At 44.9% G+C, this 72089-nt stretch overlaps 2 protein-coding genes and 2 non-coding genes across 4 annotated transcripts; 2 read left to right on the forward strand and 2 right to left on the reverse strand.

Annotated features, from left to right (window-relative positions):
- The first annotated feature begins 12202 nt into the window (after nucleotides 1–12202).
- LOC109759079 (uncharacterized) lies at nucleotides 12203–12739 on the forward strand. The gene has a single exon (XM_020317917.1). It carries the CDS (start codon nucleotides 12203–12205, stop codon nucleotides 12737–12739), a length of 537 nt encoding a protein of 178 aa, XP_020173506.1.
- Nucleotides 12740–17706: 4967 nt separating this feature from the next.
- Nucleotides 17707–17779, reverse strand: TRNAK-CUU (transfer RNA lysine (anticodon CUU)). Its single transcript has one exon. It is a non-coding gene; the product is annotated as a tRNA-Lys (tRNA).
- A 499-nt stretch (nucleotides 17780–18278) lies between these two features.
- LOC109759081 (transcription initiation factor TFIID subunit 9) lies at nucleotides 18279–27812 on the reverse strand. The gene is made up of 2 exons (XM_045235070.2): nucleotides 26174–27812; nucleotides 18279–18626 (listed from the first exon to the last, which is right to left on the reverse strand). The coding sequence occupies exons 1-2, from the start codon at nucleotides 26486–26488 to the stop codon at nucleotides 18279–18281; spliced, it is 663 nt and encodes a 220-aa protein (XP_045091005.1). The 5' UTR covers nucleotides 26489–27812.
- Nucleotides 26590–26671, forward strand: TRNAS-GCU (transfer RNA serine (anticodon GCU)). The gene has a single exon. It is a non-coding gene; the product is annotated as a tRNA-Ser (tRNA).
- Nucleotides 27813–72089: the final 44277 nt, after the last annotated feature.

Here is a 72089-nt window from a genome sequence, read left to right on the forward strand (position 1 = left end):
GTGAGTATATATAGGCGGAGGAGGTCGGTCAGGAGAGCAACGAGGGGCCCACGAGGGTGGACGGCGCGCCCAGGGGGGTAGGCGCGCCCCCTGCCTCGTGGCCTCCTCGTTGATTGCTTGACGTCCACTCCAAGTCCTCTAGATCACGTTTGTTTCGAAAATCACGTTCTCGAAGGTTTCATTCCGTTTGGACTCCGTTTGATATCCTTTTCCTTCGAAACACTGAAATAGGCAAAAAAAATAGCAATTTGGGCTGGGCCTCCGGTTAATAGGTTAGTCCCAAAAATAATATAAAAGTGTATAATAAAGCCCATTAAACGTCCAAAACAGAATATATAATAGCGTGGAACAATCAAAAATTATAGATACGTTGGAGACGTATCAGTGAATCTAAAGGAGAACTGGATGGCAGTTCCTTACCTCCCCTCATCTTAGAGGGAAATATCTTGGTCTTAGCATCCTTCATATTCCTCATAGTGATAAATTGATAATAATCTGAAGTGACTCAACAAATATAGCTATGCTCCCTGGCAACGGCGCCAGAAAAAGGTCTTGATAACCCACAAGTATAGGGGATCGCAACAGTTTTCGAGGGTAGAGTAATCAACCCAAATTTATAGATTCGACACAAGGGGAGCCAACGAATATTTGTAGGTATTAGCAGCTGAGTTGTCAATTCAACCACACCTGGAGATTAATTATCTACAGCAAAGTAATCAGTAGCAAAGTAGTATGATAGTTTTGATAGTAGTGACAGCAGCAATAGTAACGGTAACAGTGATAGCAGTATTTTGTAGCAAGTGCAACAGTAACGATAGTAGTAGTAACTTAGCAAGAACAATATAGGATAAATTCGTATGTATTGGATCGGTAACTTGTTGGATGATATTCATCATGTGACAGTCATAACCTAGGGCGATACGGCACTAGCTCCAGCTCATAAATATAATGTAGGCATGTATTCCGTAAATAGTCATACATGCTTATGGAAAGAACTTGCATGACATCTTTTGTCCTACCCTCCCATGGCAGCGGGGTCCTATTGGAAACTAAGGGATATTAAGGCCTCCTTTTAATAGAGAGCCGGAACAAAGCATTAACACACGGTGAATACATGAACTCCTCAAACTACGGTCATCACCGGGAGCGGTCCCGACTATTGTCACTCCGGGGTTGCCGGATCATAACATGTAGTAGGTGACTATAACTTGCAAGATCAGATCTAGAACATGGATATAATGGTGATAACATAAACGGTTCAGACCTGAATTCATGGCACCCGGGCCCAAAGTGACAAGCACTAAGCATGGCAAAGTCATAGCAACATCAATCTCAGAACATAGTGGATACTAGGGATCCAACTCCTCACCGACCAGCGAGCCTACAAAGGAATTACTCACTCCCAGTGGGGAGCATCATGGAATTGGCGATGGAGAAGGGTTGGTGATAAGAATGAAGATCCCCCTCTCCGGAGCCCCAAACGGACTCTAGATATGGCCTCCCGATGAAGAACAGGAGGTGACGGCGGCTCCGTCTCGTGGATCGCGATAATTCTTTATCCCTCATTTTTTCTGGAAAAATAGGATTTTATAGCGTCGGTTTTAGGGTCTGCGGGGCCACCAGGTGGGGACAACCCACCGGGGCACGCCTGGGAGGGCAGGCACGCCCTAGTGTGTTGTGCCCACCCAGGTGCCCCCCTCCGGTGGCTCTTGGGTCCAAAAATTCTCTTTATTGATATAAAAAATCCTCGAAAAGTTTCGTTCCATTCCGAGAACTTTTATTTATGCACAAAAACAACACCATGGTAGTTCTGCTAAATACAGTGTCAGTCCAGGGTTAGTTTCATTCAAATCATGCAAATTAGAGTCCAAAACAAGAGGAGAAGCGTTAGGAAAAGTAGATACGTTGGAGACGTATCAGCCTCCATCTCCTCATGCCACCCCATGAAGTCCTGCCTTGAGGTAGGAGACGGTGGGGTCACCTCGACTCCTCTGCCCGTAGAGGCACGGATGGTCGCCTCCGGCCGCCGCATCGGCTCTAGGGCGGCCGGGGTCGAGGACTTGGGGCGTCCGAGCTCTCTTCTGTCTTTGGCCAAAGGTTTTTTTCCTTGGTCTTCAACGGCCGAAGTTTGAACCTCGGCCACAGGATCGATGGTGACGCCTTCCGTGTTTAAGACGGAAGGGGAAGGAGATGTGTTTGCGCCTATTCCGCTCTCCGCCATCTCGGGCGGGGAGAGTTTGTTCTCCGATGATTTGTCACCGAGGAAGGCGCGTTGCGGACTGTGAAGGCAGGAGATGTGTCAAGAGTTAAGAGGATATTGATTAAAACATATCGCGTAAAGCACAGTGAATAAAAATACCTCCTCGGCGGCGACCTCTCCCTGTGCTTCGAGGGGATCACGTCCTCGGAGGAATCGGCGGTGGCGGATGGCTGACCGAACTGGGCCATGAAGGCTTTTCGAAGCCTCCTTCAAGGTTGAGGAGGACCATCCTCCTCGGGGTGTTTAGATGTCACCTTCTTCCTCTTAGGGGAGTCAACCTCCCTCGCCCCCTCGTCTTCTTCCTCCTCCTCGTGAGCAGAGGAGATGGGGTGTCCTCGGACCTGGTGTCCGAGGGTTCTCAGATCCGCAGTCCCTCCCTCTTCCTGTTCGGCTCTTTCTTCTCCTTAGCCAGAACCACATATGGTTTCTCGGCCAGCAGAACTTCGAGTTGAGGAGTCTGGGCCTCTTCAGGCAATGGCGTCGGGCAGTTCATTTTCTCTGCCTCATTGCACCAAGCCTGATTATAGAGAAGTAAATATGATTGCTCTAATAAAGAGACATAAGATGAAGAAAGGGTAAAAGCTGTGAATAAACTATTTTACCTCAGATGGGCCGCGGTCAGCCTCGAGGCTTCAGTCTTCTCCTTTCTTGGGGAACATTGATACGTCTCCAACGTATCTATAATTTTAGATTGTTCCATGCTATTATATATTCTGTTTTGGACGTTTAATGGGCTTTATTATACACTTTATATTATTTTTGGGACTAACCTATTAACCGGAGGCCCAGCCCAAATTGCTGTTTTTTTGCCTATTTCAGTGTTTCGAAGGAAAGGAATACCAAACGGAGTCCAAACAGAATGAAACCTTCGGGAACGTGATTTTCGGAACAAACGTGATCCAGAGGACTTCGAGTGGACGTCAAGCAATCAACGAGGAGGCCACAAGGCAGGGGGCGCGCCTACCCCCTGGGCGCGCCCTCCACCCTCGTGGGCCCCTCGTAGCTCCACCGACCTACTTATTGCTCCTATATATACCTACGTAACCCGAAAACATCAGTTACGGAGCAAAAATCCTATTTCCACCGCCGCAACCTTTTGTACCCATGAGATCCCATCTTGGGGCCTTTTCCGGCGCTCCGTCGGAGGGGGCATCGATCACGGAGGGCTTCTACATCAACACCATAGCCTCTCCGATGATGTGTGAGTAGTTTACCTCAGACCTTCGGGTCCATAGTTATTAGCTAGATGGCTTCTTCTCTCTCTTTGGATCTCAATACAAAGTTCTCCTCGATTCTCTTGGAGATCTATTCGATGTAATCTTATTTTGCGGTGTGTTTGTCGAGATCCGATGAATTGTGGGTTTATGATCAAGATTATCTATGAATAATATTTAAATCTCCTATGAATTCTTTTATGTATGATTGGTTATCTTTGCAAGTCTCTTCGAATTATCAGTTTGGTTTGGCCTACTAGATTGATCTTTCTTGCAATGGGAGAAGTGCTTAGCTTTGGGTTCAATCTTGCGGTGCTCGATCCTAGTGACAGAAGGGGAAACGACACGTATTGTATTGTTGCCATCGAGGATAAAAAGATGGGGTTTACATCATATTGCATGAGTTTATCCCTCTACATCATGTCATCTTGCTTAAAGCGTTACTCCGTTCTTATGAACTTAATACTCTAGATGCATGCTGGATAGCAGTCGATGTGTGGAGTAATAGTAGTACATGCAGGCAGGAGTCGGTGTACTTGTCACGGACGTGATGCCTATATACATGATCATACCTAGATATTCTCATAACTATGCTCAATTCTATCAATTGCTCGACAGTAATTTGTTTACCCACCATAATACTTATGCTATCTTGAGAGAAGCCACGAGTGAAACCTATGGCTCCCGGGTCTATTCTCTATCATATTAACCTACCGTTATTTCTATTACCATTTATTTTGCTTTCTTTACTTTTAGTTTTTATCATAAAAATACGAAAATATTATCTTATCATCTCTATCAGATCTCACTTTTGCAAGTGGCCGTGAAGGGATTGACAACCCCTTTATCGCGTTGGTTGCAAGGTTCTTATTTGTTTCTGTAGGTGTGTGGGACTTGAGCGTGGTCTCCTACTGGATTGATACCTTGGTTCTCAAAAACTGAGGGAAATACTTACGCTAATTTACTGCATCACCCTTTCCTCTTCAAGGGAAAACCAACGCAGTGCTCAGGAGGTAGCAAGAAGGATTTCTAGCGCTGTTGCCGAGGAGTCTACGCACAAGTCAGCACATACCAAGTACCCATCACAAACTCTTATCCCTCGCATTACATTATTTGCCATTTGCCTCTCGTTTCCTCTCCCCCACTTCACCTTTGCCTTTTCTTCGCCCTTCTTCTGTTCGTCTTTTCGTTTGCCTTGATGTCTTACTTGGCTCGTTTGCTCGTTTGGTTGGAATAGTTGTGTATTTATTGCTAAACAGAGAACCTAAGATCTATGGATCCTCATCCTCTTGCCAATCTTTTTAAGAGATCCAATTATGATGAACCAATTCCTAGTGATTTGGGTGCACTAGATTATCTTTATAAGGTTTTGCTTGAAATCCGTGAATCTGAAAATTGTGATGAAGTGCTTTATGAAGTGATTCACGATAGATCTTTGAATAAAAAGCATGACTGCAATGATGTTATTATAAATTCTATTAATGTCAATTGTGTTAATAATATGCAAAACCCTAAGCTTGGGGATGCTTAGTTTGCTATGTCTACTACTTGTTGCAATGATCATGATTGGGGAGATTCTTCTTATGATCTAGAAAATTTATTTAAGCCCCATCATGAATATGAGATTGATAATAATGTTTGCAATAGTATTTAAAGTGGGTTTGGAAGAGTGTCAACTTTAGATCCCACATATTTGGATAATGTTCAATCTTATGAAGTTTTTGATAAAAGTGGGTTTGGAGAGGTCATGACTTTAGTTTATGTTATTCCCACTATTTTGGAAGAGTGTCAACTTTGCATGCATGTGGATCATCTAGAGAATATGTTATGTGATAGCTATATTGTCGAATTTGAATATGATCTTACATGTAATTATTATGAGAGAGGAAAATATGGTTGTAGAAGTTTTCATGTTACTAAATTACCTCTCTTCATGTTGAGATTGCTATCGTCACTTTCTTCTTCCTTGCATATGCTAGTTTTTGCTTGCCTTGCAAATTTGTTTGCTTATAATATGCCTATGCATAGGAAGTATGTTAGACTTAGATGTGTTTGTCACGTGTTTTATGATGCTCTCTTTGCGCTGCAATTCTTGTCTTTCATGTGAGCATCATTAAAATTATCAATGCCTAGCTAAAAGGCTTTAAAGAAAAGCGCTTGTTGGGAGACAACCCAATATTTTTACTTGCTGTTATTCAATAAATCTTTGATCTAGCCTCTGGTTAGATGTGTTTTTATGTTTTAATTAGTGTTTGTACCAAGTGAAACCTATAGGATCTTCTTGGATGATAGTTACTTGATCTTGCTGAAAATTCCAGAAACTTTCTGTTCACGAAAACAATTGTTTAAAATCACCAGAACGTGATAAAATACTGATTCCAATTTCAGTAGATCAATAAAAAAATTATCTAGGTCTTCCTATTTTGGTAGATTTTTGTAAGTTCCAGAAGTTTGCGTTAGATACAGATTACTACAGACTGTTCTGTTTTTGACAGATTCTGTTTTTCGCGTGTTGTTTGCTTATTTTGATGAATCTATGGCTAGTAAAAGAGTTTATAAACCATAGAGAAGTTGGAATACAGTAGGTTTAACACCAATATAAATAAAGAATGAGTTCATTACAGTAACTTTAAGTGGTGTTTTGTTTTCTTTCGCTAACGGAGCTCACGAGATTTTCTGTTAAGTTTTGTGTTGTGAAGTTTTTAAGTTTTGGGTAAAGATTTGATGGATTATGGAACAAGGATTGGCAAGAGCCTAAGCTTGGGGATGCCCAAGGCACCCCAAGGTAAAATTCAAGGACAACCAAAAGCCTAAGCTTGGGGATGCCCCGGAAGGCATCCCCTCTTTCGTCTTCGTCCATCGGTAACTTTACTTGGAGCTATATTTTTATTCACCACATGATATGTGTTTTGCTTGGAGCGTCTTGTATGATTTGAGTCTTTGTTTTTTAGTTTACCACAATCATCCTTGCTGTACACACCTTTTGAGAGAGACACGCATGATTCAGAATTTGTTAGAATACTCTATGTGCTTCACTTATATCTTTTGAGCTATATAGTTTTTTCTCTAGTGCTTCACTTATATCTTTTAGAGCACGGTTGTGGTTTTATTTTATAGAAATTATTGTTCTATCATGCTTTACTTATATTATTTTGAGAGTCCGACAAAACAGCATGGTAATTTGCTTAAATTGTGAAATTAGTCCTAATATGATAGGCATCCAAGATTAGTAAAAACTTTCTTATAAGTGTGTTGAATACTAGGAGAAGTTTGATACTTGATAATTGTTTTGAGATATGAAGATGGTGATATTAGAGTCATGCTAGTTGCGTAGTTGTGAATTTGAGAAATGCCTGTGTTAAAGTTTGTGATTCCCGTAGCATGCACGTATGGTGAACCGTTATGTGATGAAGTCAGAGCATGATTTATTTATTGATTGTCTTCCTTATGAGTGGCGGTCGGGGACGAGCGATGGTCTTTTCCTACCAATCTATCCCCCTAGGAGCATGCGCGTAGTACTTTGTTTCGATAACTAATATATTTTTGCAATAAGTATGTGAGTTCTTTATGACTAATGTTGAGTCCATGGATTATACGCACTCTCACCCTTCCACCATTGCTAGCCTCTCTAGTATCGCGCAACTTTCACCGGTACCATACACCCACCATTACCTTCCTCAAAACAGCCACCATACCTACCTATTATGGCATTTCCATAGCCATTCCGAGATATATTGCCATGCAACTTACCACCGTTCCGTTTACTATGACACGTTCCATCATTGTCATATTGCTTTGCATGATCATGTAGTTGACATCGTATTTGTGGCAAAGCCACCGTTCATAATTTTCATACATGTCACTCTTGATTCATTGCATATCCCGGTACTCCACCGTAGGCATTCACATATAGTCATATTTTTGTTCCAAGTATTGAGTTGTAATTCTTGAGTTGTAAGTAAATAAAAGTGTGATGATCATCATTATTAGAGCATTGTCCCAGTGAGGAAAGGATGATGGAGACTATGATTCCCCCACAAGTCGGGATGAGACTCCGGACAAAAAAAAAGAGGCCATAAAAAAGAGAAAAGGCCCAAATAAAAAAATGAGACAAAAAGAGAGAAGGGACAATGTTACTATCCTTTTACCACACTTGTGCTTCAAAGTAGCACCATGATCTTCAAGATAGAGAGTCTCCTATGTTGTCGCTTTCATATACTAGTGGGAATTTTACATTATAGAACTTGGCTTGTATATTCCAATGATGGGCTTCCTCAAAATGCCCTAGGTCTTCATGAGCAAGCGAGTTGGATGCACACCCACTTAGTTTCCTTTGTTGAGCTTTCATACACTTATAGCTCTAGTGCATCCATTGCATGGCAATCCCTACTCACTCACATTGATATATATTGATGGGCATCTCCATAGCCCATTGATACGCCTAGTTGATGTGAGACTATCTTCTTCTTTTTTGTCTTCTCCACAACCACCATTCTATTCCACATATAGTGCTATGTCCATGGCTCACGCTCATGTATTGCGTGAAGATTGAAAAAGTTTGAGAAACATCAAAAGTATGAAACAATTGCTTGGCTTGTCATCGGGGTTGTGCATAATTAAATACTTTGTGTGATGAAGATAGAGCATAGCCAGACTATATGCTTTTGTAGGGATAACTTTCTTTGGCCATGTTATTTTGAGAAGACATGATTGCTTTGTTAGTATGCTTGAAGTATTATTATTTTTATGTCAATATTAAACGTTTATCTTGAATCTTTCGGATCTGAATATTCATGCCACAATTAAGAGAATTACATTAAAAATTATGCTAAGTAGCATTCCACATCAAAAATTCTGTTTTTATCATTTACCTACTCGAGGACGAGCAGGAATTAAGCTTGGGGATGCTTGATACGTCTCCAACGTATCTATAATTTTTGATAGTTCCATGCTATTATATATTCTATTTTGGACGTTTCATGGACTTTATTATACACTTCTATATTATTTTTGGGACAAACCTATTAACCGGAGGCCCAGCCCAAATTGCTGTTTTTTTTGCCTATTTTAGTGTTTCGAAGGAAAGGAATACCAAACGGAGTCCAAACGGAATGAAACCTTCGGGAACGTGATTTTTGGAACAAACGTGATCCAGAGGAATTGGAGTGGACGTCAAGCAATCAACGAGGAGGCCACGAGGCAGGGGGGCGCGCCTACCCCCTGGGCGCCCCCTCCACCCTCGTGGGCCCCTCGTAGCTCCACCGACCTACTTCTTCCTCCTATATATACCTACGTACCCCGAAAACATCAGATACGGAGCAAAAACCCTATTTCCACCGCCGCAACCTTCTGTGCCCGTGAGATCCCATCTTGGGGCCTTTTCCGGCGCTCCGCCGGAAGGGGCATCGATCACGGAGGGCTTCTACATCAACATCATAGCCTCTCCGATGATGTGTGAGTAGTTTACCTCAGACCTTCGGGTCCATAGTTATTAGCTAGATGGCTTCTTCTCTCTCTTTGGATCTCAATACAAAGTTCTCCTCGATTCTCTTGGAGATCTATTCGATGTAATCTTATTTTGCGGTGTGTTTGTCGAGATCCGATGAATTGTGGGTTTATGATCAAGATTATCTATGAATAATATTTAAATCTCCTATGAATTCTTTTATGTATGATTGGTTATCTTTGCAAGTCTCTTCGAATTATCAGTTTGGTTTGGCCTACTAGATTGATCTTTCTTGCAATGGGAGAAATGCTTAGCTTTGGGTTCAATCTTGCGGTGCTCGATCCTAGTGACAGAAGGGGAAACGACACGTATTGTATTGTTGCCATCGAGGATAAAAAGATGGGGTTTACATCATATTGCATGAGTTTATCCCTCTACATCATGTCATCTTGCTTAAAGCGTTACTCCGTTCTTATGAACTTAATACTCTAGATGCATGCTGGATAGCAGTCGATGTGTGGAGTAATAGTAGTACATGCAGGCAGGAGTCGGTGTACTTGTCATGGACGTGATGCCTATATACATGATCATACCTAGATATTCTCATAACTATGCTCAATTCTATCAATTGCTCGACAGTAATTTGTTTACCCACCGTAATACTTATGCTATCTTGAGAGAAGCCACGAGTGAAACCTATGGCTCCCGGGTCTATTCTCTATCATATTAACCTACCGTTATTTCTATTACCATTTATTTTGCTTTCTTTACTTTTAGTTTCTATCATAAAAATACGAAAATATTATCTTATCATCTCTATCAGATCTCACTTTTGCAAGTGGCCGTGAAGGGATTGACAACCCCTTTATCGCGTTGGTTGCAAGGTTCTTATTTGTTTCTGTAGGTGTGTGGGACTTGAGCGTGGTCTCCTACTGGATTGATACCTTGGTTCTCAAAAACTGAGGGAAATACTTACGCTACTTTACTGCATCACCCTTTCCTCTTCAAGGGAAAACCAACGCAGTGCTCAGGAGGTAGCAAACATGTTTTTGGACGACTTAAATAGCATCGCCCACATGTCGTCCAGATCGGCGCGGAAAAACTTATGCATCGTATCGTGTCTTCGGTGTTGTACATCCACATCGTGCTGGCCCGGAGTTGGAGGGGAAGATTGGGACGCTGAAGCACGACGTCAATCACATCTACTAGCTTGATGTCGTGCCCAATCTGTGATTTGAGCCTCTTTGGGAGCGTTTCCACCTTGCTTGGGTTTCCCCGATCGAGGTATCTCCTCATCCAGGAGACCAATCTCCTCATAGGCTCGGTCGTAAAGGCGGGGATCCCCCGTTGGCCTTCGGCGGGCAGCTCGGTGATATAGAACCACTCTCGGTGCCACACCTTAATCGTCTCCATGAAGACGCCTTCTAGACAGATCGCCTACTGGAGTTTACTTATCATCGCCCCGCCGCATTCGGCAAGCGGGGCGCCGCTGCTCTCCGGCTTGATGCTAAATATCTCCAGCCACAAGCCGAAGTGTGGCTCGATGCGGAGGAAAGCTTCATAGACGGTGATGAACACTGCGACGTGGACAATGTAATTTGGGTCTAGGTGGTGGAATTCTAGCCCATAGAAGAATATCAGCCCCCTCACAAAGGGATGGAGGGGGAACCCCAGACCTCGCATGAGGTGGGGGACGAAGACCACCCTATCCCCTGGATTGGGAGTAGGGATGCGCTGACCGGGCTCCGACGTCTGACATGCTGCTCCGGCAGGTTTGTAACCAGGGGCTCAGAGTTCGTTGATGGTGCCCTCCATGACATTTTGGAGGCCACCCACTTGCCATTCAGTTCGGCATCAACCATAGCTGGTGAGGGCATGCAGGCACTGTAAAGGGCTTAGAGGTTTGGGAATGAATCTGGAGCGCTTGAGCCCTGGAGGCTTTGAGCAATGGTGCAAAGTAGGCTTACCACCCCTTGATTTTATAGGTCAGTGAAAGACCAAGAGTCCCCCTACTACGCTGGATAAATCACCACGTTCCAACCTTTCGTGTTGTTATGCGCACATTGGGTGAAACAATTCGTTAATGATAACCCCTGAAAAAGGGAGGACAATTTCTGCATGGATGAGACATGCCAATGGGAAAGCTGCCTCGCACCGCGATTCAACAACGACTGGCTCACTTAGCGCCATAGGGGGTGACGGTTCGGTAAAAGTTGTCACGCAAGGACCACTGTTCACACCTGCGCGGCAGGCCTTTGAGGCTAAGCTATCTTAGGACTTCGGGTGCCAACGGCCCTTGAAACATGTGTCGGCGGGTAATCCCGTTAAGAGGAAGCTCAATAATTGCTTTAAATGAAGGAGATCTTGGATCTGAATAAAAGCTAGCTAGAGAAAGAACTCGCCTGCCAAGTCGAAGACTACAAGCCGAAAACACTAGTTCGAGGATGGACCTTACCTCCTCAGCTTCGAAGACAAGTTCAGGGGCTACTGACGATGTTCTGGACTAGGGGGTCCCAACCTAGTCGGCCCACAGTCCACGGGCCAAGCTTACAACCCGCCAATCTCTATAAGGAAGAACTCTGGAGGCCTCGAACACAGATGTGATCAAGACGGACACTGCCGAAGACTGGGCGTATACTTCAAGGACAACTCCAGCTGTCGGTGTGTTTATTCCTAGTTGGCAACCGACCGTATGTAACCCTAGATACCTTTGGTACCTATATAAACCAGGGGGTTTGGTCTGTAGAGGCACAATTACAATTACCAGCCTTAGAGCATCTCCAGCCGCGCCCCCAACACGCCCTCCCCAGGCGATATTTTCACGCCGGCGCACAAAAATCGGCCCAGCCACGCCCCCAGAAGCCCATTTTTTGCCGGCTCGGGCCGAATTTGGCGTCGGCGGACCCAAGCCGAACCCGGCGCGCTGGGGGGCGCTCGGGGGCGCCGGGTGAAACGGTTTTGGCGCGAACTAAACGCGGGCCCCCGAGTCAGCGACACGGTGCTTCTCGTCGCTTCGTCGTCCTCATCGCCTCGGTTCCCACGGGGGAGGGGGATCAATGCCAAAGCTGCGGCGCGCTGCCGCGCCGGTCAGCATCCATTGATGCCTCACGGGCGGCGCAGTGAAGGCGCGGCGCCACGCGTATGCCCGGCGGCCACGCGGACGCCGCCCGCCCGCGGCTATAAAAAGCCTACCCCCCGCCGGTGGACGCACACTTCCCCTCTCCTCTCCTCTCCTCATCGGCGCTCCTGCGTGCCTCCTCTCTTTCTCGCCTCTGCGCCACCATGTCGATGCGCCGCCTGGGCGCTGCTGATTTCCACGGAGTCCGCGAGCGCCGCTCCGGCGTCTTCTCCTCCGAAATCTCGTTCGGCGAAAAACGGCTCAGTCTCGGCACCTTCGACACCGCAGAGGAGGCGGCCCGTGCGTACGACGCGGCGGCGTGGCGCCTCCGGCAGCCTCGTTGGGATATGAATTTCCCCGACGTGTTGACGAGCCAGCGCGCGCAGGATCTCGCGCATCTCCCGCGGCTTTTCACCGACGAGGATCATCGTGACAACCGGAGGCGGCAACGTCACCTAGCGATCGCGGAGATGGACGTGGAAGCCATGGCGGAGTGGCGCGAATGCTTCCCGCAGGACATCGTCAACGAGCACCAGTTTTACAAGCAACGGAGGACGGAGAGGGAGCCGAGGAGGAAGGAGCGAGCCGCCTATCGGGAGGACAAGCATGTGCGGAAGCAGGCCGCTCAATTGAACATGAAGCTAGGAGAAGCGTCGTCCTGGGACTCCGAGGACGAGCGGTATGCTGACGCCTACTTGTAGACGTCGGAGGAGGACATTACCGAGTCGGAGCCGGAAAACGACGAGTAGTTGATCTTTTATTTTAACAGGCTTTGCTATGGTGAACTATCTATGTATCATTTTCATAATGTATGCTATGGTGAACTATGTATGTATCATTTTCAACTTGCCGGCGGCGTCGGCGAGGAAGGAGGCGAGCGAGGGGCGCGCTAGGGGCAATGACCGGCGGGCCCGGGGGAGGGGAAGTGCGCGGCGGTTGGGGTTAAAAAATGAAAAACGGCCGTGGGGGGTCGGCGACTGGGGGGGAAACGCCCCCAGCGCCGATTGTATCGCCGGCTCGCCCCCAGGGGGTGATTTTTATGCGTCCTGGGGGGGGGGGGGGGGCAACGGCTGGAGATGCTCTTAGGGTTTAGAACACAACATACGATCTTGAGGTAGATCATCCTGTACTCGATACTTCATCATCAATACAATCAAAGCATGACGTAGGGTTTTACCTCTTCGAGAGGGCCCAAACCTGGGTAAACATTGTGTCCTTTGTCTCCTGTTACCCATCATTCCCAGATCCATAGCTCGGGACCCCCTACCCGAGATCTGCTGGTTTTAGTACTGATAGTAGGGCACGCCCCTAGGCTTATGGCCCCATCGAGGATCCTTTCTAGTACCTTTTCCTTCCACTATTTTTTATATATTCCAAACTAATTCTTCATAAATTTTCAGGTCATTTGGAGCTCCGCAGAATAGCTATCTCTGTTGTATCTTTTTCAGGTCAGAATTCCAGCTGCCGACAATCTCCCTGTTTTGGTGTACCTTGCATTTTAAGAGAGAAAATACATTAGAATTGCATCACAAAGTGAAATATAACTTCAAAACAATAAAAATAATAGTAAGAAAACATGATGCAAAATAGACGTATCGAATCCTTCTACGGGCCCGGAGACAATGACCGGTTATGTGGTGATTTCTCTGACAAAGAAAATGCGGACGCATTATTTTAGATTGGCCCCTTGGCGTCGGGGCCTAATGGCTCCCAGCTCGCTTTTTTAGCACAACTGGTCTTTCAAGGAGACTGTTATTGCAGCTGTCAAGAAATTTTTTCGGACCAACGTCATGCCACCTGAGGTTAATGATATAGTAATTGTCATGATTCCGAAAATCCATAATCCGATAAAATCACTAATTTTTGCCTATTACCTTATGTAATATGGTTTATAACGTTGTCTCCAAATGCCTGGTAATTAATAGGCTTAGGCCCGTGCTGGATATAATTTCTCCTTCCGAGAGTGCCTTTATACCAGGCCGTATGATCACTGCTAATGAACATGTGGCGTTTGAGTGCATTCACCACATCAAACAGGAGAAGGATCCCAGGTGGAGTTTTTGTGCCTACAAACTTGATCTCTCCAAATCATATGATCGGGTTTACTGGAATTACCTTAGGAAAACAATGCAAAAGCTTGGCTTTGCTCACCGTTGGGTCAAAAGGATAATGTGTTGTGTGACCTCAATGGGATATTCTGTAAAAATTAATGGAGCCATCTTGGATTCTTTTGCACTGACGTGTGGCCTTCAGAAAGGTGATCCATTATCCCCTTATTTGTTTTTGCTTATTGCTGATGGTCTCTCTGCTCTCATAAACCAAGGAATTGCATCAGATAATATTACTCCTTTGAAAATCACAAGGTAGGCTTCAGATATTTCACATTTGCTATTGGCCGATGATACTTTGTTGTTCTTTAAAGCATGTGTTCAGTAGGCCACCCATATTAAAAACATATTGGATGCCTATGGACTTGCCACTGGGCAACTCATTACCCCTGACAAATGTTTTGTTCTGTTTGGTAACTCATGTCCGGATGACTCCATGTATTCTGTTAAGGGTGGCCTCCATGTTGTCATGTCCGGTTTTGAAGTGAAGTATCTCGGATTGCTGATATGTCTCCAACGTATCTATAATTTTTGATTGTTTCATGCTATTTTATTATCAATCTTGGATGTTTTATAATCATTTTATATCATTTTTTCGTACTAACCTATTGACATAGTGCCAGTTGCTGTTTTCCATGTTTTTTACATCGCAGGAAATCAATATCAAACCGAGTCCAAATGCCCCGAAACTTTACGGAGAATTTTGATGGGCCAGAAGGAACACAACGGGCCCTGGTTGCACCTGGGGGGAGTCCCGAGGAGGGGACAACCCACCAGGGCTTGCCAGGAGGCCCAGGCGCGCCCTGGTGGGTTGTGCCCACCTCGGGTGCCCCCCGGACCGCCTCTTTGCTCTATAAATATCCCAAAAATCCAGAAACCCTAGGGGAGTCGACGAAATATTCATCCAGCCGCCGCAGAGTCCAGAACCACCAGATCCAATCTAGACACCATCACAGAGGGGTTCACCACTTCCATTGGTGCCTCTCTGATGATGCGTGAGTAGTTCTTTGTAGACCTTCGGGTCCGTAGTTAGTAGCTAGATGGCTTCCTCTCTCTCTTTTGATTCTCAATACAATGGTCTCTTGGAGATCCATATGATGTAACCCTTTTTGCGGTGTGTTTGTTGGGATCTGATGAACTTCGAGTTTATGATCAGTTATATCTTTTTATATCCATGAAAGTTATTTGAGTTTCTTTGATCTCTTATAGCCTCGTATTTCTTCTCTGATATTTGGGTTTTGTTTGGCCAACTTGATCTATTTATCTTGCAATCGGAAGAGGTGCCCGGTAGTGGGTTCGATCTTACGGTGCTTGATCCCAGTGACAGAAAGGGAACCGACACGTATGTATCGTTGCTACTAAGGATAAAAAGATGGGATCTATATCTGCCACAATAGATAAACGGATCTTGTCTATATCATGTCATCGTTCTTATTGCATTACTCCGTTTTTCCATGAACTTAATACACTAGATGCATGCTGGATAGCGGTCGATGCATGGAGTAATAGTAGTAGATGCAGGCAGGAGTCGGTCTACTAATCTTAGACGTGATGCCTATGTAATGATCATTGCCTGAATATCGTCATAATTATTTGAAGTTCTATCAATTGCCCAACAGTAATTTGTTTACCCACCGTTTGCTATTTTCTCGAGAGAAGCCACTAGTGAAACCTACGTCCCCCGAGTCTTCTTTCTCATATATTTGCTTTGCGATCTATTTTATTTGCTCTTTTTATTCAGATCTATTAAACCAAAAATACTTTGCTGCACTTTATTTTATTTGCGATCTATTATTTCAATCTATTACAGTTTTCTCCCGTCCACGCACCGTTTCTGGCGCCGTACCCCGAAAGGGATTGACAACCCCTTTAACACGTCGGGTTGCGAGGTGTTGTTATTTGTGTGCAGGGGTTGTTTACGTTGTGTTGCTTGGTTCTCCTACTGGTTCGATAACCTTGGTTTCATATCTGAGGGAAATACCTACCGCCGTTGTGATGCATCATCCCTTCCTCTTTGGGAAAATACCCACGTAGCTTCAGGCGACATCAATTGCCCACACCTGATGGAAAATGTCTAAAGGTAAATTTCAGAACCCGCAAGTCAAACTCACCAAGCTGTTTGTCATGGCCTTGAACTCATGAAAAAATGTCTTGTTTGAAAGATTGCCAATGGTAAAAAATAGGATTTGGACCAATCGTTGGATTGCACAGGAGCCTATTGGTGGGTTGATTTCAGCAAAGGGTCGGTGTAGATTTAAGTGGATCTCTAAGCTTATGGACCACAAAGGTAACTAGGACAGCACAAAGCTTCATCAATTTTTCTCCACGTTGACGTTTGTGAGATCCAGAAAATTCAACCTTTTCATGGACTTGGCGAAGACTACATTGCTTGGACTACATTGATAGGTCTGCTGTTTGGAAAGCTATTTGGTCTTGTTCCACGCCTTTGAAAGTGCTTACCTTGGCGTCTTGCAACTAAATCATTAGCTACCTGGAGCAACAAAAAGGTGCGTCACTTGGAGACCTACGCCATGTGCCCTATATGTGACGTTGAGGAGGAGCATTCCTATCATACTTTATGTAGATGCACACATGCTATATCGCTTCGGCATGTCATGGCATCTGAATGGACTTTACTTGGACTTACTAGTATAAGACCTTGCTATGATTGTTTGCCCAGATTGTGTGCGGGCTGGACGATTCAACTAGGGTTCGGTTCCTTATGCAGTTGTGACGGATATGGTACGTCAGAAACGAAATTGTGCACTCAGAGCCAGCCCCGCCCGTTGATGTGTCTACAAGGTTCCTCTCCAGCTATGTGTCTACCTTGCATTCTATTGCTTTCGATCCAAGTGCAGACCATGCAAAAGGAAAAGCTCATGTTCAAACATTCTATCGACATGTGATATCGACATACAGTAATGGACCTTCCATGGATCACAGCGTATGGAAGTTTCCACTTTATGGCCGGGATAAACTTAATGTTAAGGGTTCCTTTTTTGGATGGTATTGGAGGGACGTGCATGATTTTAAGGGATGCTTCCGGTGGCATCATTTTTTGTCCGTGCACACACCTATTCTCATGCAATGATGTGTTTGAATCTGAAATTTTGGCAATCAGAGAAGGATTGATGCTGGCCTTGCAATGTAGTAACCTTCCTATTGATGTGGAGTCGGATTGTTTGGAAGAGGTCAACATATGGTGAGAAGCAGAGATGTCAACAGATTGAAGTACGCTTTGTTGATAAAAATATATATCAAGGAGAGCTTTTCCCGTAGTTCTTGTGCATTACTCATATACACTGCACTTAGAATTTTTATAGTCATGATTTGGCAAATTTTGATAGATCTCAAGGGCAAACTGTTGTGTGGCTTGGGTCAGGTTTCGGAACGTAATTGTATTCCCTGATTGAGTAATACAAGAAGTATTTCGAAAAAAAGAAACTATTCCAACACAGCCTGAGCAAAGAGTAGGTTCCTGCGTACAAATTACAAGCTGATTCATCATAACATTGCACATGGAAATCGATTCCTAGGGAGTGGGAAAAAAAATAAGAGGTCGCCCACCGTGGGGCTCGAACCCACGACCACAAGGTTAAGAGCCTTGCGCTCTACCAACTGAGCTAGACGGGCTGTGCTGTTTGGATTTTGATTTCACAATAACTGATCCATGGTCTACGCACAGAAGGTATCAGTACGTCCTACTAGCCCTAGCATTAACAGCAAACGCTGATATAAAAAGACAAAAATAGTGAACTACAGATTTATCTCTATATTGATTCAAAAAAATTGATTTATTTCTATATTGTACCGTTAGTAGGGGTGTTCATGTATTGTTAGGTCGTCAATTTAACCAACCAAATATGTGCCACATGCCACCAAAAGCATAATAGGAACACAGTCGCAATAGAAACACCGATTTAGCATTCAGAAACAACGACGGGACAACTCAAGTTCGACAAGATATACAAAATCAAAAAGTCAGAAATTAATTAACCAGAGGTGCACGGCTACTACTTACACTACTTGCAAGGCTGCTCCCTTTCCTCAACAATCAGCATTTTTTCATGGTGGAATAGGAGGGCGCTAGCCAGAAAGGGCGGTCCCAGCAAGCTGCACAGGCATCAGTTAGTTAGCCCATGCTCAACTGATCAATTGTCACTAGAGGGCGTTTTGCAGCCGCGGCAGCCACCGCGTTCAGTTGGAAAGAAACCCTCTGGCTCTGGCTCTGAGGCTGATGTTGCTCGCTGCCTCTCTGATCCTGCGAATAGTTTGAACTGGGATTGGCAGGGATTGCGTCGGCTCTCTCGTTGTCATCTTCTGCTTCTTCAGTCTGAGTTGGTGGCTTCAGTGCGGGTAGGAGCTGGTAGTTTTCACTTAACAAAGTGTCCTGCTCAGGTGGAAGAGGAATCGAGCCAGGTGGAGCGATAGACTTGGGCAGCCGGATCTTGTTCCGGCTGCGTGCCAACTCAAGTAGAACCTGTGACATCAGCAAAATTACTTTGTCAACCACCTATGCATACAGAGTACTTTGTGTCAGCTAGAGTTTCCAGGGATCTGATAAAACATAAAACAAGCACTTGAATTCAAAGCATAGCCACAAGAGTTGTTCATAGCGTTTATATACGCAAGATCTTGTTTAGTAGCACTTACCAGCTAACCCAAAAGTGAGTAAACTTGTGAGTGACCCTCAATCTCTAATATCCGTTTACTGCCTAATATGATTCATCAACATTTTAGGTATTATCTTCAGATGCCAGCCTCATACACATTGAGAATCATACCCTGTTCATTTCATGTTTCTATATAAGACCAGCCATGCATTCCAAAACATTATTTTCTACTACGCTTAGCCTGTTCCTGAAGATTTGGAGAGGTGGGAGTGGGGGGAACCAGTGTACCAATGAATTGGTAGGTAACCGTATTACAGAGTGTTATGTGGGGAATTCCATATCGGAGGAGTAAACCCAGAGGCTACAGCAGACACACCTGAGTTGGAATAGGCTAAGAGTTCAATTAATCTTTTGTTCCCTAAGTTAGGAATCGTTTCAACAGAACCTGCAGCAGTCACATTCTGCAGCACTTTAAGTCTGTATCCATCCAAGACACTGGTCTTGAGTCACCTATATAAAGGTCCCGTAGCTGCAGTGACTGATGCAAGTTATCAATAAAGAAATCTCCCCCTAATCTCTATTCGCCACTACCCCGTTACCTTTCTGATCTGTGATGGCTACAGTGCCTCCTAGTCGATACCTTATCAGCCCTCTATGTGATTATTTGACTTGACCCATCCATGAAGAGTGTCCTGGTACAAAGCAGCATCTCTGCACTAACAGAAGAGGGTATTTATTTCTTGCTCGGTTCTCAAAGGTTAAATTGTGTATATGGAACTACTAGTTGCACATGATTCCTAAGATTTTAGACCCTTCAGCTGATAAGCATTCAACTTTCCAAACAAGAAATGGGCTCAGTTGAACATTCCTAACAAGATATGGTGTCATGGACTGAACTGAAGTCAATGTTCTGCCCCAACTGGTGTCTCCTTGCATCATGTGTGCAGATATGGAAGGTTTTCCTTGATGGAGGTTAGAAAGGGCTCTTTTGCTCTACTTCTTTTTCTTTTTTACTTTGAGAAGGGGTTCTATTCTGCTACCTTCACTTCTGACTTTTCCCACCTATTGGTATTGAACTTACATGAGCAATGCTATTCATACATACAGGTTCGACAAAAAGTTTTACGTACCAGTTCATTGTAGTGACGGTTGCTAAGATCGTGGGAGCAGTAACAATCCAAAATAATTAAATAAACCAGTACGCATGGATTTCATAAGATTTTTACGTAAGAATAGGATTTTCCTTACATCGAGAAGGTATTCGTTTCTGCTACTAGCTGCACACTGGGATTTAAATCTCGGCACTCCCTGATTACCCCACCAAACTGGCAAAAGTTCTGTCAGTTCCAACTTCCTAAAGGATAAAGGAGTCATCTTGGTCCTAGTGGTAGAGTGGTACTGGTAATGTACTACTCCCTCCGTAAAGAAATATAAGAGCGTACAGATCACTAAAGTAGTGATCTAAACGCTCTTATATTTGTTTACAGAGGGAGTAATTGAGATGAATCTGGGTTCGAATCCCACGTTCCCTCGGACACCTACGAGTGTAGAAAAAACGACATTTCATGAGCTCAAGGACTAAAAACCACAATCTCTCTGTTGCGTTGCGGATGGTGGCTTCTAAACACCATGTCTGAATCTTTGATTGATGTGTTCTTATTGTGGAACGCATTTAATCGAGAAGTTGAGCCTTATTTAAAATTCAAATTTTCCCCAAAAAATATCTCTCAGCTAAGAACCAGAAATTAACTGAAGTCTCAACAGCACACATCATTTTTCGTACTCTTAGCCGTTGAGATTTCAGCCAAGAACCAGATATTTTTCGTGCTCCAATTGGAGGGAGTAGATTGTTTCCTCTGCGACACATCACATCCTCTACAGTGCTTATCCCCAATTGGAGTCCACAACATTACTCCCTCCGAATCTGATAGGTTCACAGGAAAGCCGGTCCTGGATCTAGAGTTTAAAGTGGCACCTAGCCCTAGTCATTCACCAATTGAATGAAGCTACGGAACCTAGTAATTTGTCCGAATCTAACGAAGATATACTCTAGGGTTTTTACTGAGATTGGGAAAGAAGTCCACATCACCCCCTGTGGTTTCAGAAACCGACTAACCCACCCCCCAACTCTAAAACCAGTTAACTAATCCCCTGAGATATCTAATACCAGCCAAGGCACCCCCTAATCCCAATTAGAGTGGTATCTGCCGGTGGTTTTGCTTACGTGGCTCTACAGGATGGCCACGTCGGCTTGGTATTGTGGCGCAGAAGACTTAACTGCTCCTCCGGTTTGTTTGGGCCTCGTCTCCCATATTTCCTTTCGACGAGACGGCGGCGGGGCAAGACGTGATGATCGCCGCTTGAAGGTAGCGGCGCGACGACTCCAGGATTCCAGGTTAGGCGCTAAGCTCTTCCATGCCCAGCACACACGTACTTCTCTGCGTGGACTATGCATTGAAACTTGCACACCTGCAAGGCTGCAACGACCCTTTCTGAATTCAGATGTCAGACGCCAACTAGATAGTCCTCGATCAGTTTGGTGATTAGTACTAACGACCCTTTGCTGGATTTAACAGTCGATAACCCAGGTTGATGCCTGTCTGCATGTACTTTAGAAGTAATCAACATTGGCAAAATGCCCTGTGTATTCCAGGATGCATGCATACCTTTAGCATGAGCGGGACGGGAGCATTTTAAATTTTGGAATAGACTAGACTCATATAAACTTTGTTACGTACATTTTAGAAATTTGTAAGTATTGAGAAGCAATAATAATTTGTGCTGCTGCACTCATTTTAACAGGACGGTTTTATGCTTGACTGTACATTAATTTAGAGGTTGACTATTGAAACAGTTCATATCCGGAGGGCTTATATGTGTGTGATTTGTCACGGGTTTGATTGCATAGGGATTCAATCTTATATATGTGCAGAGCGCTTATATATGTGTTTTATTTGTTGTTATTTCGCAGGTATGAAACCACTCGGTTATCTATCTGTCCGGCAGGCAGAACAGGGAGAGAGACAACGAGAGGAACAATGTTCAGAAGAGAAGATAAATTCAGAGGAATGTAGAGGAGATGCATGAGGTAGCTGAAGATGCACATGTATTTCATCGGCCCTAGAAGTTGCCAGTTTCTAGGAAGGTTGTGAAGGGAAGTAGGTCCATAACAGGACAATCAAAGGTGGCTGAAGGAAAAAGAAACAAAGGGGTGGAGATGAATCCACAAGCAGTGATAGTGATTATGAGGTTGATTTAGAAGAAGAAAATAGTTCTGCTGATGATGAAGAAGCAATTGAATTCAGAAAATATGCAAGGGACCTCAAGAACAAGGTCAGGAACAAAATGCTTGGAGAAGAGGATGACAAAGCAGTTGATGTGCTAGAGGATTTCCTTGTCCCAGAGGATTGCAAGCTTGATGATGGTGATGGTGATACACACCTTATTTTGACAGCGTAGATGATTTATCTTATGATGAAGCAAGTGATGGGGATGACATGCCTAAGAGGAAGAAGACGGAGCACATAGTTTATGATAGCACTTCTGAAATTCCTTTATTCTCTGTTGGTATGGCCTTCCATGACAGTAGGGAGTTCAAGAATGCATTGGTCAAGTATGGACTGAAAACATATCACCACTTGTTATTTCCAAAAGATGAGAAAAAGAGAGTAAGTGCAAAATGCAGTTGGCCTGGCTGTCCTTGGAGTATTTATGGGTCCATTACTAGCAGGTCTGATTGGTTGCTAGTATGGAGGTACAATAATGAGCACACATGCATTCCAAGAAGGGACAACAAGCTGGTCACATGTGGTGTCATTGCAAAGAAGTATTTTAGGCAAATCAGGGACAATCCATCATGGAAGGCAGAGCATATTCAACAAGCTGTTCTTCAGGATCTAGTAGCTGATGTGTCCATCTCCAAATGCAAACGAGCAAAGAAACTTGTTATGGAGAAGATAATTGATCTATCTGATGGTGAGTATGCTCGGGTTTATGATTATCAGCTTGAGTTGCTTAGAAGCAACCCCGGTAGCACTATCGCAGTGACATTAAATCCAGAAATTCTTAACATCAATGTGTTTGAAAGAATGTATATGTGTTTAGATGGTTGCAAGAAAGGATTTCTTGCAGGATGTAGAAGAGTGGTGGGGCTAGATGGATGTTTTTTGAAGGGTGCATTCAAGGGGCAGTTGCTTTGTGCAATTGGCAGATATGCGAATAACCAGATGTATCCAATAGCTTGGGCAATAGTAGAGGTTGAGAGTTATGAGTCCTGGTACTGGTTCATTGGGTTTCTTCAAAAAGATCTCCAGATAAATAACAATGGTGAAGGATGGGTTTTCATCTCTGATCAACAGAAAGTGAGCTAAATTTTTGTTACTCATATTTTTGTTATTACATATATGATACAGAATTAATTCTCTTACTCTCCTATTGTCCTTATGGATGTGAGATTATTTGCTTATGTCAATTTTTTCTTTCCTTATGTAGGGTCTCATCAGGGCAGTCAAATGAGATTGTGCCCCTAGCAGAGCATAGGATGTGTGCAAGACATTTATGCTAATTGGAGAAAAGAACACAGGGACAAGGTCTTTCAGAAAATGTTCTGGGCATGTGCGAAGTCATCAGATAGAAGCCAATTCAATTACAACAGGGCTAAGCTTGCACAAAACACAGTAGAAGGTGTGAGAGACATGATGAAAACCGCGCCAGAGCATTGGTGTAGGGCCTACTTTAGGATTGGCTCTTTCTGTGAGTCAGTTGAGAACAACATGTGTGAGTCATTTAATAATGCCATCATGAGATCAAGGTTCTACCCTGTAGTAACGGCAATGGAAATCATTAGAAAGAAGGTCACTGTGAGGATCCAACAAAACAGAGCAAAGTCTCAGAAGTGGCATGGAACCATTTATCCAAATATTTTTAAGAAATTGAAGGTCAACATTGAGAGATCCGCTAGGTGTCAAGTGTTGTGGAATGGAAAGGATGGGTTTGAAGTACATGAAGGTGAGCACAGGAGATACACGGTAAATCTAGAAAACTAGACATGTTCATGTAGATATTGGTGGCTTTCTGGCTTGCCTTGTTGTCATGCAGTGAGTGCAATCTACACCTGCTCGAGAGATTTAGATCTCTACATTTCACCTTGCTACTCAATAGCTGAGTACGACAGAATTTATGATCATGTTCTTCAGCCTGTGAATGGACCAGAAGATTGGCTAATTTATGAAAAACCTAGACCTCTTCCACCTAAGAAAAGAACTCAGAAAGGTAGGCCCCAGACAAAGAGAAGGCAGGAAGAAGGAGAGAAACCTAGGGACCCATCAAAAATGTCACGTGCAGGCACTCAGGTCACATGTTCAAGTTGTGGAACCCAGGGGCACAACAAAAGAAAATGTACTAACAACAATACTGCTGGCAATAAAGAGCATGCAAACTTCACAAGAGCAACTACAAGGAGAAAGGATAAACAAGCAAGAACAGAGGTGGCCCCTTTCTCTCTCCTTTTACTTGCATTTTCTTCCTAACATGTGCAAATGTGCTCACATTTATTTTTTTCAATACAGCAAACTCATGTCCCATCAACACAAGAAAGTTCAGCTCCTGGTCCATCATGCATCAAAGCAAGCTCCATCTAAGCCATCAAATAGGAAGAAGAAGGTCTCAACTTCACAAAATAGTCCTTCCACTGCACCTTTCTATGGGAGAGCAAAGAATAGATCTCAGCCAATGCCAAACCAATCAGGATTCCAATGGTGGTTATGTGACAATAATTGAACTGCTAGTTACCTAGTTACATTCAAATAAATATGAACTTTTGGTACATGATTCACTATTATGCATGCTCTGGTTCATGCTATATTATGTAAAACTGGTACTGGTAGCACTTGTTCCCTGTTATGTGACACATGTACTGTTTTGCGATGTGGGCATGACTTGTTCTTATGTGATTTCACTGCTGTGTTTAGAAAAATGCATTCTTCCGAAGTAAAGCTGAAACAGGACAGATAATTGTAGTCATGTCTTGTTTATTAATTCTGCTATTGCCAATTTGCAATAATGATGGAAAATGTAAATAAGATGTTGCCAATTTGCAACCATGATAGTTACAACAACAGAGTACTTCCAATTCACAAAAGCTTTCATTCATGTCACAAGAAAATATTGCATTCATATTACATATATTGATGCATATGCAACTACACTCAGAAGTACATTCCCTAAATAAAATGCTTCATCTGAATTCTCTTTTCTCAACTAAACTGGGACAACAACACCAGCAAGAGAAGATAACACTTTTTACAAGTACTGATTCTCAATCTCAACTTCACTGAATTCTCTCTTCTAAGAGCATTAGTACATGCCTCTACAAAGAGTATAATATACACCATTTGGGCCCCTTGGATGATTCTGTGTCTAGTTTTCCTGCAATTATGGATGCTTTGAGCAGGTTTCAGTTTCAGGCTCTGCCAATCAAGGTCTATTTGGATCATCTAGGAGAACAACTTGGTGAAATTGTTAACCTTCTTGCCCTCTCCAACTGCAACGTGTGACCTGCGTCTCTGATGATCTCTAGTCTGGATTCCTTGCCTAGATGCCTGCACTAACCAACAAAAAACACAACCACTGTTATTCTCTTTTCCTTTTGAAGAAAGGCTATGTTGTTAGTATCATACAGGATTCATGTAAGCTAAATTACCACTCGCATTTTACCTTTATAGTTTGTAGCCAAAATCGATGGGGAACACCTAGTCCTTGTCTCCCTTGTAATACAGAGAACAAATTGAACCAACGACGCATTCTACTTGTAAAAAAATCCCAACGAAAGCAGAACAGGGCATTGCCTTCAAAAAAGCTTAAAATTCAATATACCTGCATCTGTACTGTCCCAATTAATACTCACGATGTACATCGAACAAGAACTCCAAGATGAGATTGCGCTGCTCCATTGATCCATGGCGAGGGTGGTCCTTGTTCAGGGAGCTTCCAGGTCATGGGAGAATGAGGGATCGGGGGAGGAGAGGGGCGGCCATGGCGGCGAACAGGGGAGGAGAGGAACCAGAGAACAAAAAGACGACTAGTTTCAGCGGGCGGCCATGGCGACAAACAAGGCAAGAGGAAGAGATGAACTATCAGATTGGGGATTGGGGATTGGATGAATTAGGAACAGCCGCCGGCCCGTGCTGATATCTCCTGCGCCACAGTACCAAGCCGACGTGGCCACCCTGTAGAGCCACGTAAGCAAAACCACCGGCAGATACCATTCTAATTGGGATTAGGGGGTGCCTTGGCTGGTATTAGATATCTCAGGGGATTAGTTAACTGGTTTCAGAGTTAGGGGGGTGGGTTAGTCGGTTTCTAAAACCACAGGGGGTGATGTGGACTTCTTTCCTGAGATTGGTCGTGCTCATACCTCGCGGGGCGGCGGCTGGGAGAAGGAGAAGTTGACCTTGGCCTGGATGGCGAGGCGAACGTCGTCGGCGTCGAGCTGGGGCTTGGCCGCGTGGTCGGCGTAGACCTGGGCGTCGCCGAGCACGTCCCGGACGTAGCGGTAGGCCAGGTCCAGGAACTGGTGCACTACGCGCGGCTCGTACTCGCCCTCGCCGAGCCCCATCGACCGGAGGAGCTCCCGCACCGCGCGCGCGTCGCGAGGCTCGTCCGGGCCGGAGGCTCCTCCCGCCGCCGCCGCCGCGGACGGAAGCGATGGCCGCACGCCGCCGCTGTCCATGGTCTGATTGCTGTGTCCTGGCTGGTGGGGGTTTCGGGGAACGAATCAGGGTTACATGTTGTGCCTTTTAAAAGATGGAAAGTTGTATTGCTGCCATCGAAGACGCTTTGGCCGAGTGGTTAAGGCGTGTGCCTGCTAAGTACATGGGGTTTCCCCGCGAGAGTTCGAATCTCTCAGGCGTCGATTTATTTTTTAGTTTTTTTCTCTGTCTTAGTTATTTCATCCCACTCCATTTTTCTCTCTGTTTTATTTCTCTCTATTTATTTTCCATGAAAGTTTTTTTCCTGAAATAGATATTCGCTTTTCTCACCAACTAGTTAGTATGCACGTGCAATGCACGTCTTCTTATAATTCGATATTCGGATTGATTTTTTTATGCATTTGTAGATTTTTTTGCATGGTATCCACCAAACTAATAGTCAGAGAATCATAACTTGAGTAATCTTTATGAATAAAAATATTATGTTTTGATATATTTGTATGAGGAAAAAAATCATGTGTTAGTACTATAAGATAATGACTTAATAAATTTGAAAATAAATGATCATGTTTTGTCCAAGTTGACCATACAAACGACTCATGTTTGACACGATACCCAAAACACGACTCATGTTTGACACAATCAATCATGTCCATCCATAATACCAGATTCAGTGGCTAAGAGTTACACAAAAGAATCTCTTAACAGGAAGCTCCCCATCACAATGTCTCAGGCTAAAGAAATCGTCTCGTTGCCTCCATAGCCATACCTCACGCCGACATTTTTTCACTCGTACAACCTGTCTGCTTTACAATGTTTAGAAGTGGTATGTCAGAGTTGCTGAAAACTAATTTTTATGTCAACAATATGGCACTTTTATGGTAGCACTCTTCAGAACAAGAGGAAAGAGACTGAAACTTCTCGATCTACTCTATGGTGTGTAATGTGAGCTCACTCCTCAGACTGAGCATTCAAAAGCTTTCAACAGTATTGAATATGTAGCAGAAAGGGTACTAAAAATATCAAGCATCTACGGTTTATACAATTCATTGCATTGGAGCAAAATTTCAGTGGTGTATGGTAGAGCAAGGGGGAAAACACAACATCAAGCTTGCTGCCCATATTGACATTGCCCTCTTCAAAAATTGGTGACTTATGTATCGACATCTTGGATATGTCTGCAGACATGAAGAAAATATTTAGTATGAAAGCATCATGTCTTCTCAATGATGCATTACTTAAAAACAATGTTGTTGGAAGCAGACCGTACCTGAAGGTCTAGATAAATGCTTACATGATGCAATTTATATTCCCCATGTCATGGATACAATCTTGATAACTCAAAAAAAATATTATAGGTAGACCAGAATTGCAAAATGAGGTGATCCAAAAACTGGATCTTTCACTGGCTGAGGGCAATCACTATTAGTACAAAATCAATATGGAAATATTCAATTGTTGTGAAAGAACTATAATACTTGTTGTTGCATCAGTACAATCAAGAGTGCTCAGAATTCCAAAAGGAGTTGATTTACCGTGGCTTGACTGTGACAAACTGGTGCGTCGTGGGTGAGGATCCTATGGGTGTGCAGTGCAGTAAGGCGGCGGGAGAGAAGCGAAGCAGGGGCAGTGCAACAAGAGTTCCAGGAGATCTGTAGCAGGAGATTTATGGTTACCATGATTCTAGACTACATTTATTTTAAAAAAAGTTGAACTGGGCGCAATTTGTTTTGTGGTTAATCCACTGCCCCTGAATGCTTTGGCAAATTATGAAGACAAGAAACAGGTATAATAGTAAGCATATAGTACCCAAACAGGTTGTAAAAGGAAAAACATAGTTGTATCATTTCATAGAATATTTTCGAAGAAGTTACATCCGAATATGTTACCCTTTTGCAATCTTTGCTAAATACAGATCATAAATGTCGGTACATGGTCAAATATGTACAAGGTCAATTATATAGATGCAATGGTACATTATATAGATATACAACAGTAGGAGAAGAGTCACTAATCATTGCATTCTAATGATTGTGTTGAGCGTCTACACTGAAATATAAGAAGCTCGTTCAAAGTAAACACTCAGTATGTACAAAAAATACAACAAAGGGAGAGTGAGATGATATACCTGATAAAAGTTCAAATAATCTACTCCCGACAAAGCTCCTTTACTTGATAAAGGTGGTAGTAGCTGTTGGGGAACGTAGCATGCAATTTCAAAAAAAAATCCTACGATCACGCAAGATCTATCTAGGAGATGCATAGCAACGAGAGGGGGAGAGTATGTCCACGTACCCTCATAGACCGAAAGCGGAAGCGTTAGTTTAACGCGGTTGATGTAGTCGAACGTCTTCGCGATCAACTGATCAACTACCGAATGTACGACACCTCCGAGTTTAGCACACGTTCAGCTCGATGACATCCCTCGAACTCTTAATCCAGCAAAGTGTCGAGGGAGAGTTTCGTCAGCACGATCGCGTGGTGACGGTGATGGTGATGTGATCCGCGCAGGGTTTCGCCTAAGCACTACGACAATATGACCGGAGGAGTAAATGGTGGAGGGGGGCACCGCACACGGCTAAGAAACAATTGATGTGCTTTGGGGTGCCCCCTGCCCCCGTATATAAAGGAGGGAGAGGGAGAGGGCCGACCTAGGCGCGCCCCCAAGGGGGTGGAGTCCTACTAGGACTCTAAGTCCTATTCGGCCTCTCCCTTCCTTCTTCCGGAGGGGGAAAGGGGGAAGAAGAGGGAGAGGGAGAAGGAAAGGGGGGCCGCGCCCCCTCCCCTTGTCCAATTCGGACTCCCTATGGGGGGGCTGTGCCACCCCCTTATGGGCTGCCCTCTCTCTCCCCTATGGCCCATGTGGCCCATTACTTTCCCCGGGGGGTTCCGGTAACCCCTTGGTACTCCGATAAATACCTGAAACACTCCGAAACCATTCCGGTGTAAGAATACTATCGTCCAATATATCAATCTTTACCTCTTGACCATTTCGATACTCCTCGTCATGTCTGTGATCTCATTCGGGACTTCGAACAACATTCGGTCACCAAATCACATAACTCATATAATACAAAACGTGATCGAACGTTAAGCGTGCGGACCCTACAGGTTTGAGAACTATGTAGACATGACCGAGACACCTCTCCGGTCAATAACCAACAGCGGAACCTGGATGCTCATATTGGTTCCTACATATTCTACGAAGATCTTTATCGGTCAAACCGTAATGACAACATACGTCATTCCCTTCGTCATCGGTATGTTACTTCCCCAAGATTCGATCATCGGTATCTTCATACCTAGTTCAATCTCGTTACCGGCAAGTCTCTTTACTCGTTCCATAATGCATCATCCCGCAACTAACTCATTAGTCACATTGCTTGCAAGGCTTATCATGATGTGCATTACCGAGAGGGCCCAGAGATACCTCTCCGATACTCGGAGTGACAAATCCTAATCTTGATCTATGCCAACCCAACAAACACCTTCGGAGACACCTGTAGAGCATCTTTATAATCACCCAGTTACATTGTGACGTTTGATAGCACACAAGGTGTTCCTCTGGTATTCCGGAGTTGCATAATCTCATAGTCAAAGGAATATGTATAAGTCATGAAGAAAGCAATAGCAATAAAACTTAACAATCATTATGCTAAGCTAACGGATGGGTCTTGTCCATCACATCATTCTCGTAATGATGTGATCCCGTTCATCAAATGACAACACATGTCTATGGTCAGGAAACTTAACCATCTTTGATCAACGAGCTAGTCAAGTAGAGGCATACTAGGGACACTTTGTTTTGTCTATGTATTCACACATGTATCAAGTTTCCGGTTAATACAATTTTAGCATGCATAATAAAAATTTATCTTGATATAAGGAAATATAAATAACTACTTTATTATTGCCTCTAGGGCATATTTCCTTCAATTGCTCGAGAAGAAGTAATCGTTATTGATAAAGACTATTGTTTCTTTGGGTAAGGTTGTATATATTTTGTTCTGATGGGTAAACCAACACAGTCGTATTAGTTGCACGATCCATAATGCTCTTTTGAACAATTATGATCCTAATGTTTCTGCGAATGACAAACTCAAATTTTGCAAATTGATGGATAGGGGGGAGTAGAAATAGTGACTACCTTAACTGAGCAAGTATTACAGAAAGGTTATATAGTTGTCATATGTTCATTTAGCTATGTAGATTCTTGACCTTGCATTGCAGTGACCAAATATTTTTCTGACGTAGTTTAATGCAGCCCCAATAGAAGAATGGAAGATAAAACATTGTTTTATTCATTGTCAGTAGAAGTGTTCAATACTATGTGACAGATTAGTGCACGTACAATTCCTGCAACTCCCCTTAAGGGCATGTACAATAGAGAATTGATGAATTCAGGAAGAAAATACACGAGTTAATGGTGAGTAAGCTAAAGGATTTTTTTAAACCAAAATTTGCATCTGTTTTAAAGAACAACGGTTATCTATGAATCAATAACTGCTTCTGATTAATTGAAACCATTTCCCCATTTTAAATTACTATTTGTGATAAATGAACAAGGAAACCCTTTTCTATTGCGTACAAAGGGAAGTACAAAATCAAGATTTAACTATTAACATGCTAAGGAATGAACAAGGAAGTTCTATATATGGGTATTAAGTACTCAAAGTATAGATGAACAGCAGATGAACATGAACTTGGGTTTCACAGTTTCCATTACAACAACACATATTATATCAAGTTGTATGAGATTTGGTTATGATGTTTTCCGTACAGAACATACTCCATCTCCATGGATCAATAGTCCAGAAAATGGCCAATGTGCATAAACCGTAACTAAAACCTGAAGTTGTACTTAAGCACTTTTAGCATAGCACCTGAAACAAAATTTACCCCCACAATGCTACTCCGAATTGCACTCGAACTGAATGAGATTACCAGTTATTGTGGGGGTAAATTTTGTTTCAGGTGCAATTCATTACCTAGGTGTTGGTACAACTACTCCATTACCTAGGTGTTGGTACAACTACTCCATTACCTAGGTGTTGGCACCTGAATTGCACTCGAACCGTCATCTCTGTCTTATTTCACCCTACTCCATTTTTCTCTCTGTATTATTTCTCTCTATTTATTTTCCATGAAAGGTTTTTTTTTCAGAAATGGATATTCGCTGTCACTACAAAAAAAAGACACATCCATGACATTTTGGGCTGAATGAATTTTTTTTCTGTCATACTTATGACACTTCTATGACGATAATTGTGACAAAACCCGGTATCATCATAGATGTGGTGGGGTCCTACTTCTATGAAAAAAAATCATGACAGAAAATGAGCTTTTCGTCCTGGGCGGGCCGGAGACGTAGCTGCATGACATTCTTTGGGCCGTCCATGACGGAAAAAACCGTGGTAGAAGAGAGGGTGAGGAAAATATCAGGGAGTTCCCGGTTACGGTGGCTGGCCGGGGGCCGAGCGATGCGCGTTTCTCTCGTACGTACGCGCATGTGTGCGAGGTGTTGGGCTCTAACTGAACCCGAGCGAGGCGTTGGGCTCTAACTGAACCCGAACGATTGCACTGCAGGCTACGCGTTACTGAACCCGAACGATCGATCGATGGCTGTTAACTGAACCCGATCGAGCGATTCCGTCGCTACTGCTGCTAACTGAAGCCGATCGATGCTGCCCCTGGATGAACAATGAGCGTTGTTGGGGGGTTTGGATGAACAGTTCCCGGTGGGGGTTGGATGAACAGGAACCCATGGTAGTAGAGGCCGTTGCCGCTGGATGAACAATACCCCGATCGATCGAGCCGGTGGATGAACAGGACCCCGTGGAGGGCTGGTTGAACAGTAGCCGGTGGAGGGCTGGTTGAACAGTAGCCGGTGGAGGGCTGGATGAACAGTAGCCCGTGGAGGGGTGGTTGAACAGGACCCCCGTGGAGAGGGCTGTTTGAACAGTAGCCGGTGGAGGAGCGCGCGGTGGAGGCTGGATGAACAGGAGCCCGTGGATGAACAGCCGCAGGTGAAGGCTGGAGGAGGTCGACGGTGGATGAACAGTAGCCCGTGGAGGCAGTCGACGGTGGAGATGAACAGTATCCCGTGGAGTCCCATTTTGCGGTACGCCATACCCCTCCTGATGAACATGACCCCTATTTCGACCGTAGCGCTCCAACACAAGTCCGTTTCCTCCGTTTTGTGGTACGCCAGACCCCTCCCGATCAACACGGCCCCGTTTTGACCGTAGGAGGTCCGTTTCCTCCATTTTGGGGTACGCCAGACCCCTTCCGATGAACAGGATTCCGTTTCCACCGTGGCCGGTCAAACACAAGGCCGTTTCCTCCGTTCTGCGGTATGCCAGGCCTCATTTCCATCGCCTGTTCCGTCCAAGCCGGTTGACTACCGATGAACCGCACACGTTCCGTTGTCTCCCGGTGAACACGACGCATTCCGTTGCCTCCCCATGAACACGATGACGACGCAGTTTCTCCGTTCCGACCCAGGCACAGCCATGTACACGAGCCTTGGTCGTACGTATGCGCGAGTAGGCGTTCGAGACCCCGCCCGTATGTACGTACGTGGCCGTATTTTCTTTCTTGTACTCTGGCAGCTGTACGTACGTGTACATGCTACGTGCGCGCCTCTACTATGACACGTGTGCGCCTCTACATCGACCAGTATGTACGTACACGTTCACAACCAGAATGACAAAGCTACGTACGCTTCGACCAGGTGGGTCCGACTGTCAGGCACTTCCTTGCGTACGAAGATGTAGTTGGTGGGTCCTAGCAGTCAGGGGGGCGAATCATTTTTTTGCCCGTAATATGGACGCACTTTCTTGCATGCGAAGATGTAGTTGGTGGGTCCCAGCAGTCAGGGGAAACGTTTTTTTTTCGCAAAATACAGTGGCCCGTCCGGTGGGTCCCTGCTGTCAGGTGGAGGAATAATTATTTTGCGCGTAATAAGGAGGCACTTCCTTGCTGCGGTCGTGGACCCATCTGTCAGCCTCTCCACGTACAGTACTCTTCCAATGGAAGTCGTTCGTTGACCACATTGACCACGCCGCGCCGAGAGCACCAGGGCGGTGGACGACGGCGAGGCCTAGGAAGGGGACTACGCGGAGCCGTGGAAGACACGGCAGTGGATGCCCACGCGGAAGGGAGTACGTGGGTTGACTGCTTTGGCTGCGATGTGAGGCTGCCGTCGCCGGAGAATAATAGGAGGTGTAGGTGAGTATAGAGGGATAGCATGGCCAGCGGTGACAGCACAGCCGGACACGGGAGGCAGGAGCAGGCGGCACGGCCGATGCTTGTTTGGACGGCTGGAGCAAGAAGACCAGAGGTTGAAGAAGCACTACCACCGTTGGATGGATATCGTACGGTAACTGGAGCTAGAATCGTTCATATTGACTAAGTTGACAAACCCTCCGTCCCCGTCAACTTAGTAGGCCCACAAGTCAGCCTCCCACTATGGAGGGTCCCAGCTAGGAGGGGGTATTCATTTTTTTGTGCGTAATAAGGAGGCACTTCCTTGCGTGCAAAGATATAGCTGGTGGGTGTGACCTGTGAGTGGGGGGACGTTTTTTCACGAAATGCAGAGGCCCTTCCGGTGGGTCCCAGCTGTCAGGTGGAGAAATCATTATTTTGCGCGTAATAAGGAGACATTTCCTTGCGTGCGGCTGTGGACCCAGCTATCAGCCTCTCCACGCACAGTCTACTTTCGATGGATGTCGTTCGTTGACCACGTTGACTACTCCACGCCGAGCGCATCCAAGGTGGTGGACAACGGCGAGGCCCCTGACAACAACGAGCCGGAGATGGGAAGACGCGGGAGTAGAGTCGCAGGCGGAGAGGTGTACGAGGGTTAACTTGTTCTGGTGCGGTGTGGTTCGGCAGTCGGTGGAGAAGAACAGGAGGTGTGGAGGGATGGCCTGGCCAACGGTGGGGTAGTGCTTCATAGCGAAGCGTGCTAAGCAGAGCTGCTAGCAGCAGGAGGCGGGAGCAGGTGGTCCCGGCGGCGCTGGAGGAAGAAGACAAAAGATTGAAGATGGATGCCGGTCGTTGGATGTAAATCCAACGGCTAACGATGTCAGAATCATTTGTTGACTAAGTTGACAACGACTTGCGTTGGCTTCGACCTCTTGGCCCACATTTTTCAGAATTTATAGTCAATTTGATCTCTTTTTTTAGAATTACAGTCCATTTGCTGGGTTGGGTGAACAAATAATGTAGCGTCCATGCGGCCTATTTATTTTTCTCCTAAAAAATTACAGACCATTTGCACTAGAAATATATGATTTTGCTGGGCTGATTCTAATTATAATGTTGGGTTGGGCGCAGCAATGTTATCAAAAAATAAACAGGGGCAGAGCATTTTGTTATAAATATATTTAAATAAGTGATTTATTATTACATTGGTCCTTAAATCTTACCAAGCTTTTGTACACAATCACAAAGATTTTCGTTGCCAAAAAAATCCAGTATTTTATTGTTAAGAAATTATTTTTATAAGTTAATAAGATGTGGGATATTGTTTTCTTACATATGTAAGTATCTGTTAAATATATGATGACAATAACAATAATATATAATAACATACAAAATAATTTAAATATATATAATATAGTTAGAAGGGAAACAAAAGTTGGACCAGGTGTTCTATGCTTATATAGAAAAATAGAACATACCTCTGCGTTTTCTTCAAAAAAATACATAATTTGGGCTGCTGATGTTTCAAGAAAAATAAAACCTCGGATGGGAGGTCCATAGGCTGGTCGATACATGACGGCCCTCAAAAAAATACAAACCGACATGTCGTGGGCTGCGCATGTTAAAAAAGAAATCCTAGACGGGGCAGCCCAGAACCCAACGGATACTTGCTGCCCCAGTGATAATAAATGATACTACCTGCCAGCTCCAAAGCTTCGTTGTGAATTTATCTCCTACGTTGAAGCACCTAAAAAAATTGTAACTATGTTGACAAACCCGTGGGCCCCAACGTCAGTATAGCATTAGGAGGAAGTTTTTTTCTATGAGGCACTTGCTTGCGTACGGTCATAGACCTGTTGGGTCCCGACTGTCCGCCTCTCCATGTACAGTCCTCTCCGGATTACTCTCGTTTGTTCAGCATGTTCACAACAACAGGCAGCGGCGCCGCGGCGAGCGCACAAAGGCGCAGGAGGTGATCGAACCACCCAAGGCAGTGCCTTATTTGTAACAAAAGTACTGAACTAGCCCAGTGGCCAAGTGACACTACCTGACAGCTGTTCCGCCCGGGTTTGATTCCACCTGATGCAGGGAAAATATCTCCAAATTTTTGCCTCTGCCATTATTGACATGTGGGTCCCCATTGTCATCTACGCACACCACGTCCAACACTTGCCAAAACTTCGTCCCTCGTTTTCTCTGTTTTTCGCACACTCGACATTGTGTGGGCATTTTGAAAATAGCATATCTTTTTGACTGTGCATCATATGAAGATGTGCTATGCATGAATGTTGATCAGCATGATGTTAACTGGCTGGTAGTTCCATTTTCGACCATGAATAAAACTTCCAACATGATGTTAACCCTGTTTGAAAAGGCCATGTTAATATAAATGCTCTGCCTCTGAAAGTTGCAGTTTCTTATCTGAAACTGAAACTTGTAGTATCTTCTCTGAGAATCACATTGTCTGCACTTTTATACTCCTATGAAACTACATTTTTTGAAGTGCTAAAAATAGATCTATAGAATTCATAAAATACTTCATATGCTCAATACTGCAAATCTGAAATTCAAAAGACATTCATATCTGAAAGTACTCTCAAAATACACAACACAAAACACAATTCACAACCTGCAAATACTGACAACCCTAAGCTCCTCCTGACAATTCACAACCTGCCCGACTATTGGGCTGGGGGGCATTCCCCTCCTATTCCTCGGCGGCAGACAGCCGCCCCGTGAGACGATGTGAACGGCGAGGGAGAGGATGGCGGGGAAGCATCATCAGGCCAACTGCTTTTCTCCTCTTGCAGCTGGGTTCGGTCGATGAAGACTCCACCGGCTCGCTCTGGCACGACACCCTCACAAACGGCACCCTGTAGATGCTCGATCCTTCAATCTCTGGTGGATGCTCCATCTAGGATCGATAATCCCACCACCGATCCCTCACGATCGGATTCGGTGAATCTGTTTGCTCCATGGCCCAGAGGAGCAGCTCTATGTACTCCCGTGCGACTCCCTTCGGGAGTATCATCACCTTTTCGCTCTGTTGCAGATAGTTGGCCATAGATGTCGTCGTCGTCGCTAGTTGGTCCTTGTTGTCAAACCAAGACTGTATCTCCAACATCCTAGCTAGCTTCACAGGGTCGCCGTCTACGATCCTCATGTATCGTTTGTACTCCTCCATCGATCTACTTCTCCACAACACCTTCACTCGCCGGCGGTGGTTTTGGAATGGAAGAGGAGAGGAGCAGCGTTGGTTTTGGATTAGAACGAGAGAGGAGCGGTGCTGGTTTTGGATTGGAACAGGAGAGGAGGGGCGGTGGTTTTGAAATGGAAGAGGAGAGGAGCGGCGCTGGATTTAGATTGGAACAGGAGAGGAGCGGCGGTGGTTTAAGAGGAGAGGAGCGACGCTGGTCTTGGAAGTATTTTTTTTGTTTTGCGTATTTTGGGTCAAAGTTTTACCACGTACTGTATTTGACAAGAAAAATGTGAATGCATGTCACCAAAAATTGTATCGTTTGATTCGTATCTGAATGTACTTTCAAATTCGTATAACATATATTTTATTTGTGAAAATCATGGTCAATTATGACCCAGAATAAAAGGGAGACTTGTTAATGTGGGGTCTCTTTCTTAATTGAAGGGTAAATTGATTTTGATTTTGATCGAGTCACAATGCGCCGGCCCTCTCGTCCAATCCTAAATTGCTGCCGCACGCTCCTCTTCCTCTTCTCCATTGCAAAACCACCTCCTCTCTCCTCGGACGAGGATCCCCTGACGTAGCCCATCCTACCATTGAGACACTGACACATGGGTCCCACCAAGCGCGGGGCCCACCTATCAACGACCGAAAGGCAGGGAAACCTCTCATATCCATCATCTCCATTCCAAAATCACCGTCTCGCCTCTCCCTCTTCTCCATTTCAAAACCACCCCCTCTCCTCTCCATCATCTCCATTCCAAAACCACCGTCTCACCTCTCCCTCTTCTCTATTGCAAGACCACCGTTTCTCCTCCCATCTTCCAAAGCTAGCACCGGACCACTCAGAAGGACATCTATGGAGAGGATGCAGCAGCGAATCAGGCAGATCGCCGGCGGCGACCAGGCAAAGTTAGACAGGTTGAAGGAGATCCTTACTTGGTTTGACAATGAGTGGGAGATTTCGAGGATGGTGAGTGCCATGTGGCAATGTATGCGACAGAGCGAGACAGCGGCGATGTACTCCTCGGCGGCAGTCACGCAGCAGTCCTTCGAGTTCATCAAGTATCTCCTCTGGGCGATGGAGCAGACAGATTCGCCCGAGGCGAAAGTCAGGTGGAGGTGGTGGGCGTACAGGTCGAAGGTCGAGCACCCAGAGGATAACGAATCGATCGAGTACGTTGTGCCGTTCGTGAGGGTGCAGAGCCAGCCGGAGCCACAGGAGTATTTGTTCTCCCACCGCAAGAGGAGGCCGGATGGCGCGACGTCGCTTCCTCGCCATTCTCCATGGTTCCCTTGATGCTCGCCTCATTTCAAAGGCGTTCGTAGGGTTTAAGGTAAGCTTCGTACTAACCTAATCTTCCATCTGCTCATGCTTACAATCAGTGTGACAGCTAATAAAAATCATGCTTACAATCAGTCTCCGAGTACTACGCCAATCACCCTAAAATAGCTCTGGACCTTTGGGTCATAGTTTTGACACTGTGTACAAATAAAGAAAAATAGATTGGTGCTTCTTTCAGAAAAGAGTACACCCCTAGAAAACTTCCAATATAAGCTACTAGTATTTTTTGGAAGTCTAAGCTACTAGTATTTGGTTAGAGGATTTGCTACCGAGAAAGATCTATCCACAGTGAGCCCACACATCCCACTGATGGTGGTGGATGCCAATGCTTAGATGGAGCAGGGTTGGTGTCGGTAATTTTTACTTGGCACCTCGCACTCTGCATATATGCCGGTTCCATCCGTATATTTGTGCAGTTCCACCAAAATGCAGCTGAATAACCCTGTTTGGATAGATAATGAAAAGGCGTGATTACATTATAGTGGCACTAGTTGATGAAACATACACTAATAAATAGAAGAAAATATTGTGATAGTATCATAGCATGCCATGCTGCGAGGGCGAGATGGGCCCTGCGACGCCTCATACTGGAAATTGACCCAAGTCTCCCCGATACACCTTCTGCCAGTGATGAACATCAGTGTACAACGGTAGTACAAGGTGGGGCCTTGAGACATTCCAATCTCTATTTTTGTGCAGATCAACTAAAATTAAGCACCCCAGTTTGCAGAAACGCTTAAACATTAACAATGGGACTAGTTGATGAAACATATACTAACAAAGAGAAGCACTTTCTTTATCTACATTGGAAATGAAATGATAGAGAGGACACTATTTTAACTGTATTATTACTTCATTTTATCAGTGGCACTAGGGTCGAGCAGGTGGCAAACAAGGTGTACCGTGCGTCGCAAGGATGGAGGCCGGGGGTGCTTAGACTGGGATGCTGAAGCTGGCTCTTTCAGTCCCTATCTTCGCCTCTGATGTTTCTGTGGTAGCATTTGGGTTGTAATCCAAACTTGGTCGAGCTGGTGCCGCGTCCCCCTACCTGCCTAGCTTATGTGGCGAACTTGTCTCCTGCTAGTACTCAGTCCGTTCTAGTAGTAGTTGCATAACTGCCCGTTTACACTGAGATGTTGTCGGATAATGGTTCTCTATGGTTGGATTTCTTTAATGGAATCAGAGGAAACCCCCTCTTTCGATATATAAAAAAAATCAGTGCCACTAGCGGTGCCAAAACATTGCCTCAAATTAATAGTGCCACTAGATTAAGGTGAAAAATAATAACATTACTGCTTTATCATGGCAGTGCCAAAACAGTAGCACAAGAGCAGACTCAACATGCAGGATATTTGGCAAACGGTCAGACCAAAAAGGAACATACCTCGTGATGGGAACCATGTCTGTAGTCAACGCCATCGTAGAAGGGATGACACCAGTCACCAACATGGATGATTCAATTCTTGGGACCTTTTGGTACAGTTCACCTAAAATGAAGCAATGTCCCATGAGCTAGCAGCTTCTTCTTCATTTTTTTAAAGAAAAGGGCTCCAGCCCCGGTTCCATTTCCATCAGAACACGAAACCCACAGAGCTTCTTCTTCATTACTTGCAATAAAATTGAGCAACATCAAGGTTGGTTGTGAAGCTCCTGGAATGTTCAACTATAATTTGGATATCATTTGTCCAGTTCAACTAAGATCAAGCGTGAAATGTATGTCTTTGTTTGCACAAAAAAGGTGGAAAGGAGGGTGACTAACAAGTGATGAAACATACATGAAATGAAAAGAAGCATGTTCCTTATCTAAATGGCAATCCTACAAGGACAATAGCAATTTCTAAAGCAGCAGCATTACTAGATATTAGTCTGGGCATTAGGATTAACTATGACAACCGTTAAATACGACATTACTTTAATGGTGCCATTGCTTCATTTTACCAGCAACATTGGTTTAACGTGTCCTTACTTTTAGCAGTGCGACTACTACATTTTACTAGCGGCATTACATAAGAGTGGCTCGGGGCAACAAACATCAGAACAGGATATCTGGGTTGGTCCCATTTTTGTTCAGTATAGCCACCTTATACTATGTGAGGCTAGCAAATCTAGTGCCGGACTTACTCTGTTGACTTGTCCCCCAGTCCCCACTTTCTTTCCTTTTTCAACCAATAGATCGGGTTTATATTGAGTTTGTATTGCGTTTCCCTTTATTTCCCTATTAGACCTAGAGACCAGTTGGATAGCCAGTCTCTGCTACTTTTCGCCCCCATCATTTCCTCTTTCGACCAAGTCCTAGATTCAGGTAACAAATCTTCCCCCACCCCCCACCCCACCCCCTTTCTTCCTTGTTTGAACCAAGTAGTACTAGATTCGAGTGCATGAACTAGTTTTACCTCTTAACAGTAAAAATTTAGGTGGCTTTCGAACAGCCGATCGATCCTATCTACGAGGGGGCCTGGGAAATAGTAAAAGATACAAAGCGATGTCAGGAGCTCGGGAAGTAGAGCAAGGCCGGTTTCGAAGGAAATTATACCTGAGGGTCGCCGAGATGTCGCTAGGTGGGCGGCGGGAGGCCGGATCTGCCCACACTACGGCAGCGAGGAAGAGGGCACTCCAAAAAAAAGACACATCCGTGACATTTTGGGCCGAACGGATTTTTTCTGTCATAATTATGACACTTCTATGACAATAATTATGACAAAACACGGTATCATCATAGATGTGGTGGGGTCCTACTTCTATGACAAAAAATCATGACAGAAAATGGGCTTTTCGTCATGGGCGGGCCGGAGACGCAGCTGCATGAAATTCTTTGGGCCGTCCATCACGGAAAAAACCGTGGTAGAAGCGAGGGCGAGGAAAATATCGGGGTGTTCCCGGTTATGGTGGGTGGTCGGGGCCGAGCGATGCACGTTTCTCTCATACACGCACGCGCGTGTGTGCGAGGCGTTGGGCTCTAATTGAACCCGAGCGAGGCGTTGGGCTCTAACTGAACCCGAGCGATTGCACTGCAGGCTACACGTTACTGAACCCGATCGATCGATGGCAGTTAACTGAACCCGACCGAGCGATTCCTTCGCTACTGCTGCTAACTGAAGCCGATTGATGCTGCCTCTGGATGAACAGTGAGCGTTGCGGGGGGGGGGGGGGGGGGGGTTGGATGAACAGTTCCCAGTGGGGGTGGATGAACAGGACCCCGTGGTGTGATGAACAGTACCCCGATCGATCGAGCTGGTTGGGGCTGGATGAACAGGACCCCGTGGAGTGCTGGATGAACAGGACCATCCCGTGGAGGGCAGGATGAACAGTAGACGGTGGAGGGCTGGATGAACAGTAGCCCATGGAGGGGTGGTTGAACAGGAGCCCGTGGAGAGGGCTGGTTGAACAGTAGCCGGTGGAGTAGCGCGCGGTGGAGGCTGGATGAACATGAGCCCGTGGATGAACAGTCGCAGGTGGAGGCTGGAGGAGGTCGACGGTGGATGAACAGTAGCCCGTGGAGGCTGGAGGGGGTCGACGGTGGAGATGAACAGTATCGCGTGGAGTCCTGTTTTGCGGTACGCCACACCCCTCCCGATGAACAGGAACCCGTTTTGATCGTAGCGCTCCAACACAAGTACGTTTCCTCCGTTTTGCGGTACGCCACACCCCTCCCGATCAATAGGACCCCTGTTTCGACTGTAGGAGGTCCGTTTCCTCCGTTTTGCGGTACGCCAGACCCCTCCCGATGAACAGGATCCCGTTTCGAACGTGGCCGGCCGAACACAATGCCGTTTCCTCCGTTCTGCGGTACGCCAGGCCTCGTTTTCATCGGCTGTTCCGTCCAAGCCGGTTGGCTCCCACGCGTTCCGTGCCTCCTGATGAACACGACACATTTCGTTGCCTCCCCATGAACACGACGACGATGCTGTTTCTCCGTTCTGACCCAGCCATGTACACGAGCCCTGGCCATACGTACGCGCGAGTAGGCATTCGAGACCCTGCCCGTTTGTACGTACATGGTCGTATTTACTTTCTTGCACCCTGACCGCTGTACGTACGTGTACATGCTACGTGCGCACCTCTACTACGACACGTGCGCGCCTCTACATCGACCAGTATGTACGTACACGTTCGCGACCAGAATGACAATGCTACGTACGCTTCGACCAGGTGGGTCCCGACTGTCAGGCACTTCCTTGCGTGCGAAGATATAGCTGGTGGGTCCCAGCAGTCAGGGGGGCGAATCGTTTTTTTGGTTTTTGCCCGGACGCACTTCCTTGCGTGAGAAGAAGTAGCAGGTGGGTCCCAGCAGTCAGGGGGAAACATTTTTTTCGTGAAATACGGTGGCCTGTCCGGTGGGTCCCCGCTGTCAGGTGGAGGAATAATTATTTTATGCGTAATAAGGAGGCACTTCCTTGCTGCGGCCGTGGACCCAGCTGTCAGCCTCTCCACGTACAGTCCACATACGATGGAAGCCGTTCCTTGACCACATTGACCATGCCGCGCCGAGAGCACCAGGGCGGTGGACGACGGCGAGGCCTAGGAAGGGGACGACGCGGAGCCGGGGAAGACGGGTAAGTGGAAGCCCGCGCGGAGAGGAGTACGAGGGTTCACTGGTTTGGCTGCGGTGTGAGGCTGCCGTCGCCGCAGGGCCTGGCCAGCGGTGGGAATAGTAGGGGGCGGTGAGGCCTTCGCGGCAGCACATCCGGCCACGGGAGGCAGGAGCATGCGGCACGACCAGCGCTGCTTTGGGCGGCTGGAGCAACAAGACCAGAGGTTGAAGAAGCACTACGGCCGTTGGATGGACATCGTACGGTCACTGGAGCTAGAATCGTTCATATTGACTAAGTTGACAAAGCACTCCGTCCCCGTCAACTTAGTAGGCCCACAAGTCAGCCTCCCACCAAGGTGGGTCACAACCAGTAGGGGGAGTATTCATTTTTTTGTGCATAATAAGGAGGCACTTCCAATGGGTCCGAGCTGACAGTGGGGGGGAACATTTTTTTCGCGCAATATGGTGGCCCGTCCAGTGGGTCCCAGCAGTCAGGGGCAAACATTTTTTTCGCGAAATACGGTGGCCCATCCGGTGGGTCCCTACTGTTAGGTGGAGGAATCATTATTTTCCGCGTAATAAGGAGGCACTTCCTTGCTGCCGTCGTGGACCCAGCTGTCAGCCTCTCCACGTACAGTCCACATCCGATGGAAGCCGTTCCTTGACCATGTTGACCACGCCGCGCCGAGAGCACCAGGGCGGTGGACGGCGGCGAGGCCTAGGAAGGGGACGACGCGGAGCCGGGGAAGACACGGCAGTGGAAGCCCGCGCGGAGAGGAGTACGAGGGTTCACTGGTTTGGCTGCGGTGTGAGGCTGCCGTCGCCGCGGAATAACAGGGTGTGTGGGTGAGTAGAGGGATGGCCTGGCCAGCGGTGGGAGTAGTAGGGGGCGATGAGGCCTCCACGGCATCACAGCCGGCCACGGGAGGCAGGAGCACGCGGCACGACCGGCGCTGCATTGGGCGGCTGGAGGAAGAAGACCAGAGGTTGAAGAAGCACTACGGCTGTTGGATGGACATCGTACGGTCACTGCAACTAGAATCGTTCATATTGACTTAGTAGGCCCACAGGTCAGCTTCCGAAACGGTGCGCCCCAGATGTCAGGGGAAGGAATCATTTTTTGGGCGGGTGAAGCTAGAATATCCGAGATTGAAGAAGAATCACGGCATCCGTTGGATGGACATCCAACAGCCACTGCTGCTAGAACCGTGTGTTGACTATAATAAGTTGATAAAGCCTTGCATACGCGTCAACTTCTTTTTTTAGGGGACGCGTCAACTTAGTAGGCCCACAAGTGTGTGGGAGAGAAGTTATAGCCCATTTGCGATTTGTAAGAATGTACGGCCCATTTTTGAATTCTAATGGAATTTACTACAGCCCATTTACAGTTTGTTAAAAGTACAACCCATTTTGTAGCTAGGACAACGATTAATAATTTCAACCAACCGTTCAAGACAGAATTCAATAAAATTTCCCACATTTTGATGAGATCCGAAATGTTTTTATCCCGAAATTTCTAGTCAAATTAAATATAAATTTGTATTACGTAAAAATCCAACGAAACATTGCGCGCGCAACAATTAAAAAATAAGATTTTCAAAATCCATAAATTATATTTTATAAACTAATTCCGTGCTTGGTGCATTTTTTTATAGTTACTGCCCAGTTTTTATAATTACATCCCATTTATTATTTTTTAAAGCCCATTTTCTTGTTAAGCCTAATGCATCCCTCCTAGGAAAGATTTGCAGCCCAGCGGGGCGGAGAATAACATGTTGACCTTGCCTGGGTATTCCTCAAAAAACATATAGTTGGGCTAGCCATTTTCATCTTGAAAAAAATTAATATCTGGGCTGGATATCTGTCCTGGGCTAGACGGGCCACAGCCCGCCCAGTTAATACCCTGCTCTCCTCTGAACAACAACGAAAACATCGCCAAGAAAAACTCTGCAGTGCTCACGCCTCAAAAACACAAATACTGCTCGAGCTGCTTGGTCCCAGCTGTCGGCAGCACCTTGTGCAATTCTCTCATTTATTGACTACATAGGTTGACAATGGTGTGGGACCGTGATGTCAGGAAACCAGGAGGAAGCAAAAAAATATAGTTGTACATAATAAGGAGGCACTTGCGTACGTACGGCTATGGCCCTAATGGGTCCCTACTGTCAACCAGTCAAAATAAAGTCATCACCCGAATCCTCATGTTCATTGACCATGTTAACAATGCTCGGCGCCACGGCGAGCGCAACAACTCGAAGGACGACGGAGAGGGCCTCACGGGCCCTACGGATGGTCTGATACAACGCCCGCTGCTCATTCAGGAAGCAAGGATCATCAGACACCTATGAGCACCTTCGAGAGACTGAGACGGCATGAAACGGTAAGGCCACGCTTGGGAGCTCTGGTTTATTTCACAACTGTATTAAGATACAAGTGTAATTTACTCGTCATCGGAAACAACGCGTAAAATACAGGCATAATGAAACCGAGGGCCCGAGGTCTGTAAGTAAAACCGGCGGGTTACGCGTGTAATTTGAGAGACCGGCGTATATTTTACTAGTTGGAATCGACCAACCAAGCGCTTCGCCCGAGACCATCTGCTTTTATTTACAAGCGTTAGTTTTACACGGGGTTTTGGTTGGAAAACGACGATCCAATCACGGCCTAAGATGATGAGTTGGTCGGAAGATCATATGGTTTCACGTCTAACCTACCCGACTTGTCGTATAGGCTATGAATGAAACATAAGACGATGAACTTCTTATGCACGGAAATAACAGAAGAGGATGATCTTCCTAACAAGCAAATCACTGGCATTAGATCGACATGCAAAACAATACGAAGCATTATTCTCAGGAGGCACGGTGAACAGCTCGTGATGCCGCATGCCACAACACTCCAAGCTCAACTTTGCAATCAAACACAAGGCCTGGCATTACATGGACAATATTTAGAACAAAGTCTTAAAATATCTTACATAAGTCAACATTCATGTGACTATGCATCTCAGCAGAGTAAATATTTACTTCTGAACTGAAGAGAGGAATAGGAAGAAACGATCGACGTTGCTCACAGCAAAGGGCGTCCCACTCAAAAATATCAAATGCATGTCTTCTGGCTAACATCAATCAGCAAAAATTGACAAGGTTTTCCAATTCCAATATATTAAACTAATGTCAACTTTGACAAGCTTTTCCCATTCAAAATATGTAATGCCTATGATTGTGGAACGGGTAGGGTTTGTCATCAGCTTGTCATCTGATAGTCCGGTGGCTCAAGGTGTCGACGTATGATTAGAGAACCATTCGATGTATTGTGCATGATGAAGTATTATTATGGAGGACACGAACCATCTGAACATTTTGTGCAGTTCCACTAAAATCAAGCTGAGCATCCCTGTGGATTTCGTATTTATATGCTGCCAGAAAACAAAGACACATCAGCACACACATGAATATTGGCCCCAGTGTCAACCCACCAATCGGTGGACTAACAAACTGAAAGTACGGTAAACAGATTACCATACCCAGATGCCCCATCATTGTTGCTTAGAGTGACATTGACAGACTTGGAGTCCTGTCCTGGCTTCTTTGTACTTGTTTGGGCACTTGTTTGCCCAGTGTTCCTCTGAACCACAAGTAAAGCAGCCATCTCTGCAGACTAGTCATGTCACTAGCGTCTACTAATACTCTGTAAAGCTTCTTGATCATTCCTTGTGTAATGTAGCGCAAACAGTGACTGCTTCTTTCTGCAAAGTGGTAAGACCAACTGGACCCACTAATGTAGTAGTTTGCCTTAGACACATTGGCTCCTTTTGTGCAGTTCAACTAAAACCAAAGTCGGAATAAAACCGAGCTTTAATTTTGATATCCCTATAAGCAACAAAAGGTATAAGGGAAACAATTACTGAGAAATAACGGTTGATGACTTGTACTCCCAGAAGAAAAACATCTATTGATCTATGTTATCTTAATGGGAAACAAAGCAGGAGAGTAGCAATTCTCAATCAGTGTGATTCATTCATATTAACTGAGACATTATCTTAACAATGCCTTGTTTCAACATGTATAAAGAACGACAAAGCAGAAAAGTATCATTCCTAAAACAATGTGACTGATTCATTTAATAGAGACATTATCTTAACAATACCTTGGTTAAACATGTAGAAGAACTACAAAGCAGGATAGTACCATTTGTAAAACACTGTAACTGATATATAATAACAGAGAAATTATCTGAACAACACATTTCTTAAACATGTACTCCGGCCGATCCCTAACAGAAATGGTACTCCCGCCGATCCCTAACAAGTGTTGCAGTTTTGAACTAAGATTCAGTAGTTAATTCTGAGGAAAGTAGGTACTAACCTTTCAAGACCAAGATTTGAAACAACGCCTGAGGTGGATCTAAAAGAGATCTCAACACATATATGGAAATCCGGTCTCATTTTGTGCAGTTCCACCAAAATTAAGCGAAGCAAAATGTCGCAATAGCAACAAGTTGAATAGATATCCCTATTTTAACAGAGGCAAAAAAGGAATCAGTTACTGGCCAATAAAGGAGGATGAAACATGCGGCCACAAAAATGGTAATCCCGCCAATCCCTAACAAGTTTTGCAGTTTTGAAATAAGATTCAGTAGTTAATTCTGAGAGTGGCATTGCTTAATTTTACCAGCGGCATTAGATTAACAAAAAGCATAAACAGTTCCAGGGGAGAGTGGGCGCAACAACAACATGTGATTCCATCTACTTAAAAAGGGGGTGATGCAGAGTTTGTTGTAACAAAGCAACAAGCATAATGTCTGGGCTGGTCCCATTTTTGTTCACTACTTAATGGAAAAAATACAGCAATACAATAGCTTCAATTCAACATTTATTTAAAAAGTACCAATACAAGTAGCACAACATCTCAAAACACACTGCACGATCATGTGGATGAAGGCAAGTACCAACCTGTCATGACGCACACAAGATCACGTACGAATCTGCCAACACGAATAGGAAATCCAATCTTGTTTTGTGCAGTTACTCTGAAATCAAGTAAAGTCGCCGGTGAGACATTTAAGTTTGCTATAGCAACAAGTTGAATAGATATCCCTGATTTAACAGAGGCAAAAAAGGAAACAATTACTGCCAATAAAGGAGGATGAAACATGCGGCCACAAAAAGAAGCATCTACCTTATCTTGATGGAAAGTAAAGTATAGGATAGTCGCATTTCTAAAACGGTTGCATTGATTCATATTAATAGAGAAATTCTCTTAAAATAGTTCAGTAGTTAATTCTGAGAGTGGCATTGCTTAAAATACAATAGCTTCAATTCAACATTTATTTAAAACAGTACCAATACAAGTAGCACAACATCTCAAAACACACTGCACAATCATGTGGATGGGACATGGGACATGCCAGCACCATGTGCGTCCACATGTATAAATGGGTGATGCAGAGTATGTAGCCAAGCAGCATATCTGCGTTGGTCCCATATTTGTTCTCTTTGAAACTTTTTCCGATGTGAGGGCAACAAATCTAGTCCTGCACAAACTACCCGACCCCCCAGTTTCTTTCCCTTTTCAACAAAGAGTTGGGTTCCTTACAGATGTGTGTACTGGGTTACCCCCTTTTTCCCTTTTCGACCAACAAAGCGGCTGGATAGCTAGTCTATACTACTTTCCCTCCCTCCTTTCCTCATTTAACTACGTCCTAGATTCATGCTCCACCCCACCGCACCCTTCTTTCCTCTTTGAACCAAGACCTAGATTCGACTACAGAATCAAAAAAGATCAGCATGCAGCTAGACCAATGACGGTTTCAAAGAAACTTATACCTTAGGGTCGTCGGGATGTGGCAAGGTGTGCGGTGGGAGGTCAGATCTGCCCATACTACGTACGGCAGCGAGGAAGAAGGGGTCGGTGGCCCTCCCGCACAGGCGCTGGGTGAAAGAGAAAAGCGCAGCCGGCAGTGGATTGCCTCCCTCGCCGAAGGCGATAGAGTGAACGCTGCACCTCCTCCCCTTCCTGGTGCGACGGGATCCGGACGCCTCCTTCGCCAGCTGTCTGTGAGGGGGGTGAGAGAGACAGAGGCCACAACGCAGTCTTGTTTAGATCTGGTGAAGAGGGTGAGAGACAGTGAATATAGCAAACCCTAGCAAAGGAACGCTGAGCCTCCAGCGTGTATATATATGTAGTGTGGCGAGAGTGTGGAGAGTGCAAACCCTAGCGAACAAGCGCTGAGGCTCCAGCTTATATATATACTGTAGTACGGACTGAGCTCTGGTGCCTTAACTGCACCTGCTTCTGGCTGTATGACAGGTGGGCCAGCCACATTTTGGGCCCACCTGTCATAAACCCAAAGGCAGGTGCACTAAAGTCAATGAAGCTGCGTCCATATAGCACTCATGTATACGACTAATATATAGTGGAGTGGTTTTCTTATTCTCTCCATAGCAATAGTTTTAAATTGTGTAAGTACGAAACGAAACTCTTTATTTAACGTACCAGTGAAGAAAACTACTACTCCCTCTGTTCCTAAATATTTGTCTTTCTAGAGATTTCAACAAATGACTACATACGGAGCAAAATGAGTGAATCTACACTGTAAAAAATGTCTATATACATCCGTATGTGGTAGTCCATTGCAAACCACTTGAAAGACAAAAATTTAGGAACGGAGGGAGTACTTCCGATGAACTAACGATCCACGCGTCCTAGTCGCACTTCATGTCCTTCACGTGCGGTACACTACCCTCCCTTAAGTGAACAACCACACATGCGCCAAATTATCGGAAACGTGTGAGAGTGTGTACAAATAAAGAATTTTAATTTCAATTATCAGAAAGGTTTGAGGGTATGTACAGTTTGCCCTCTCTAATAATTATGGTTTGTTGTGTTCGGCCTAAACTTGGTCAAACTTTACAAAGTTTGACTTCAGTCAAATCTAATATGCAGAGTAAATAAAAATGGAGGGCAACTACGTCCATCCGGGTTTTTAGTCCACACCATTTTTTAATCAAAGTTACAAATAAAATTACAGGGGAGCTAGAGACAAAGTTGTGAGAAGGCTTAGAAATCAATACAAAACTTATGCTCTTAGTACCAACGTCGATCCTTCTTCGAGGAAACATTTGGTTCATAGCCAATTGTGTGATAAAATTGCACCAACGTGAAAGACGACTGCGTCTCCAACGCAACCAAGGTGAACTAACGAAGGATATCATCTTTGTGGGTAACAAGCAAAGAGCACTGATGGAAGACAACTTGTTTTTCATTGAAAATTGACCAGCTTCACCAGCCGACGCAACCATGAGGCGCAACCATGAGCATCAATAGGTCATCATGGTGATGCATCATCCATTTGGCATCAAGTTTGGGTGAGGCACCTATGAAGTTCGACAAATCCTCACTGTGGTCTGTTTCTTCTCAGTAGTCAAGCTCGAGGAAGGAAGAACCATGTGGCAGAGGACAGTCAGGCGGAACAACAATGGCCATCCAATTTTGTGCAGTTCCACTAAAATTGAGGAAGACATGCCCGGGTATGGAGATACACATCGCTGTTTCCAAAAATATAAAAAAGGGATATAGTGTTGTTACTTTGTTTTACAAGATTAACAACGACATCTCAATTGTCAATAAGAATTATGAAAAGTACACCAACAGACAGAAGCATCATGATTATCTTGATGGGAACTAAACCAGGATACCCGAGAAAAAAAGTATTTCTTCATTTAACCAGTGATAGTATTAGATTAGCAGCAGCAGTAGGAGCATATGGACAATGACCGCACAACCACCATGTACTTTTTGTCGAAACAAAATGTATACCTCCACCGAGGCATAAATCAGGACAACTTTTCGAGTGGCATTTCCTCTATAATAGTAGGTGATGTTGGACCAGCCGACGAACCCTAGCTACTATACATGGGGAGCTGGGGAGTAGTCGCATAGAAGAAAACCCGCATGCAGCGACCTGGGGAGCTGGACCAGTACAAGAAGTTATACCTCAGGTGGGCGAGATGTCGCTTAGGCGGGCGGGCGGGATCTGCCCACACGACGGCAGCGAACAAGGGCGCGGAGGACCTTCGTCCGCGCCAGCGCCGGCTCCGAGAGGACGGTGCGCATCGGCTTCCTCCATCGCCGATGGCGACAACGTCAACGCTGCACCTCCTCACCTCCCGTAGCGGATGGGATTCGGCCGGATCTATGACCACCGGTGAGGAGAGAGATAGTGTGGACACTGTCATCTTGTTTTGATATGGAGAGGGTGAGAGAGTGAGACACGAGAAACTCTATCAAACAAGAGGCTATAATGGAGTAAAACAATCTCTCCATAGCAGTGGTTTTAAATAGAATACGCGCGTTCGCGGAAAAAGGAAACGAAAACTGGCGGACAATTTTTTAACGTACCAAGAAAGAAAACTCAATCAAAAACACGCCCCCGCTTCCAGGTCGCGAGAGTCGTCGCGCACACACACATAGACATAGACATGCATATCCGTGTTTACGTAAGATTCCATTTCCATCTCCATCTCCCATCATATTTGTCCAACTGGCACATTATTTACGTTGTTAATTATATACGCGGCAATATTAACATACAACATCTCTTGTTTGCGGGCGTCCGAACCGCTGCCACGGCCGCTCTTGACCAACCCGAACCCTCTTCATCACCCGCGCGTGCTTCTCGCCCAAAACGGCCAGTGCCACATTCATTCCCGGCCAGAGCGGACGCGACCTCTCACTGGCGCCGGCATTGAAGCAGCACGCCGGCCGAGAGAGCGTCACCCGCGCCGCTTCCTGGTGCACGTGATTGCTCCGCGTACAAAGGTCGCAATAGCCGGCCACAACATGCATGTAAAAAGTTCTTGGGAGTCTGTGCTACAGCTAGCTGTCCTCCCCAACTCGTCAATCTCTTCCAGTAGTACTAGTACTCCATGGCGCGATCAATCGGCAAGCAGGCGAGAAAGTTATCGTATACTCGGTGTGCGGTGAGTGGCATGCCGATTGACCGTGTGGGGTCGAGCCGTGGAGGAGGGTGAGACACGAACGCGACAGACATGATTTAAACGTTGGTTTTTCTCGATGGCGCGATCCAATGAAACGAAACGTTGGTTTCTCTCCGTTTCCATTTTTTCTCCGGAAAAACGGAAACTTTCCACTCCATTTTCAATCCTACTCCAAGGTTTCCCCGTTACAACATTCCATCAAATACAAAGGAAAACTAACACGCATGCTGATGCATCTCAATGATTCATAGATCATAGCCAATATTTACTTCACAACTAAAGACAAAAGTTGTAAGAGCGTGTACGAAAGAAAAACTACTGATGGGGTCACTACGACTTAAACCCTAAACCCTAAACATGATTTAATTTCCTGGCCAGGTAGAACCTGTCGAAGGAAAGACGGTTGGCACCCTCGGATCATACGATGCTTTTGTGCAGTTCCATTAAAATCGAGCTGAGCATCCTTGATGGCAAAGATATTGAAGAAGTGTGATTAGAATAATAGTACTGGCACTAGTTCATGAGACATAAAATCATCACAAGTAGAAGCCGGTAGAAGTAGAGAAAGATCGACATGGAGATGGAGCTACGTGGGGACCTGCGGCAGTGGAGCAAGCCGGCTCCAAAAGGAAGATGGACTACCTGGGACGTCGGGCTATAACTAGAAGGGTGGTTGGGACGCGGCATCGGCCCATACCGCGGTGACCCCCGATTGGGACGCACCGACTGTGGATTTTCTCCCTTGCCTATGTCGACCGCGTCTACATAGAACATTGTTCCCTTCCACCAGCTGCGGGATCAGGCCGGATATGTGACCAGCGGTGTGGCCACCGTTGTTCTATGCTTGCGAAGAGAGCAACCCAAGCAAGCAGGCTTGTAGCTTAGGCTCCTGCTAGTGTATATATAGTGGTTTTCTTTTTCTCTCCATATCAACCATTTTATATTTCGTACGTGTCATTCAAGAGTGAAATGATGGTTTCTTCTTCCGACTAACTTACTGTGTGATTTGACGGCTCCTTTAGTGGCCCCTACACGTACTCCCCCTACGTGTATGTGATAACCCACAAGTATAGGGGATTGCAACAGTTTTCGAGGGTAGAGTATTCAACCCAAATTTATTGATACGACACAAGGGGAGCCAAAGAATATTCTCAAGTATTAGCAACTGAGTTGTCAATTCAGCCACACCTGGATAACTTAATATCTGCAGCAAAGTATTTAGTAGCAAAGTAATATGGAAGTAACGGTAACGATAGCTAAAGTAATATTTTTGGTTTTTGTAGTGATTGTAACATTAGCAACGGAAAAGTAAATAAGCGAAGAACAATTTGTGAAAATCTCGTAGGCATTGGATCGGTGATGGAGAATTATGCCGGATGCGGTTCATCATGTAACAGTCATAACATAGCGTGACACATAACTAGCTTGAATTCATCTATGTAATGTAGGCATGTATTCTGAATATAGTCATACGTGCTTATGGAAAAGAACTTGCATGACATCTTTTGTCCTACCCTCCCGTGGCAGCGGGGTCCTAATGGAAACTAACTGATATTAAGGCCTCCTTTTAATAGAGTACCGGAACAAAGCATTAACACATAGTGAATACATGAACTCCTCAAACTATGGTCATCACCGGGAGTGGTCCCGATTATTTTCACTTCTGGGTTGCCGGATCATTACACATAGTAGGTGACTATAGACTTGCAAGATAGGATCAAGAACTCACATATATTCATGAAAACATAATAGGTCCAGATCTGAAATCATGGCACTCGGGCCCTAGTGACAAGCATTAAGCATAGCAAAGTCATAGCAACATCAATCTCAGAACATAGTGGATACTAGGGATCAAACCCTAACAAAACTAACTCGATTACATGATAGATCTCATCCAACCCATCACCGTCCAGCAAGCCTACGATGGAATTACTCACGCACGGCGGTGAGCATCATGAAATTGGTGATGGAGGATGGTTGATGATGACGACGGCGACGAATCCCCCTCTTCGGAGCCCCGAACGGACTCCAGATCAGCCCTCCCGAGAGGTTTTAGGGCTTGTCAGCGGCTCCATATCGTAAAACGCGATGAATCCTTCTCTCCGATTTTTTTCTCCCCGAAAGTGAATATATGCAGTTGGAGTTGAGGTCGGTGGAGTGTCAGGGGGCCCACGAGGCAGGGGGCGTGCCCCCACCCTCGTGGACAGGGTGTGGGCCCCTGACATGGATTTTTCTTCTAGTATTTTTAATATTTTCCAAAAAGATGTTCCGTGGAGCTTCAGGTCATTCCGAGAACTTTTGTTTCTGCACATAAATAACACCATGGGAAGTCTGCTAAAAACAGCGTCAGTCTGGGTTAGTTCCATTCAAATCATGCAAGTTAGAGTCCAAAACAAGGGCAAAAGTGTTTGGAAAAGTAGATACGACGGAGACATATCAACTCCCCCAAGCTTAAACCTTTTCTTGTCCTCAAGCAATTCAGTTGATAAAATGAAAGTGATAAAGAAAAACTTTTACAAACTCTGTTTGCTCTTGTTGTTGTAAATATGTAAAGCCAGCATTCAAGTTTTCAGCAAAGATTATGACTAACCACATTCACAATAACTCTTAGGTCTCATGTTTACTCATGTCAATGGCATAATCAACTAGCGAGCGATAATAATAAAACTCGGATGACAACACTTTCTCAAAACAATCATAATATGATATAACAAGATGGTATCTCGCTAGCCCTTTCTGAGACCGCAAAACATAAATGCAGAGCACCTTTAAAGATCAAGGACTGACTAGACATTGTAATTCATGGTAAAAGAGATCCAGTCATAGTCATACCCAATATAAATTAATAGTAATGGATGCAAATGACAGCAGCGCTCTCCAGCTAGTGCTTTTAATAAGAGGATGATGACTCAACATAAAAGTAAATAGATATGCCCTTCGCAGAGGGAAGTAGGGATTTTTACAGGTGCTAGAGCTCGGTTTTGAAATAGAGATAAATAATATTTTGAGCGGCATACTTTCATTGTCAACATAACAACCAAGAGATGGCGATATCTTCCATGCTACACACATTATAGGCGGTTCCCAAACAGAATGGTAAAGTTTATACTCCCCCTCCACCAACAAGCATCAATCCATGGCTTGCTCGAAACAACGAGTGCCTCCAACTAGCAACAGTCCCAGGGGGAGTTTTGTTTGCAATTATTTTGATTTAGTTTGCATAAAGCATGGGACTGGGCATCCCGGTGACCAGCCATTTTCTCGTGAGTGAGGAGCGGAGTCCACTCCTCTTGAGAATAACCCGCCTAGCATGGAAGATACAGCAGCCCTAGTTGATACATGAGCTATTCGAGCATACAAAACAGAATTTCATTTGAAGGTTTAGAGTTTGGCACATACAAATTTACTTGGAACGGCAGGTAGATACTGCATATAGGAAGGTATAGTGGACTCATATGGAATAACTTTGGGGTTTAAGGGATTGGATGCACAAGCAGTATTCCTGCTTAGTACAAGTGAAGGCCAACAAAAGACTGGGAAGCGACCAACTAGAGAGCGACAACAGTCATGAACATGCATTAAAATTAATAGATATTGAGTACAAGCATGAGTAGGATATAATCCACCATGAACATAAATATCGTGAAGGCTATGTTGATTTGTTTCAACTACATGTGTGAACATATGCCAAGTCGAGTCACTTAAATCATTCAAAGGAGGATACCACCCCACTATACCACATCACAACCATTTTAATAGCATGTTGGCACACAAGGTAAACCATTATAACTCATCGCTAATCAAGTATGGCATAAGCAACTATGATCTCTAATTGTCATTGTAAACATGTTTATTCATAATAGGCTGAATCAGGAATGATGAACTCATCATATTTACAAAAACAAGAGAGGTCGAGTTCATACCAGCTTCTCTCATCTCAGCCAGTCCATCATATATCATCATAATTACCTTTCACTTGCACGACCGAACGATGTGAAATAATAAGAGTGCACCTGCATTGGACTAAGCTGGAATCTGCGAGCATTCAACAAACAGGAGAAGACAAGGCAATATGGGCTCTTGGTTAAATCAACAATAATGCATATAAGAGCCACTTCAACAATTTAATTATGGTCTTCTCCTATCGACCCCCAAAGAAAAGAAAAGAAATAAAACTATTTACACGGGAAAACTCCCAACAAGCAAAAGAAGAACGGGAAATCTTTTTGGGTTTTCTTTATAATTATTACTACTACAGCAAGAAAAATAAACTAACTAAAAGCTACACTAATTTTTTTTGGTTTTTCTTAAGGTTTATTAAACACACAAGAAGAAAGCAGGAAAAAGAAAATAAACTAGCATGGATATTACAATGAAAGAGTATGAGCACCGACATCTAGAATTGAGTGTGTGTGAACATAAATGTAATGTCGGTGAGAAATACGTACTCCCCCAAGCTTAGGCTTTTGGCCTAAGTTGGTTTATTGCCACGGGTGGCCTGGCGGATATCCATAGTTGTAGCCGGGGTCGTACTGAGATGCAGAAGACTCTGATTGCCACTGGTTGGCAATTATATCCGGATCCCACTTGTAGTTAGACTATCGTGGAGGTTCAAATTGTGCTTCCGGCTCTGTGGCTGGTGTAGGGTTCCGGTAGGCGTGAATGGCCGCTGTTTGCGTTGGTCGCGGAGGAAGTCGGTGAGGCCTCCGCGGTGCGAGGCAGATTATATTTGGGCCTCTATGCTTCTTCACTTTGCTTTTCTTTCGAGCTTCGGCTCGATGAGCCCCTCAAAAATCTCTTCATTATTTTCTGAAAAAATTCTGAAATTTTTAGTAACTTCAAATAAAACTAAACCAAGCTCAACAAAATTGATAGCAACTACTCCTACAAGTGCCTAGAGCCTATATCAAGCATTAGAACTACTTGGAACCATATAAATTTGACATGCAAGCTCAAGAACATGGTCACCTAGGCAGCACAAATTTGCAATGAATAAAGCACTAGAACAAAAACTAATTGGACCAATGGAGGAGTCACATACCAAGGAACAATCTCCCCAAACAGTTTTGTGAGAGGTGCTTTGAGCAAGGAGATCGAAAATCGCAGCAAAATGAGCTAGAACTCGTGCTTGAGCTAGATGGTGATTTTTTTGGGAGGAAGAAGAAGTGTGTGGGTGCAGGAATAAGTGGAGGGGGGCCACCATGGGCCCACGAGGCAGGGGGCGCGCCCAGGGGGGTAGGGCGCGCCCTCCACCCTCGTGGCCAGGTGCTTGCCCCTCCTCCTGTGTTCTCAGTGCCAGATATTCTCAAATATTCCAGAAAAAATCATATTCCATTTTCAGGGCATTTGGAGAACTTTTATTTTCGGGGTATTTTTATATTGCACGGATAAATCAGAAAACTGACAGAAAATACTATTTTTACTTTATTTCAACTAAATAACAGAAAGTAGAGAGAGAGTACAGAAGGTTGTGCCTTCTAGTTTCATCCATCTCATGCTCATCAAAAGGAATCCACTAACAAGGTTGATCAAGTCTTGTTAACAAACTCATTCTGAATAACATGGAACCGGAGAAATTTCGAATAACACTATGTTACCTCAACGGGGATATGCACATCCCCAATAATAAGAATATCATATTTCTTCTTGACAGTAGGAAGAGGAAATTCAAAACCTCCAAATATAATCGATGGAATTTTCCAATAGAATTGATACTATGAACTTGAGGTTGTTTCCTCGAAAAGTGTACCGTATGCTCATTACCATTAACATGAAAAGTGACATTGCCTTTGTTGCAATCAATAACAGCCCCTGCAGTATTCAAAAAAGGTCTTCCAAGAATAATAGACATACTATCGTCCTCGGGAATATCAAGAATAACAAAGTCCATTAAAATAGTAACGTTTGCAACCACAACAAGCACATCCTCACAAATATCGACATGTATAGCAGTTGATTTATCAGCCATTTGCAAAGATATTTCAGTAGGCGTCAACTTATTCAAGTCAACTCTATGATATAAAGAGAGAGGCATAACACTAACACCGGCTCCAAGATCACATAAAGCAGTTTTAACATAGTTTCTTTTAATGGAGGATGGTATAGTTGGTACTCCTGGATCTCAAGGTTTCTTAGGTATTCCACCCTTAAAAGTATAATTAGCAAGCATGGTGGAAATTTCAGCTTCCGGTATCTTTCTTTTATTAGTGACGATTTCTTTCATGTACTTAGCATAAGGATTCATTTTGAGCATATCAGTTAATCGATACGCAAAAAGATAGGTCTAATCATTTCAGCAAAGCGCTCAAAATCCTCATCATCCTTTTTCTTGGATGGTTTGGGAGGAAAAGGCATGGGTTTCTGAACCCATGGTTCTCTTTTTTTACCATGTTTCCTAGCAACAAAGTCTCTTTTATCATAACGTTGATTCTTTGATTGTGGGTTATCAAGATCAACAGCAGGTTCAATCTCTACATCATTATCATTACTAGGTTGAGCATCATCATGAACATCATCATTATCATTATCACTAGGTTCATGTTCATTACCAGATTGTGTTTCAGCATCAGAAATAGAAATATCATTTGGATTCTCAGGTGGTTCAGCAATAGGTTTACTAGGAGCATGCAAAGTCCTATCATTTTTCCTTTTCTTCCTTTTAGAAGGACTAGGTGCATCAGTATTATTTCTGTGAGAATCTTGTTCAATTCTCTTAGGGTGGCCTTCAGGATACAAAGGTTCCTGAGTCATTTTACCAGTTCTAGTAGCCACTCTAACAGCATAATCATTTTTCTTACTATTCAATTCATTGAGCAAATCATTCTGAGCTTTAAGTACTTGTTCTACTTGAGTGGTAACCATAGAAACATGTTTACTAATGAGTTTAAGTTCACCTTTAACTCTAGACATATAATCACCCAAGTGTTCAATCATATAAGCATTTTGTTTTAATTGTTGACCAAAATAAGCATTAAAATATTCTTGCCTAACCATAAAGTTATCAAACTCATCCAAACATTGGCTAGCAAACTTAGTAGGAGGGATTTCAGCTTTATCATATCTATAGAGAGAATTTACCTTTACTACCTGTGTCGGGTTATCAAGACCATGAGTTTCTTCAACAGGCGGTAAATTAAGACCATGTATTTCTTCAATAGGAGGTAAATTCTTAACATCTTCAGCTTTAATAACCTTTTCTTTCATAGATTTCTTTGCCTCTTGCATATCTTCAGGACTGAGAAATAGAACACCTCTCTTCTTCGGAGTTGGTTTAGGAATAGGCTCAGGAGTTGGCTCAGGAAGTGTCCAATTATTTTCATAGGTCAACATATTATTCAATAGAATTTCAGCTTCATCCGGTGTTCTTTCCCTGAAAACAGAACCAGCACAACTATCCAGGTAATCTCTGGAAGCACCGGTTAGTCCATTATAAAAGATATCAAGTATTTCATTTTTCTTAAGAGGATGATCAGGCAAGGCATTAAGTAATCGGAGAAGCGGCCCCCAAGCTTGTGGGAGACTCTCTTCTTCAATTTGCACAAAATTATATATATCCCTTAAAGCAGCTTGTTTCTTATGAGCAGGGAAATATTTAGCAGAGAAGTAATAAATCATATCGTGGGGACTACGCACACAACCAGGATCAAGAGAATTAAACCATATCTTAGCATCACCCTTTAATGGGAACGGAAATATTTGAAGGATATATAGGTAACGAGATTTCTCATCATTAGTGAACAGGGTGGCTATATCATTTAATTTAGTAAGATGTGCCACAACAGTTTCAGATTCATAGCCATGAAAAGGATCAGATTCAACCAAAGTAATTATATCAGGATCAACAGAGAATTCATAATCCTTATCAGTAACACAGATAGGTGAAGTAGAAAAAGCAGGGTCAGGTTTCATTCTAGCATTAAGAGATTGCTGCTTCCATTTAGCCAATAACTTCTTTAGATCATATCTATCATTGCGAGCAAAAATTTCTTTAGCAACTGCTTCATCCATAACATAGCCCTCAGGCACAACCGGCAATTCATATTTATTAGGGGAAGAGTCTTCATCATCACTTTCATCAATGTTATCAGTTTCAATAATTTCATTCTCTCTAACCCTAGCAAGTTGTTCATCAAGAAATTCACCAAGTGGCACAGTAGTATCAAGCATAGAAGTAGTTTCATCATAAGTATCATGCATAGCAGAAGTGGCATCATCAATAACATGAGACATATCGAAACAAATAGCAGAAGCAGGTTTAGGTGTCGCAAGCTTACTCAAAACAGAAGGTGACTCAAGTGCAGAGCTAGATGGCAGTTCCTTACCTCCCCTCATAGTTGAGGGATAGATTTTTGTTTTAGCGTCTTTCAAGTTCTTCATAGTGACCAGCAGATATAAATCCCAAGTGACTCAAAGAATAGAGCTATGCTCCCCGGCAACGGCGCCAGAAAATAGTCTTGATAACCCACAAGTATAGGGGATCGCAACAGTTTTCGAGGGTAGAGTATTCAACCCAAATTTATTGATTCGACACAAGGGGAGCCAAAGAATATTCTCAAGTATTAGCAATTGAGTTGTCAATTCAGCCACACCTGGATAACTTAATATCTGCAGCAAAGTATTTAGTAGCAAAGTAATATGGAAGTAACGGTAACGATAGCAAAAGTAATATTTTTGGGTTTTGTAGTGATTGTAACAGTAGCAATGGAAAAGTAAATAAGCGAAGAACAATATGTGAAAAGCTCATAGGCATTGGATCGGTGATGGAGAATTATGCCGGATGCGGTTCATCATGTAACAGTCATAACATAGGGTGACATAGAACTAGCTCGAATTCATCAATGTAATGTAGGCATGTATTCTGAATATAGTCATACGTGCTTATGGAAAAGAACTTGCATGACATCTTTTGTCCTACCCTCCTGTGGCAGCGGGGTCCTAATGGAAACTAAGGGATATTAAGGCCTCCTTTTAATAGAGTACCGGAACAAAGCATTAACACATAGTGAATACATGAACTCCTCAAACTATGGTCATCACCGGGAGTGGTCCCGATTATTGTCACTTCGGGGTTGCCGGATCATAACACATAGTAGGTGACTATAGACTTGCAAGATAGGATCAAGAACTCACATATATTCATGAAAACATAATAGGTTCAGATCTGAAATCATGGCACTCGGGCCCTAGTGACAAGCATTAAGCATAGCAAAGTCATAGCAACATCAATCTCAGAACATAGTGGATACTAGGGATCAGACCCTAACAAAACTAACTCGATTACATGATAGATCTCATCCAACCCATCACCGTCCAGCAAGCCTATGATGGAATTACTCATGCACGGCGGTGAGCATCATGAAATTGGTGATGGAGGATGGTTGATGATGACGACGGCGACGAATCCCCCTCTCCGGAGCCCCGAACGGACTCCAGATCAGCCCTCCCGAGAGGTTTTAGGGCTTGGCAGCGGCTCCGTATCGTAAAACGCGATGAATCCTTCTCTCCGATTTTTTTCTCCCTGAAAGTGAATATATGGAGTTGGAGTTGAGGTCGGTGGAGCGTCAGGGGGCCCACGAGGTAGGGGGCGCGCCCCCACACTCGTGGACAGGGTGTGGGCCCCCTGACGTGGATTTTTCTTCTAGTATTTTTAATATTTTCCAAAAAGATGTTCCGTGGAGTTTCAGGTCATTCCGAGAACTTTTGTTTCTGCACATAAATAACACCATGGAAAGTCTGCTGAAAACAGCGTTAGTCCGGGTTAGTTCCATTCAAATCATGCAAGTTGGAGTACAAAACAAGGGAAAAAGTGTTTGGAAAAGTAGATACGAGGGAGACGTATCAGTATGCAACAGTCACACGCACACATGGACGCAAAAACGCGCGCGACGCCCTAATGCATACATGTCCGAGCACACGATGGAACACACACGGTCACGCTCAAGTGCTCAATCTACACGTGCATGCACACACATACTCAGCCAGGGTGAGGTAGTGACCGTATAAACACCAGAAAATGTATATATTGAGCGCAATGAGCGTATTATGAAGTCCACTGACCGTATTTTTACGAATATACAGTGACAAATAGTGTATTTATCTCGTTTGAAATTAAGCCATACTAACCGGAGAGGGGGCAGTATGGACTAACATTACTTTGCTATGTCCCGTCAACTTGCCGAACGAGGAGAAGCTTGCAGGACGGGAGAAGCTTGCGCGCGGTGGCTCGCAGGACAAGGAGAAACTTTTGACTAATGCAAGTTGTCATTCGCTCAGGCGGTGGACGTGCAACAGTTAATTCGGTGTCAGATTGCCAGAAGCATACACTATACTTGTAGTACTATTATTGTTGCACTTCCCGAAGAGGTGAACAACCAAGTGCAAAGTTTACTAGTACTACTACTATAGTCTATAGAGGTACTACTATACTAGTACTAGGAACCAGATGGAGGAGCGTCTGCACTCTTATTATATTTTTAAAATGTGATAAAGCAATCTTCAACACATTTGGTTCTCTTCGAGGGTTCTCGCATGTGATAATGGAAGTTGATTGCATGGAACACTCGCCACAATTCTCGCTTAATTCTGGCTTGTATCCTGTTACAAATAGGAGCGCTCGGTAATATTTCCTCTTTTTTTGTTATTCAGCATGTAAACAGGTCAGCAAACCTTGCGGCGCATCTTTGTGCGAATAGTGCTTGCTGCACTTTGAATGTGGCCAAGAGCTGGCTTGATGAAACACCTCGCTTCCTACTTCTTTTTTGTGGGGTACCTCGCTTCCTAGTGACCAGTGTCTTGGCTGATCGTCCTAAGAATGCTTATATATATGAATAAAGCTCTCTCATTTACCCGCAAAAAAGATTAAGCCATATTAACCAGAAAGGAGGGAGTATGGACTAGCACTACATGTTGGTGTGTCCCATCAACTCGTAGAACGAGGAGAAGCTTGCAGGACAAGGTGAAGCTCGCTTACGCCTTTTGACTAATGCAACGTACCCTCGCCCAGGCGGTGGACATGCATCAGTCCATTCGGTGTCAGATTGCCAGAGGCATACACTGTTGTACCGAACATGCGGAGTACCATCATTGTTCGACTTCACGAAGAGGCGAAGAGCCAAGCGCAAGGTTTAGTAGTACAAGTAGTACTACTACTAGAACCGCATGGTGGAGCCTCTGTACTCTTATTTTTCTTAATCTTTGATAAAGTACACATTTATTCCGGAGAAGGGCGGAAAACGGCAGCCCAACATGTAATGATGATATCGATCAACCATGCTCGAATATATCTTGGCCTCCGTGCGAGCCCGTCTGTGTGTTCTCACTCCTCGTCTCTCTCAAGGAACGGCGGGTTGGACATTTTGCTGTCAATTGATATCGGTTTGCTCACACTCCGGTCCCACATGTCAGTGATATGCCAAGAGGAGGTGCGTTGACCGACTGGCCATACGCGTACTTGGTTTTGCACCTTCATACTACTACTCCCTCCATCACAGTTTACATGGCGCGCTTCATTATGATGCATTTCTCTCAATGCATTTCCACCACCAGAGAGACTTTAGACGTGTTTGGTTTAATGCTCAATTAATTAGGGCGTGGTAACCGCAATTTTCTCTCGATGTAGTACTACGGAGTGGAGTAAGTGCATGCATGTGTCTACCCGGGGTGGAAGCACTGCATGCATGTGTGTACGCATTATTTCCTCTAGTAATAGACGCCGTGCTATAACTACCAATGCCATTTTTCAAGCCGATCGCTAGTCGCCTTGGTCCCAGAGATTTTCTCTTTTTCTGAAGCGCACTCTATAAACAGTGACGGATGGAGTAGTATGAGCGGATTCAAAGAAGAGCGTATTGATGGTTGCTTCTTCCGAGCAACTTACAGTGGGAAAGGTGGGGCTTATGATTTGACTGCTCATTACTCTATTAATGCGGTGCAACGATCGGTCTGAGTCTCCCATGCGGCTGTGCACTACCCCCTCGGTTCTTAAATATACTCCGGAGTATTTGTCTTTCTAGAGATTTCAATGAGTGACTACTCAAATATTTGTCTTTTTAGAGATTCAAATGGACTACTACATACAGATGTATATAGACATATTTTAGAGTGTAGATTCACTCATTTTGCTCTGTATGTAGTCACTTGTTGAAATCTCTAGAAAGACAAATATTTAGGAATGGAGGGAGTACACATACGAAGCAAAATGAGTGAATCTACACTCTAAAATATGCCCATTTGAAATTTGTAAAAAGACAAATATTTAGGAACGAAGGAGTATAATTTTGTGCATGGCACATGGACCCGGATGCCGAAGAGGCTTCTGGCAATGCTATCAAGCTTCCAGCATTTGTTTACATAATTGACGTACTATACAAATAATTTTCCAGCGACATGAAATTGTACAATGGTGTGAGCTTTCAGCTTTTGTTTCGTGTGTCTTGCCATCGATGCTCTTTCGGAAACAATAAAAAACTAACTTCCTTGCTAATTAGAGCTAATATTTACATCACAACTGAAGAAAAAGTTGTGAGAAGGTGTTAAATTAAAATTGATCCATGCTTTCATTGGCAGCAACGTCCCCCCAGCTCTGTCTAAATCAACAAGGCATGTTGGGAAAAAATGTAGCTGTCTGGAGCATACAACATTCCGATCATTTTGTGCAGTTCCACTAAAATAGAGCTGAGCGTCCCTGTTCCAAAGATATTAAGTGTGATTATGATAATAGAGGACTGTTGATGAAACAATAATCACACAAATAGAAGCCGGTCACCTTTGTAGTCTCTCTTAAGACTAACTAGTTGGAGAAGATTAGACTCGGAGTTGGATGAGGAGGATAGAGCAAAACCAATCTCCCTTTGTGCAGTCGCAATGAAATGTAGAGACGTTGCCCGTGTGACATTTTGGCAGAACTGCACAAAACACTCTTAAGAAAAAAGTGATTTGTGCAGTTCACCAAAAGGTCGCAATAGCAACGAGGTGAAATGGATAGCCCTGTTTGCAAAAAAGAGGTAGAAAGGAAACAATTACTGGCCAATAACAGTTGATGACACATGCGACGACAAAAAAGAAGCATATTCCTTGTCCTAAGGGAAGATAACAACACGGTTGTGTTTGTCTAAAACGGTTTGAGGACGAGATTGCAATATGGAAAGTACGCCGGACGAGCTACGTTTTGGGCAAAGAACTATGGAAGATCCACGTGCAGCGACGTGGGAAGACGGGCAGTGGAGCAAAGCCGGAGGGGATACCTGGAGGTCGTCGGGATGTAACTAGGTGAGCGGCGGCGGGTGGAATCTGCCCATACTGCGGCAGCGAGCAGGTGGCATAGGCCCTACCACGCCGGAGCTTGGTCAGAGAGAACGACGTGTACCGTAGATCGGGACGTGCTGCCTTGGCGCCGTCAAACGGAGAAACAATGCACGTCCTCCCTTTCCGCCGGCGGACGGGATGCGGCCGGATCAGTGACCAACGGTGAGAGAGAGAGAGGCCACCGCAGCCTTGTGTGAGATACTCTGAAGAGAGACAAACCAGGCAGGCAGGCTCCATTGTATATAGTGGAGCGGACTACCTTTTTCTCCATAAAAATCGTTTTATATTCGGTGTACGTGCCATTGAGCGATATAACTTTATTTAAAAATAACGCGCCAACGCATCAAGTCGAACTTTGTTTCGTGCACGCGTGGTACACGACCTCCGTAGGTAAACAACCGCTACACGCGTTCAAATTAGCACGTGGGCTGCCATTTCGTACAGAAATGAGCTCCACAGTGTACCCGCGCAGGTGTGGCTGGGCACGAAGCATGAGTACGTGCACGGTGCGCCTATTCTCTTCTTGTATACGTACACCACCTACGTGGGGTTGTGTGAGAGAGATACAAACGTAGAGAGATATAGTGTGTGGATTCGTGAGAGTTTTTGGGGGGGGTGGGGTCAATCAAAAAATGTAACATATGCAATGTGTGTGAAATAGAGTCCTGCATATATCATATATATAGAGGGGGCGATCCACGAGAAGAGAGTGGAGGTATCATCGGCTTGAGGTGTCCATAGAATCGAAGAGAGGGATGATGTGTGTGTGTGTGTGCGCGCGTGCGTGATCGATAAAGAGTGCCATCGAATTTGTGTGTGCCCACGTCAAAGATATAGAGTGGCTGGCCTACTGGAACCTGAGAGGGGACAGGTGCAGTTTGTCTCTGTGGCATGGATACCTACCTACAACGCTCGACTATCGGTGTGTGGTGGGGGGGAGGGAGGCCTAATTAACTATAGAGGTACAATGGCTGGTATATGTGTGGAGGAGGAGAGATGCCTACCTCATGTATTAAGGGAGATTGATCTACCTCATGTATTAAGGGAGATCGATCGGCATCCATGCATATGTGTAGGAGAGGAATAAGGTTGGGAGAGAGACAGAGCTAGAGTGTTGGAGGGGGTGGTAGTGGAGTTGCTTCTAACAAATGGTGGGATAGGCTTGCTAGACAACCGGAGGGCACGCCTGCAATATCAATAAGAGAGGGGATGGCTGCCTGTCTGTGCACGTGCGTGTGAGAGACGGGTCAGGAGGCATGCACGAATGATGAGGGGGGCGATATGGATGTGGTAAGCAGACATAACTACATAGGAAGATCAATCGTCCTTTGTCAGAGAAAGGAGAGACATAACTTGTGAGGTACGTCGATCGATGGGGGGGATAGTTAAATTTGACCTAGGTATATGTTGGGAGATCGATCGGTATACATGCATGTGTGTGTTAGAAGCAAATGAGGCACGGGGAGAAGGATAGAGAGAGAGGGATGCATCTAGGAGGGGGTGCGAGAGTCATACTATATCGAGGGGAGAGAAGTGTGCGAGTACGAGATCGATGAAAAGAGTGGTGGGAGTGAGGCACGGACGGTGATAAGAGAAGAGGGGAAGCTTGTGTTTTGTGCTAGGCACACCTGGCTAGAGAGGCATATCGATCGATGTGTGCCGTAAAGAAGGAGCTGGGGGGCCTACACACACCGTGGGTGAACGACCTAAAGTGAAAAGACGAATTTGCGCGATGGAGCTAGAGAATGCTGAGGGAGGGTTAGAGGGATGCGGGCATCTGCATGCACGAGAGAAAGTTAGCGCTAGCCAGCTACAAAGATAAGAGGATTGTGTGCGTGTAAAAGACGAACAGAGATCATACTTCATTATAAAAAGCGAATTCAGATATTTGAAGAATTTATCATAGTGTTTTAAACCGACGCATGTGTGAATATATATAATGGTGATACACATGGTGTGGTTATGAACATGTTATACTACATATAATATATTTTATCTCTACTCTTATAAAAAACGGAGTTGTTGATGATGGTGCCATCCTGCAATATAGGCCGTCCAATTTATATCTGACGGATAGGAAGGAAACTATGGCAATTTTGAAAAAAGATACCCACACCCCTCTCCATATTTGCAAATTAGGCCTCCCCTTGATCATGTTGATGTTCTGTGGAACGCATGGGCATCTTGCTAGTACTACGTATAACATATAGAACATTGATCATAATTTGGGCTAATGTGTGGCTTTTGCAGCTGAGGTCTAAATACTTGTCATAATGTAGGGGGCAGGGTACTATACTATGTGTGATAAACACGGTGTACACGTATGGAACATGGTTTAGATTATGAATATATAGTTAGTACATCAAATGTACTATTATTTGGAATCAACATCAAGTGTATTCAAAAAATAGAATTCGAGTTCATGTAGTACACATAGTTCATATCTATCTCCATAGTAATCATGTGGTGTGTTATTAAGGTAATACACGAATGATGGTTGAAGTTGGAAACAATCATGATTGTAGATTTGTTGTTGAAATAGAGAAATGAATTCAAATTCAGTTCGAATTGCAGTGGTAGTATAGACATTTGGAATGCACTAAAATGTTGGTATGAGTAGGTTACATGCATTATACAGCAAACGAAAAAATTTAATTGGACATAACATGGATTCATACCACCGAATAACATTTAATTGCACTAAATTATTGGTATGAGTAGCTTTAAATAGCATTTTTATAGTAAAACGGGGCAAGACTCTCTCTTTGTGTGGTGTGAATAGTTTTATTTTTTTCGTTTTCTTTTTGGTTGAGGGAAGTGCGAATTGATTTGGTACTACGTACAAGTACAATATTACACATTAGGCTTGTCCCTAAAATTTAACCCGCGCCTTGTTATATCCTGAAAATTCAGATATCGTGCTCCCAAAACTGGCGCCTTCACAACCCGCGCCTTGCTATCCCGAAATTACAACGCGCGCGAAAACTCCCTCCAGCTGCCAAATCCCGACACGCGAAATCCCCCTTCTAACCCTGAGCCGAAAGGGCCGCTAGTTCAAATCGGTGCGGGGTACTTTTGTAACACACCCTACATTTTGGACAAGCGCGTCCCTATGTCATGGTTCACCCCCTCCCATCGCCTCCTTTTTGCCATTCGAAATCCCAGGCCGCCATAACCTCTCCGCTCCAGCCGCGAAACCCCACCCTCCTCCGTCCGCCACCTCACCGCTGCCCAGCCGGAGCCTCTTCCCTGACGACGTCGTCCACCGCAACAGCTTGACGTCCCTCATCCACCTCCCCGGATGAGGATCCGTCGTCCATCTCGTCGTCCTGCCGGTTCAGCCGCCCCGTCCTCCACCTCCAAGGAGCTGCTCTAACGATCGCCTCGTCTATCGCGGCTGCTCCATCCCCACAGCGCCGCCTTAACCTGCTCCACCAGAACTGCAGCATCCTCATCGACTCCTCGGACGAAGCCGAGGCCTACTCGGCACCACCAAAGAGGTTGTACACTCATCGCATCGCACCTTCTCCTTAGCTCGACCTCCCGGCGCCGATGCTGCTCCATCCCGCACCCCCATGGAGCGGCTACCTTGAAGCCGGCACCGCGGGCGACATCTCCACGGCGGCTCTCCCCCAGTGCGAGGCCCCTTCGGCGGCAGCGTCCATACCAGCCGGATCTGCTGCTGCTGCTCCGGCTCTTGCTCGCGCTGCTGCTGCTCCGGCTCTCGCTCGATCGCTCGCTCGCCCAGCTGCTGCTGCTCCGGCTCTCGCTCGCTCGCGCTGCTGCTGCTGCTGCTCCCCCCTCGCTCGTGCTGCTGCTCTGCTCCGATTTAGCTACACTTCAGTCGACTGAATCAACTTTTGGGTCGGTCGATTTTCACGGGGTGGGGGGCTCGCCGGAGTTGAGGAAGAACCACCCGCAGCGGGGACGGGGGCTCGCCGGAGAGGTACCCCACTATCTATCTTACGTTGGAAATATGCCCTAGAGGCAATGATAAAATGGTTATTATTGTATTTCCTTGTTCATGATAATTGTCTATTGTTCATGCTATAATTGTATTAACTGGAAACCGTAATACATGTGTGAATACATAGACCACAACACGTCCCTAGTAAGCCTCTAGTTGACTAGCTCGTTGATCAATAGATGGTTATGGTTTCCTGACCATGGACATTGGATGTCATTGATAACGGGATCACATCATTAGGAGAATGATTTGATGGACAAGACCCAATCCTAAGCATAGCACAAGATCGTGTAGTTCGTTTGCTAAGAGCTTTTCTAATGTCAAGTATCGTTTCCTTAGACCATGAGATTGTGCAACTCCCGGATACCGTAGGAATGCTTTGGGTGTACAAAACGTCACAACGTAACTGGGTGGCTATAAAGGTGCACTACAGGTATCTCCGAAAGTGTCTGTTGGGTTGGCACGAATCGAGACTGGGATTTGTCACTCCGTATGACGGAGAGGTATCTCTGGGCCCACTCGGTAATGTATCATCATAATGAGCTCAATGTGACTAAGTAGTTAGTCACGGGATCATGCATTACAGAACGAGTAAAGTGACTTGCCGGTAACGAGATTGAACGAGGTATTGGGATACCGATGATCGAATCTCGGGCAAGTAACATACCGATTGACAAAGGGAATTGCATACGGGATTGATTGAATCCTCGACATCATGGTTCATCCGATGAGATCATCGTGGAACATGTGGGAGCCAACATGGGTATCCAGATCCCGCTGTTGGTTATTGGCCGGAGAGATGTCTCGGTCATGTCTGCATGGTTCCCAAACCCGTAGGGTCTACACTCTTAAGGTTCGGTGACGCGAGAGTTGTTATGAGAAATTATATGTGGTTACCGAAGGTTGTTCGGAGTCCCAGATAGGATCCCGGACGTCAGGAGGAATTCCGGAATGGTCCGGCGGCGAAGATCGATATATTGGACGAAGGGTATTGGAGTCCGGAAGTGTTCCAGGGGTACCCGGCTATGGCCAGCATGACCGAAAGGTGTTTCGGGAGCCCCGGCAAGTGTTGGAGGGCCTCATGGGCCAAAGGGGAAGGGGCAAACCAGCCCACTAAGGGGTGGTGCGCCCCCCACACCCTTTCCCACGTTACTTGGGAAGGTGGGGCGTTCCACCTGGCTTGGGAGGCAAGCCTCCGCCTGCTTGGCTTGGGGGGCAAGTCTCCCTAGGATTTTCCCTAGGGAGATCCAATCTGCTTGGCCGCCGCCCCTACGGGAAACCCTAGGGCGCCTCCCCCTCTCCCCTTGCCCCTATATATAGTGGAGGGGCGGGAGGGCAGCCGCACCTCTTCCCTGGTGCAGCCCTCCCTCCTCATACATCTCCTCCTCCTCCGTAGTGCTTAGCGAAGCTCTGCCGGAGAACCACGAGCTCCATTGCCACCACGCCGTCGTGCTGCTGGAGTTCTCCCTCAACTTCTCCTCTCCCCTTGCTGGATCAAGAAGGAGGCGACGTCCCCGGGCTGTACGTGTGTTGGACGCGGAGGCGCCGTCCGTTCGGCGCTAGATCGGATCTTCCGCGATTTGAATCGCCGCGAGTACGACTCCATCAACCGCGTTCTTGTAATGCTTCCGCTTAGCGATCTTCAAGGGTATGAAGATGCACTCCCTCTCTCTCATTGCTAGCATCTCCTAGATTGACCTTGGTGACACGTAGAATTTTTTTGAATTATTGCTTCGTTCCCCAACAGTGGTATCATGAGATAGGTCTATGCGTAGATTCTATGCACGAGTAGAACACAAAGTAGTTGTGGGCGATGATTTGTTCAATTTGCTTGCCGTTACTAGTCCTATCTTGATTCGGCGGCATTGTGGGATGAAGCGGCCCGGACCGACCTTACACGTACTCTTACGTGAGACAGGTTCCACCGACTGACATGCACTTGATGCATAAGGTGGCTAGCGGGTGTCTGTCTCTCCCACTTTAGTCGGATCGGATTCGATGAAGAGGGTCCTTATGAAGGGTAAATAGCAATTGGCATATCACCGTTGTGGCTTTTGCGTAGGTAAGAAACGTTCTTGCTAGAAACCCATAGCAGCCACGTAAAACATGCAACAACAATTAGAGGACGTCTAACTTGTTTTTGCAAGGTATGCTATGTGATGTGATATGGCCAAAAGGATGTGATGAATGATGTATGTGATGTATGAGATTGATCATGTTCTTGTAATAGGAATCACGACTTGCATGTCGATGAGTATGACAACCGGTAGGAGCCATAGGAGTTGTCTTAATTTATTGTATGACCTGCGTGTCAATGAAAACGCCATGTAATTAATTTACTTTATTGCTAACCGTTAGCCATAGTAGTAGAAGTAATAGTTGGCGAGACAACTTCATGAAGACACGATGATGGAGATCATGGTGTCATACCGGTGACGAAGGTGATCATGCCGCGCCTCGAAGGTGGAGATCAAAAGGCACAACATGATATTGGCCATATCATGTCACTTTATGATTTGCATGTGATGTTTGTCATGTTTACATCTTATTTGCTTAGAATGACGGTAGCATAAATAAGATGATCCCTCACTAAAATTTCAAGAGATGTGTTCCCCCTAACTGTGCACCGTTGCGAAGGTTCATTGTTTCGAAGCACCACGTGATGATCGGGTGTGATAGATTCTAACGTTCGCATACAACGGGTGTAAGCCAGATTTAGACATGCGAAACACTTAGGTTGACTTGACGAGCCTAGCATGTACAGACATGGCCTCGGTACACAAGAGACCGAAAGGTCGAACATGAGTCGTATAGTAGATACGATCAACATGGAGATGTTCAACGTTGATGACTTGTCCGTCTCACGTGATGATCGGACACGGTCTAGTCGATTCGGATCATGTATCACTTAGATGACTAGAGGGATGTCTATCTTAGTGGGAGTTCATTAAATAATCAGATGAACTTAATTTTCATGAACATAGTCAAAAGGTCTTTGCAAATTATGTCATAGCTTACGCTTTAGTTCTACTGTTTAAGATATGTTCCTAGAGAAAATTTAGTTGAA

Source organism: Aegilops tauschii, chromosome 3 (assembly GCF_002575655.3).
Source record: "Aegilops tauschii subsp. strangulata cultivar AL8/78 chromosome 3, Aet v6.0, whole genome shotgun sequence".
In the NCBI taxonomy this organism is placed as follows: Eukaryota; Viridiplantae; Streptophyta; class Magnoliopsida; order Poales; family Poaceae; genus Aegilops; species Aegilops tauschii.

Excerpts from the sequence above, each read along its gene's own strand:
- LOC109759079 (XM_020317917.1), top strand. The coding sequence starts at position 12,203 with ATGTCGATGCGCCGCCTGGGCGCTGCTGATTTCCACGGAGTCCGCGAG.
- LOC109759081 (XM_045235070.2), bottom strand. The coding sequence starts at position 26,488 with ATGGACAGCGGCGGCGTGCGGCCATCGCTTCCGTCCGCGGCGGCGGCG. Across the intron at positions 18,627-26,173 it reads CCCAGCCGCCGCCCCGCGAG|GTTCTACTTGAGTTGGCACG; the intron begins GTATGAGCACGA and ends CTGATGTCACAG.